The sequence below is a fragment of the Xenopus laevis genome, chromosome 3S (genome assembly GCF_017654675.1).
Source record: "Xenopus laevis strain J_2021 chromosome 3S, Xenopus_laevis_v10.1, whole genome shotgun sequence".
NCBI lineage: Eukaryota > Metazoa > Chordata > Amphibia > Anura > Pipidae > Xenopus > Xenopus laevis.
The window spans coordinates 98,940,692-99,012,780 of NC_054376.1; the positions used below are offsets into that span (position 1 = coordinate 98,940,692).

At 39.4% G+C, this 72,089-nt stretch overlaps 3 protein-coding genes across 6 annotated transcripts in view; all 3 read right to left on the minus strand.

The window, feature by feature from the left end:
* Positions 1-595: 595 nt before the first annotated feature.
* On the minus strand, positions 596-28,135 carry LOC121402202 (receptor expression-enhancing protein 2-like). The gene is made up of 8 exons (XM_041588681.1): positions 27,549-28,135; positions 17,637-17,709; positions 13,112-13,188; positions 9,874-9,994; positions 8,408-8,521; positions 8,065-8,212; positions 6,668-6,828; positions 596-1,551 (listed from the first exon to the last, which is right to left on the minus strand). The coding sequence occupies exons 1-8, from the start codon at positions 27,578-27,580 to the stop codon at positions 1,477-1,479; spliced, it is 801 nt and encodes a 266-aa protein (XP_041444615.1). The 5' UTR covers positions 27,581-28,135; the 3' UTR covers positions 596-1,476.
* Positions 28,136-31,676: 3,541 nt separating this feature from the next.
* Positions 31,677-59,156, minus strand: kdm3b.S (lysine (K)-specific demethylase 3B S homeolog). 2 transcript variants are annotated; one of them, XM_018256076.2, is made up of 24 exons: positions 58,540-59,156; positions 56,770-56,937; positions 54,977-55,090; positions 54,767-54,872; positions 54,422-54,546; positions 53,564-53,638; positions 50,806-51,309; positions 49,322-50,483; positions 48,043-48,244; positions 46,137-46,351; positions 45,885-46,037; positions 45,420-45,524; positions 45,195-45,322; positions 43,771-43,996; positions 43,165-43,412; positions 40,714-40,977; positions 40,362-40,533; positions 38,618-38,708; positions 37,035-37,165; positions 36,496-36,615; positions 35,405-35,544; positions 35,141-35,317; positions 34,304-34,438; positions 31,677-32,812 (listed from the first exon to the last, which is right to left on the minus strand). In XM_018256076.2, exons 1-24 carry the CDS (start codon positions 58,708-58,710, stop codon positions 32,732-32,734), a joined length of 5,013 nt encoding a protein of 1,670 aa, XP_018111565.1. In that variant the 5' UTR covers positions 58,711-59,156; the 3' UTR covers positions 31,677-32,731. The 2 variants fall into 2 exon arrangements, with proteins under 2 accessions (XP_018111565.1, XP_018111564.1); XM_018256075.2 differs by having other exon boundaries at positions 54,767-54,875; positions 58,540-59,155.
* An 8,691-nt stretch (positions 59,157-67,847) lies between these two features.
* Positions 67,848-72,089, minus strand: part of ctbp2l.S (C-terminal binding protein 2 like S homeolog) — a 9,096-nt gene continuing 4,854 nt past the window's right edge. For 2 of the 3 annotated variants that reach the window (XM_018254147.2, XM_018254148.2), the window contains exons 5-10: positions 71,268-71,474; positions 70,938-71,152; positions 70,213-70,343; positions 70,006-70,133; positions 69,734-69,854; positions 67,848-68,693 (exon numbers count right to left, since the gene is read on the minus strand). In XM_018254147.2, coding sequence (XP_018109636.1) covers positions 68,531-68,693; positions 69,734-69,854; positions 70,006-70,133; positions 70,213-70,343; positions 70,938-71,152; positions 71,268-71,474 — 965 coding nt within the window. In that variant the 3' untranslated portion in view covers positions 67,848-68,530. The remainder of the gene's footprint in view (positions 68,694-69,733; positions 69,855-70,005; positions 70,134-70,212; positions 70,344-70,937; positions 71,153-71,267; positions 71,475-72,089) is intronic. The other variant, NM_001088497.1, reaches the window with a different exon arrangement.

The following is a 72,089-nucleotide window of genomic DNA, read 5'->3' on the forward strand; positions in this document are numbered from 1 at the left end:
GCATGGACAAAATATAAGTGAGCAGCGGAATCCATAGCAGCTGCAGTTTACTCTGAATGATGGGATAATACATTTGCTCCCAAGAGATTGTTACAATCAGAAAGAGCACCAAGGGGCAGATTTAGTAAAGAGTGAAGTGAGTAACGCTGGTGACGTTTTGTCAGTGTTACCGCTTTCAGGCACTTTGCCGATTTACTAACGGGCGCAGGCATAACTTCGCTGGTGAAAGAGACAGACGCTGGCGCACATTCGCACTCTATCAGCAGGCAAATTTTCGCTCTGGTGAATGGACATTATTCTGCAAATTCACTAAGATGAAGATCTTCTTCAATCATCTGTTACTTACATCATATTTTTAGTGGAAAAAGTTTCTAAGTCCCAAAAAACACTCTTTTCCTTTTTTCAGAGTGATAGGCTGCAAAAAATTTTTTGGGCAACCAGGTTTGCCCATACATTTTCTAACATATGGAACATAAACTATACAGTGGGCTCATGTGTAGGGCAATATAACAACTGTATTTTCTTTATAAAGGTTCCCTGGACTTGTGCAATGTAATGTATTTGCTGCAACTTATACGTCCATTAAACTTTATAATTTCCCGCTGTATGCAAATTAGCCTGAACGAAGACCTCTAACGAAGTTGCACTAGGCATAATTGAACGCTAGCGCGTCTTCGTTTTGATTGTCGAAGTAAACCTAGCGAAAATTCGCCAGCGTTCAGCGCCCTGGACGCAACTTTGCATTTTAGTAAATTAACGTTATCTGAACAAATTTTCGCCGCTTACTAAATTTACCCCCAAATCTCTATGCATTAATACCTCCATTAACCAATACGGCCTGACCATTTGTATTCTGCTATAAGAAAATCAATCACCTTACATCATTTAATTTCCATTAAGTTTTTGTTTAAACATTTCCCCCTGCATATGGCCCTATGACCCACCTTTTAACAAGCATTCACTGGTATCCTAAACACTATTGGCTGAAACTGAATGTGCATATGTGTGTAACTGCTCTGTGTGTATTGTTCTATTAAGTAGAAGTTTAAGATCCCCCAGAATACAATTGCATATGGATGCCCACCACTATACACCACCTTGATCACTGAAGTTGTTGACTGTCCCAGCATCTGATTTAACACTTGGCAAGTTCACATATCTGCCCCAGTAGCCCCAGATAATTGATCCATCAAGTGGATTTTTGTTCTTCCGTTGAAGAGAAAGAATTGCTCTCATAACAAAATATTTTGCAAAGGTCTTGTCAAGCCACCGCAGTCAGTGGTTTCCAGCACAGCTTGGATGTGAGATATAAATCTCAATGCAGCTTTGTAAAATATATTTATACTTAACAAATGGAGTTTTCTTGCAGGTCGTGATCATCCCAATTGTGGAGTGACCCTAAAAGCAGTTCTGTTACACCTGGTCCTTGGAAGAGGCTCCAGCAGAAGGCGAGTTCTGGACAGACAGACACAATGTTCATGCTGACTCCCCAGAAACACTAGACCCTGTGGTTTTCTTCTTGGGCCGTGCTTTTGTGTTCTTTGGCTGTGCCTGCAAAAGATAATACCCCTTTGTGATTAGGCAACAAATATCACAATGAGGTAACACTTCCCATTAAAGGAAAACTAAATCCCCAGAACGAATACCTTACCAACAGACAGTTTATATCATATTAAGTGGCCTACTAAAGAATTTTTAACTATATATCAGTAAGTATTGCCCTTTTACATCTTTTACCTTGAGCCACCATTTTGTGGATGCCTCAGAGATCACCTGACCAGAAATACTGCACCGTAAATTGAAGAATCCCAGGGGGCGGCCTTTAGTACTTAAAATGGCAATTTTTCTATTTAGAATTACATAATGGCACAAACTACTAAAAAGTTAAATTTTTTATGAAAATGGTTTATTTAGACGAAGCAGGGTTTTACATATGAGCTGTTTAATGCAAAGTCCCACATTGTTTGGTATAGTTTTCCTTTTTTCTTATGCAAGTTTTTCTTTGGAACAACTAAATGCTGCTTTAGCAAGCTGGTTCCAGAGCTTCCTACCAAGACAGTTAGGAAAGGGATGCTAGGAGTTAATTCCTCTCGCATAGAAACATACTGGAATGCAGAGCCGGAAATAGGTGTAGGCAGAAGAAGCATCTGCCTAGGGCGTAAAGATAAGGGGGTTCTTGGCAGGTACCTATTAAAGTGGACCTGTCACCCAGACACAAAAATCTGTATAATAAAAGTCCTTTTCAAATTAAACATGAAATCCAATTTCTATTTTTTATTAAAGCATTCATAGCTGTTGTAACCTCATTTAAACATCTCAGCTGTCAATCTAATATTGTCTGCCACTCCTCTATGCCAGTGGCATAGAGGCGGGGCAGACAATTACTTTCACTTTCCGTTCAGCACTTCCTAGATGTCACTGCTCTCCACACATTCCCCCGTTCTCTTAACCATTAAATTGTGTAGCAAGGGCATGAGAATGGACATCGGGTCCCCAATTCTGGTGCACAAACATGATTCTGAGATGATACAAGGCTTTCCTTAAAAACAGTGTCCACAAAATGGCTGCTGCCTGCTTGTTATCATTTTGAATTCCCAGACTGAAGGAAACAAGATTCAAATAATTTATACAGTGTAATTAAAGTTCATTTTGCTTGACTAATGCGATAAAATAGGATTTTGAATAATTGTTTTGGGTGACGGGTCCCCTTTAAGTGTCTTCTGCTTACCCCTAGTCCATGTTAGCTACCCTCTCTAGCTCTCCCCTCTCCTTCACCCGCCCCGACAGAGTGAGTGACATCAGGGGGGTGGGGCAGGTGGCGTAGGAGGGGGGACCAGTTCCATAGGGGTGTGGCTGATGATGACAGGGGCGGGTCTTGTGATGTGGCAATCAGCGATTTGCTGATCGCCGTGCCATTTACTTCAATGCCTGTCCGGATTTCCTAATTTGGAAATCCATTAAGGCAGTTTTCACCAGAATAGCCCTAAAACCAGGCTGTCTGGATGAAAACCATACAGGTGACAACCCTATACTGCTCTCACGGTGGGTAGCAGCCTATGATTAAGTGTCCTTGGGGGACATGAAACGCGTCAGGCTTTTGTCTTTTATACATAATGTAAAATAAAGACTTTTTGTATTATTTCAAAATTTGGGCTCCTGGATTCTACTGATTGACTGAGTTTGGTGTTCCGGAGTGGTGCCTGCCCGTTATTCAAGTTTTCTGTGTCTTGCTCCCCTTTGCTGAAGGTCTGGAGCATGAGCACCGAGACCCACAGTGGAAAGCGGTAAGCTTGTCCGTTTACTTATTTACAAAACCCATGCTTCCTATTATCTTTCAAGGAGAAGGAAAGGCTAAAAATAAATAAAGCTCTAATCATTGCCCATAAAATGTATACACACATACCATCAGGATTTTTTAACTAATAGTGTGCACAAATGGTAATGATTTTAAAGTTTATAAGGCAGTGTTTCAGGAGAGGGGGTTAAGGCAAACATGTGAGAAGGGTTTTATTTTTAAAGCTTTCCTTCTTTAATATATAGCGGGCTGGCCGACCAGGTTGCCTAGGGTGCCCGGTTGGCTTGGCCCAGGAATGATATTTACAGTACATGCTGATAAGACCACAGACACCCACTGGAACAGGAGCCACTGCCCCATGATTCCCTCACGCCATTGTTATTCCAGTTGTCTTACATTGGCTGGTTTGGTTCTGTTATCACAAAACAAAAGCGGTGGAAACAAGAAGCAAAACACAAGCTGACTCACATGAAGGAATTCTTTTACAATAATAAACAGTGGGGTTAGGGTGAAATGGGCATGACTAATACCCTGTGTAATGAATCATATATCAGTCAGGTGCATGGCATAAGTCACGTATCCAGGCCCTATCTTTTATCACATTCCTGAACAGCAGAACTTGTCACCTGCAAACAAAGGTAAGTGCTACCCAGAAAGACAAGCCTTGTACTGCTTCATTTTTGACATTTAAAGAGGCAGTGCATCTTTCAAACACTTGTTTCACTTCAATTCATTTCAAACAGTACACCAGAAATAGGCTTTTTCTGTTGCTTTCTATCTTAAAAATGAATCCAGTGTTTCCCAGCAGCAGGTTCCTGACTCTCTAAACTGTAACAATCTGCTTAATTTTTGGATATATTTCTCAGCGGCCCCAGGGGAATATCAGTAACTAAGGTGTGGTGTTTGTACAAATGACCTGTAGATGTCACTGTGCTCATACTTATACTGTGCATACTTCCTGGTAGCTTAAAAGTGAAAGTTACTGTTGTGTAATGGCTGTCTGACTCTGCTAATAAAGCACTGTTATACTCTACTCATCCTCGGCTACCCAAAACATAACAAATTGACGACAGGATGGCTCTTCTACCTCTGCAGCAGCCTGCAGTTTTTCTTCCAAACCCTGGTGAGCCTACCATACCTTTTACTGCTTGGATCCGTATGTTTGAAAATTACATTATTGCTGCTGACCAAGGGGAGATTTCTGCTGCTAGAAAGCATGCTTTACTTGTTCACTGCCAGGGAGCAGAGGGAAAGCGTATATTCTATACATCACCATTAGCTGATGATACTTATGAAACTGCACTTACTGCTATAAAGAACTTTTTTGTGCCAAGAGTAAATGTGGTTGCTGATATAAATTCCGCCAACGTGGACAATGTAATGGCGAATCCACAGAACAACTTGTAGCAGCTTTGAGAGAGCTGGTTGTTACCTGTGAGTTTGGGAATCTAACAGATGAAATGCTAAGAGACCAAATAGTGGAAAAAAGAAACTCGCCTCGCATTGGAGAGAGACTGCTCCTAGAGCAGGATTTAACCCTTGCAGAGGCTATTACAGTTGCTAGCCAAATTGAAACAGCAGTGGCTAAAACTCTCAGTCAGGGAACTGCTGGGAATGTACAGATTGTGAATTCAGCACTGTGGCCTAATAATGAATAGTCACAGGCAAAATACAGCACTAAGCAAAGGGATTCACCTAAACTGCAAAACCGTGCAGCAAATACAAATAGAAAATACTGCTTTCGCTGAAAGCATTATTTGCAAAGTGCAAGTTTGGATGCAACAGCCATGTTTTTTAACCCACAATGCAGCATTTTTCCCCAATAATTCCAGCGCCATTGTATCTACAGAGGTGTAATCTGTTTTACTTAGCTGCATCGAAAAATTTCTAAATCCAGATGCATCATTTCCAGCACTTAGAGTCAAAATGATGTGTGTGCCTGATTCTTAGTGCAAGTTTGCCGTGTCAGATGGCACAAGCCACTGTAGAAACTAGGGATGCACTGAATCCACTATTTTGGATTAGACCAAACCCCTGAATCCTCGGAGAAAGATTCGGCCAAATACAGAACCAAATCCTAATTGCATATGCCAATTAGGGGTGGGAAGGGAAAAACATTTTTTACTTCCATGTTTTATGACAAAAAGGCACGATTCCCTCCCCAACCCTAATTTGCATATGCAAATTAGGATTCAGATTCACTTCGGCTGGGCAGAAGGATTCGGATGAAGCCGAATCCTGCTGTAAAAGGCTGAATCCTGGCGAATCACAAACTGAATCCTGAATTTGATGCATCCCTAGTAGAAACCCTGTGTAACTGCAACTGCACTTTTAACTCACAATGCCGCATATTATTCCCAATAATTTCATGCGCAAATGCTTCTATGGATGTGTAATGTGTTTTACTTAGCTGCATTGGAGTCAAAATTATGTGTGTGCCTGATTCGTAGTGCAAGTTTGCCGTGTCAGATGACAAAAGCTACTGTAGAAACCCTGTGTAACTGCACTGCACTTGTGCTAAGTAAATAACTCCTATCAATTGTAACAACAAACTTTATAATGGTCAAGGAAAAGGCTCATTAGGGGCCTGAACCTGCTGCTGTTTAAAGATGTATACACTTAAATTCCAACAGGCTATAGCGTCTGTGACCAACTTCCCACGTGGTTCAATACTGAATCCAAACATTATTATTAGCTAAAAATGTAATTAACGAAAAATGAAAGTCTTTGCTCAAGAAGTCAATTTTCTGAGAAGAGCAGCACCCCAAGAGTTTCCCTTTTCACTAATTTAATTTTCTACTGATTCAATCCAGTTGACTGGAATGAACAGCAGGTGGAGCAGTTGTTTCAGATTCATTAAAAACTGCTCATATCATGAGGTGTGGGCCATCTGGAAATATTAATGCTCTACAACTTTAAATGAAAGATAGTCTAATTACCTGTACTGGGGCAAATAACACTTTTAATGTAAATTCCATCAGTGCTCTAGTAAGGTGTCTTAATTCATTTTTTTTCTTTTTCCTTTAATTGCTTTCTTTAAATTGTATCTTTTCTGTTCACTTTTATAGTTATTTAAAGTTCAATTCACTGATAATAATGCAATATCTTGCATCTATCATCTATGACATGCTTTTCATGTCATAGAAAAAAAATACAGTTTAAAAAAAACTGCTAATATCTAGAACTAGAAAAAAAAATGCAAATTGCAGAAACACTGATCAATTTCCCATTCATTTTTTGAAGGGTTTATATTTCCTTTAAAAATGATGATAGACAGTAAGGTGTATTAGCAGGCATCTATATTGATATGCAAGCAGTCTCGTGTTCAGTTATACTACAGTCAGTAGTGAAAAGCCCACTAGGAACACTCACCTCCACTTTTGTCACCTTTTTAACACTTTTGATGCTGGCTGTGCGTTTTGGTACTTTCTCAATGGCATCTTCATCTGACTGTTCAGGTTTAACATCTGGCTGATCTCCGTCTGACTTCACAGCATGGTGCTGATCCTCACCAGCTGCACACATTGTCGGCACTGCAGGCAGAAAGAGCTGTTAACAACAAGACAATCATTTCAGATATATACGCACAGTTATTTCTAACCCATGAGCAATATCAAAAGCAGCACCAAAAGGTGATCCAAGCCTTCTTCTATAGAGCTTAATTAATTTGATCATTCAGAACAATACATATACATAGAGTATACAGAAGAATAACAAGCTTACACCGAATCCATGGAGGCAGCAACAACAATGAGGACAATACAATGTCGCTTTTGCAGAGATTCTATACAGTACCATAAAAACCACATTCTGTGTTTTAAATAGGGATGCACCAAATCCACTATTTTGGATTCGGCCGAATATTGAACGAAACTTCCTTGTTTTGTGACAAAAAAGTCATGCGATTTCCCTTCCCGTCCCTAATTTTCATATGCAAATTAGGATTTGGATTCGGTTTGGCCGGGCAGAAGGATTCGGCCAAATCCGAACCCTGCTAACAAAGACAGAACCCTGGCCAAATCCCGAACCACATCCTGGATTCGGTGCATCCCTAGTTTTAAAAGGATGATAAATGCAATTTTTTATGCTCCCCCCAACGATAATATTTGCTAACCTCAGGCAGCAATCTGTGGGTTCTGGCAAATGCCAGAGGGGTTGCTGTAAGATGTCATAGACAGTCATTATTTAGTGGCCCTGTTTTGGCCTCTGTATATCAGGGCTATTTTCAGTCCCAATCCAGGCCTGACCTCAGGCACCAGGCCAGTGCTTCTGTTCACTGAAAACTGCACTGGGACATTATTGTTGGCCTATGATTAAGTACCAGAGGGTATGAAACGCGTTAAGACAGAAACCTGACATGTTTCGTGCCTGTGAGTAAGTGCCCCAACAGGCACGAAACACGTCAGGTTTCTGTCTAACATGTCCTAATAAATATTTTGTATTTTTTTTAATTCATTGGCCCTTTATTTTTTGGAGGCACAATTATTGGAATGTGGACTCGCACCCTGGGACTGGGGTGAACTGGGAGTATGCCCTCCTGTGAACATTACTTATTTTTTGCCCTAATTTTCGACCATACTTTTCCCTGGTACCAATATTTTGGCTTTGTGCACCATTCAACTGTTTGTGATTTTTTGATGTATGTGCCCTTGGAACTGGGGGTCGTATCCCAGGAACTATGGCCCATTTGACTGGTCATTTATATTCCAGCATATAATTGTCATTTTTCTACTGACATATTTTAATCATTCTCTAAATATCTCCCATACCTGAATCAGCAATGGTTTCTACCAAGCCAGTGGAAGCGCTACGGACGCGAGGCTCCGGACTCTGTAAATGAGCAGCGTCATCATCCTGAATCAACGTCAGGTCCTGCATGCTGAAGCTGCGTAACTTTTCCGAGAGGACCCCTTGACCCTGATGTATAAGGGAACAATGCCAACATAAGTGTAACAGCATTTTATTTGAGAAAACTAAAGGATACTGTATGTATCAATTAATATCTGTATTTGCCATAAATCATTAAGCCAATAAAGAGTACCAAATTACCACAAAACACCCTACGTCATATAAAACTGTCAGGATACCCATACCCACAATCTATGGTAGTACCTTGGTAGCAGCTGTTACGGCAGCATTTGCAGCAATGTTCAAACCTCTTTTTCCAAACCGCATCATGGTTTCATAGCTCTTGTCACTCGCCTGAGCGATATATTCATCAATTTCCTGAAGAATTATTAGAAGAAAGGAAATGTTTTCTCACATTACTTAGTAAAGTTGACATTACTCAGTTAACCTTGTTCTCTGTCATGGAGAGGAGTCATTATGCACTGCACAGGTTAGCATTGACATAAAAGCAGTATAATAAAACCTGACCAATGAATGAAACCTGCAGATTGGCTGCTATGAATTATTAGACAGAATATAAAGCCTACTACTTTTATTCTATAATATGCTGTGAGTTTCGTTATGGCAAGCAAAATGCAAGTGACCCCTGCAGATCACTTGTTGACAGAGCATATGGGCAGCTCCATGACTAACCAGAGACAAGGGTATTATTGAAAGAAATTGTTCTAGCCTGAAATAACTGGCATATCTGTTTTAATTATGGATGCACCAAATCCAGGATTCAGTTCGGGATTGAGCCTTTTTCAGCAGGATTCGGCCAAATCCTTCTACCCGGCTGAACCAAATCTGAATCCTAATTTGCATATGCAGATTAGGGGCGGGGAGGGAAACGTGTGACTTTTTGTCACAAAACGAGGAAGTAAAAAATGTTTTCCCCCTTCCCACCCCTAATTTGCATATGGAAATTAGCATTCGATTCAGTATTCGCCCGAATCTTTTGCGAACATTCGGCCAAATCCAAAATAGTGGATTCGGTGCATCCCTAGTTTTAATCAAATAGTCATTTTTGGTGTTGCTGGTGATTTCAAAACTAGGATACACTGAACTTTGTGAGTTTCAGTATCAAAGTACAATTTCTGAAAAAGGAAGAAAACATCTGCAAAATATTTGAAGTCATTACAAGCCCTGATGTTTCTCCCTGCTTCTCTCCCTCCAGTGTTGCTCTGAGCAAATGGAAAGGCTTTTATTGTCCACTGCCTGTAGGTGGCACTCATATCAGGGAAGAGCCATTGCTCAACACTACAAGGATTAAACTTCAGTATAAAGATCCGTAAAGCTAAATCTGCTTGACAGGACACTAAAGGCAGGAAGGGTAAAGGGAGAATGCCAACCAGTGAGGGTTCAGGTACTAACACTGTGCAGTAACATTAGTGTGTGCGTTCAGGTGTTGTAGGTTGCACACCTCAAATGTACACAAAACCTGGGTGCTCATGCAGAAAAATACATAGTCCGAAGAGATGGCACTCACAGGAATTACTCAACAAAATTATAAATATAAAATACTGTATTTTCAGAAGAAAAAAAGTCAGTGAAAAAGTTACACTTTTGCTCCAATTCACTGCTCTAGGGCTTTAATAAATGCACTGACAGAGGAAAATGGAAGAATGTGTAGAGTTAAAATGATCTGTGAAGTGAATGGCTGCGGTGTAACCAGTTCAGAGTACACTCACCTTTTCTTTGCTGGACAATGCTGGGTGGACAAACTTCCTGTACAGTACACTGGAGCCTTTTGTGTAAGGCGAGAGAAGCCAAATCACAAATGCAATTTTCAACTCGAAATAGAATGGAAACCTGCCAGGGATAACAGAGTCATTAAAAATGGTGTTATAGCCCAGCAGGTTAAAGCACAACAGCGGAGGTCAGCCAAAATACGCAAAATGAGGCATCTCCAGGCTGACCTCCGTCTGCTCTGCTGTGTGTGTGTGTGCAGGCTATTGGATTCAAATGAATGGAGCAGGAGCAGGGAGCAAATCAACTTCTCTCAGTCTGCAAACATACACAAACTGAGAGCTTCTGAGCCTTTCAGCCTGTGTGCCCACAGCCAAATGCAACTCATAGCAGGTTCGCTGTCTGTGTTTCAACTCTGGGAGGACAATGATGTGCCATTTATGTCTATTTATAGTTGAATATGAACTTTTGAATGGCTTTTGATTCTCTGAATTTTTGTAGGTAGAGTCATAACTACAGGGCAATCTGTGGGTTCTGGCAAATTACAGAAGGGATGCTGTAAGATGCCATAGACAGTCACTATTTATTGTCCAAAAATAAAAGTTTGAAACCCGGAGCTATGGTGTTCCCAAATTCCACTGGAGAGAAGCAAAAGGAGGAACCGGCACACAGAAGCATATGCAAACGGGGTTAACCCCTTAAGTGTTTATTAACGTCACAATGATGCACAACGTTTCGGGGGCTGGCCCCTTCCCCGAAACGTTGTGCATAGGGTTGCCACCCGGCCGGTATTTTACTGGCCTAGCCGGTAAAACACCTGCCAAGGCCGGGATTACAAATTTACCGGCAATGTAGCTGCCGGTAAATTTGTAATACCCTTAAAAAGACCCCTTGGCCCGCCCCCAATCCCCTGTAAACTTACCTTGTCCTTTGGTTTTTGTCCTGGCCGCGACATGGCCCCGCCCCTTTGACAGCACAACCCCGCCCCTTTTTTACCTGCCCCCCATCAGCCGGAAATTTTTTTTGCAAAAGGTAGTTGTGCATCATTGTGACGTTAATAAACACGTAAGGGGTTAACCCCGTTTGTATATGCTCTTGTGTGCCGGTTCCTCATTTTGCTTCTCTCCAGTGGATTCCAGGAATTCCCGTCTCCCCAGAGGGCTGTGCACCAGGCAATTTATCAAAGGAAGGCCAGGGAGTGCATTCACATTGTTACTACAAGTAGTTCCCAAATTCCAGCAATCAGATAGGCTCTCCTCCACCCATTTTAAAACACTCTTCAAATATGAATTGCTGTATCCCTCAAAAACAGCACTGGATTTCATTGATGGCCGCCCCTAGGCCGCGCTGGTCCGACCAAGCGGCCACACGCTCCTAGCGCCCACCTCACCTCCCCTTCCCAGCGCGCTGGCGAAAAAACGCCGGCGCAGCTGCTGTAATTGAATGGGGACGCACACGTCCCCATAATGTGGCTGGGCGGCATGCCGCCCTATTTTTTTTGATGCCCTAGGCCCTGGCCTATGCGGCCTTGCCGCAAATCCGGGCCTGCTCAAAAACCAAAGTTTATCGAGGGGGAGATAACAGAAAGCTTTATGTAGTGTAGTATTTATAAAATAAAATTCAGATCTCACCCTTAGTGATTATTTATAACTTGATAACAAGAGTGCATTTGTTCACCACTTTTTACTTTCTCCGTAAGAAGTTATTTAACAAAACAAAATCATAAAATCTTTCTAAAAATAAAATAATAATTTCTAATTTTCTGTAAAATGGAACGCTAAAACTAGTTCTTTATTTTTAGAATAAACTAATTATGAATGACACAGGGGATTAGAGCTTCTTACAGAACAAACCTTAAACCTTAGTTTGCTTCCTCCTGTTCTGCCCAGCTCATATATTAACAAAAGGCCTTCCTTTATGCAGTCTTCCATTATTTTAATATTAACAATGAAAATATATACTAAGCTGACCAGATAATCTTTTTTTTTTTTTTTAAAAGTAACTTTCATAGGGGTGTTGCTGCCACAAGGCAAGGCTGGACATAAAATACCTGCAATTATTTCAGTTATGTTTCATCTTAATTCTGTGACTTCTGCAGGCCTGAATTTGTGGCAAGGCCACAAAGGCCCGGGCCTAGGGCAGCAGAATTTATGGGGCGGCATTCCGCCCAGCTGCATCCAAATGTATCCAAATACAGAGGAAGAAGAACCTGCAGTTACAGCGGGGTCCAGAAGTTTAGACGAGCCAGTGATGCCCCAATTAATGTTATATTTCAATATATCTTGGTAGAATAGGTCAACTTACAAATATTTTTCAGTAGCAGTATGCACACAATGTCTCAATGTCTTTAATATATTGATAATGGGTTGAGTGCAGAGGACTCTTGTATTTGTCTATATGTATTTTGTGGTCACACCCTCATTGCACCCCCGCCTAATGGTTTTAAAAATTAGTGGTGAGCACAACTTTCCCTTGTTTGTTATAGTTTATACAGGACCAGTGACCAGCTCCATGTTGTAGCTCCCACCCTTCCCAGCTATAGTCAGGTGATCCCACTGGTGTCTAATAAAAGGGCAGCCAAGTATGGAGGTTTTACTTTGAAAGCAGCTGGTAAGTTGCAGGTAAAACTTAGTCCCTTTGTAAAATGTATAATGAAGCAATAGAATTCTTAATGAATCAGATGAAAATTAAGCGTAGGACTGGCCAGATATGGGATGACTTTGACGTAGTTGGCCAGCTTAAATATATTGCAATATATGGACAAACAATCCCTGTTTTGTTTAAAGGGTAAGGCATTTTTTAGTAGCAGTATGCACAAAATGTCTCTGTCTTAAATATATTGATAATGGGTTGAGTGCAGAGGACTCTTTTATTTGTCTATAACTAGGAGGTGTGGTGGTACCTGGCTCTGTGTAATGAACTAAATACATTGAGAACAACAAGGTCTTTACCTATAGTTGATTCATGACAACTAGCCCTATGTCATTAGGTTGATTCACTCAAAAGGATTTTTGAGACCATGATTCATTGTACGATTTAGTGGGAAAAAAGTCCAGGACTGGATCATTTTCACCAACATGACATGGGATTGGTTGACAACTCTGCATTCATATGACTTACTTTACATTAATCTAAAGCGTAAATAAGAAATTTAAGATACATTAACATACTGTATATGCTGTGGGTATAGATATACCTTGCGGCCAGCCCTTTGAGCTTAAATAATAGAGCATTACTTACCAGGAGAGGATAATATCAGTAAGAGTTTCGGCCGTCGAAAAAAAAGCAAACACAATCCAGTACATCATCCATTTTACCTGCAAAACATCAACAACGTAACTTTAATTTTCAACAATGCCAACATGTGTCTGTGTGCAGAAATCTGTCGCTGGCATCACAGTGGGTCTCATTTCCCTTACAGTATACGATCATAAGGAGACAAAAGCTCGCACTACCAAGTATTCGTTCACCAGAAACCTGTTTGTTAGGGATAACGGGGGATTTGCAGCTACATTTCTATTCTAGAGCCTGTTACCTACAGCTCCTATACTATGCCAAAAAGCCATATTAATGCATTGGAAATCACTCAACCCTCCTACAATACAATATTGGCAAAAACTGATAAAATGATTCTCTCTCAAACAGTGTCGGACTGGCCCACAGGGATACCAGGAAAACTCCCAGTGGGCCCAGGTGTCAGTGGCCCCTCATGCTGCTAGACATTTGGCTTATTTCATGGTTATTCCCTATTTCTATAAGAACAAAGAGGCTAAATAGATGGAATAATAGATTATAGTGTGTAAAGTAGAGACTAGGAGAATAGAGGTTGAGTGAGGAGAGGAAGAATAATAGTACTAAGAGTGGGCCCCTTGTCTAAAATTAATTGGTGGGCCCCTGGTCAAAGGTTTTTGGGTGGGCCCCTGGTGTCCCAGTCCAACACTGCTCTCAAACTAGAAACTGACATATCTATCAAGAGGCTGCCCCGAAAAATTTGAAGCTATATGGGGTACCTGGCTAAATGTGCAAACTAGGTAACTGCATATATTCTAATACAGTGATCCCCAACCAGTAGCTCATGAGCAAAATGTTGCTCTCCAACCCCTTGAATGTTGCTCCCAGTGACCTCAAAGCAGGTGCTTATTTTTGAGTTCCAGGCTGGGAGGCAAGTTTTGGTTGTATAAAAAACAGGTGCACTGCCAAACAGAGCCTCAATGTAGGTTGACAATCCACATTGGGGCTACCAAATGGCCAATCACAGCCCTTATTTGGCAGCCCGAGAACATTTTTCATGCTTGTGTTGCTCCCCAAGTCCTTTAACTTCTGAATGTTGCTCACGGGTTGAAAAGGTTGGGGGATCCCTGTTCTAATATAATGGATATGATAATTTGTACCTTACCTCCCCTCCCCTTTCCTCTCAACTTTCTCTTTTCTACTATACCTTCTATTGGTCTTAGAAATGTTTAATGTTTCAAAATTCAATATAAAAACTTTTAATAAAAGCCAAAGGATTAATTGTGCACGTTTCAGCCCAACACAATCATTCAATAGTTGGCATAATACATTTCCTGCAGAATGATCTGAATTGTATTAAATACATTTATTATGAGCTGAAACATAACTCCCTGCTTTATGAATCCAGTACAATAGGGACAGATCAGTGATTTCACTACAACGTAAACCTTAGAGGTTATTCCAGTTTCAGGTATCATTTCAATGTGGGGAGCTCTGTTCCTGTATTAGATATAGGATCCAGACAGTAGTAACATGAATGCTCCTCTATTTTAAAAGAAGGAAATGCTGAGAAAATCAAAGGATAGTGTGCACTGGGCACTGGAGCCACAAGCTTGGCTATAAGACATGAACCATTGTGTTCTCTTCAGAGAAGACCAAATCGGTGCATTAAGAACAGCTTCAATAAAACAAAACGCGGAAAAGAGCCTCTTACATAAGAGCTGTTGCCATAGCAACAGTTGTAAAGAGAGCTGCTGAAGGCAGCACTTTATCAGCTACCTTCTAAGCAGTCTCAGTTTCTTAACATATGATCTACACCGGCCAAGTTTCCATCAAGTTAATGTTCTTTCCAGAACTCTGCAGATAGATAGATGGTACAGCAATGCATCCAATTATTCTGCAACCAGCATAAGCTTGACGTATTTTACTTTCCTTTGTTCCATGCTGATAATACAATAACATAGAAACTACCTTTCAAGTTTGAGAATAAACTGGCTTGAAAGAAGGAAGAGACTGGTGTCTAAAGCAGGAAAGCCCAAGTGATAGACATATAGGTGAAAGACACTTCAATAAGGAAATATATAATTAACTACTGGTTTTGGATCTGAGTGGTTATTAAGATACCCAAGAGACCTTGCACCTTATAAAAAATTGATTTTCAGATATTTGATATGATTGGCATCATTAATTATTGGCTTTATATGGTTTTGTGTGATGCATGAATGTATGGTCCATCCTAAAGGATACAGGAGGGAATGTTTTACACCCCACTCAAGGCAAATTGAGCTATTCCATTGCTTGATGTTTTGATGGCAATATGGCAGAACCTCTAATAATTGTTCATTTGGGCGCTAGGATGCTTTAAAATTCTCTTTTTGCTTTGGATTGGACCACTTTTATCCGGAAATATTAGCTGGCACCATAAGTGATGGGTGAATTTATTCGCCAGGCGCAAATTTGTGGCGAATTCCCACAATTCGCTGCCGGCGAATATATTTGCTAAACCTGCCGCGAAAATTCGCCAGCGAATTTTTCGCCATTTCGTGGGAAATTCGCGAATTTTTGGGCGAAACTACCCAAATTCGCACATCTCTAGTCACCATGTTAGTTTGCCTCACTGTAGGATATAGGACAATCAGCCTTATATAGTTCATGTAATTATGCTGATATTTCTGTGATTCTAAAGGGGAGTTCATTTTGCCCAATGTGCTAAATCTATAAAAGGAGTTTTGGGTGGGGGGGGGTTCAAGAGTTTTGACTGAAAACTTTTTACATCTTCATAAATAAAATAGTTCTGTGTAATGAGGTAAAATCACTGCACCCGAACAGTCAGTTATTCATTGTGAAGTTTGAAATGTTTCTATGCAAAGTTAAACCAAAAGAAACTTGTGTAAATGTTAGGATATGGCAGCTATGGAGGAGTCAAGCACTTCTTTCATTTATGGTGGATCTGTAAGTAAGCTTATTGCCTTGATTTATGAAGTGGCCAAGAGGTAAATTGGAAACGTGATTATATAGATAAATGATGGAATTCATTTGGAATCTCAGTTTTTAAGTGGATTCCTGTTAGCAATATTTCCTTGCTATTAAGGCAGCCATAGACTAGTGGGTTATATGAATGTGACAGGGAGTATAGCATGCATGGGCGTATTTATATATAGGCCCCCTAGGGCCTGTGACTAGGGCGGCATGGTTTTGGGGGCAGCCCTCGGGGTGCCTATTTTTTATTTTTTTTAAACTCTCCATAGGAAATCCGGTAACAGAGCTGAGGGGTGAGGGGTACAGGGGCAGAGGAAGAATGCGGCAAGACGGGCTGACGTCACAGCGCGCACGCCTTAGGGTCGTGTTTAGGTCCACTGCCTAGGGTGTTATCGGACCTAAATACAGCCCTGATAGGCAGGGCCGGAACTAGGGGTAGGCAGAGTAGGCACGTGCCTAGGGCGCAAAGCTGGGGGGGCGCCAGGCACGTACCTGCTCAGTCGCCTACCCCATGTCCGGTCCCGTCTCTACCCAACTGCCATTTCTATTCTTTGTGTAAATGTGTTTCTGCGCATGCACACATAGCTTCGGGCATGCGCGCTGGAGTGCAGTTTCGTGCATGCGTTATCGAGCGAGCACTCAGCCAGCGATGTGGCCAGCCAGGTTGCCTAGGGCGCATGGCCGGGTTGGCCCAGCTCTGCTGATAGCATGTAAGATCCAGAGGCACAGCAACTGATGCCGATTATAATCAATCTCTGTATATGAACTAAACATGTCCACACTAAAGGATAAAAATTATACTGGGCAGCATTGGTCCATGTATTGGAGCAAAATAACGGCCTTTCTGGGTGATACCTGACTGGGGAAGGAAAATATATCTCTCAAAGAGGTGCTGTCACACACACGTTTTCCAGGGGACAGAGCCTAAAATCTGAAAAAATAAGGGGGTTTGACAGCTCTGTTCTTAGGCCCCCATAATAATGTTCTTTATGTGTATGGGCAGTATAACAGTCAAATGAATATAAATGATGTTGATTCAAACAGGGCTGACTAATGCCTATGGAGAGCCGTAGACTTATAATATGTACTGTATATTACTGCTTTGCTTCAGTTAAGATATTCCTGCAATAAAAAAAAACACTTTTTGTTACTGATAGACCCATGTAGAGGGGCGTAACTATAGAGGAAGCAGACCCTGCAGCTGCAGGAAGCCCAGAAGGTATAGGGGCCCCACGAGGCCCTAATTCAAATACAATTTAAATAAAAATTGGTAAAACAAGACAACCTCTAGGCAATTTGGGGCCCAATAATATCTAGTTACACCACTGCCCAGGTACCCTAGGTAGACTTTGAATATCTGACTATTTTAAAGTGTTTAATATTAAAACATAGTTTAATATTTTAAATACACTGTAGCCTAGCTTCGAACATTTACATTCAGAAAAAGCCCAGTGGCAAAATCAGTTCACTGGAGATAAAGAAATGATATTGCGTGTGATATATCAACTATATTACAAATTCATTCAGAATAGATATTGAAGTTTTAAAAACTTACATATTCTTTAACATTTTTTGTCTTGACTGCTTTGTATGATGAATACGCTGGATACAATGTGCCAAAAATCAACCTAAAAGGATGACAAAAATAGCAAAATAAGTGAAATACAGTATACATAAAATCAAGTTGTATATAAGCATGTTCCAAACCCACTATTTATTAGCTAGCCCCATTCAAGATAATAATAGGACAGAAACATCATAAAGGAAACATGCAAATACACCCAGCATGAGTGTATATATATAATTTATATTCAATGACACCCTTGACAGTGAAAAAGTATTACCATTATAAGCCTGCCAATATTAAAATAAATTGAGGGCTGTACATGTTGTTCACCTTCCAACACTATTTTCAGTTTACTTGTTTTTCAGATAGCTCACCAGAAATAACCCGAGTTTCATTAAAGGCAGCTGTTAGAATTGATACAATAGTTGCTGATATTCCACAGATGCTGCTGAGAAATTTATCAACTAATGTAGCAAATTGAAACCGTTAAGAATCTGCACCTGGATTACTGACCTGCCAAACAAACTCCAGAGACAGGGACATTAAACTTTCATTTTATAAAAATGGTGAAAAATGTTAAGAAAAGGAAAAAAAAAGTCTTTATTTATGAAAACAACTGAACTGAATAAAGTGTTTGGAAAGTGAAATACTCCTTTAAGGCCACACCTAATGCAATACCAACCACTCCCACTTTTGTATATACATGTCACTCACTAGATCAGGGGTGCCCAAAAGGTAGTCTAGGTAGGATCTACCAGTAGACCTTTAGGGCAGAGGCACACACTCAGATTCGGGGAGATTAGTTGCCCAGAGACAAATCTCCTCTTCTTTGTGGCGACTAATCTCCCAAAACTGCCTCCCACTAGAATGTAAAACGCTTGTCGGGATGGCAATCGTGTGATTTGTTTTCCAAAGTCGCCTGAAGTTCCCTCACGAGTAAACTTCGGGCGACTTCGGAAAACCCGCCGGCAATTTATTTCTAGCTGGTGGGAGACAGTTCAGGATGATTAGTGGCCCCGAAGAAGAGGCGATTTATCGGCGGGCGACTAAATCTCCCTGAATCTGAATATTTATTACGTTAAGGTTACATAAGAAATAGTTAAATATTGCAATATCAATTCTCTCATAAATCAATATAATATTTAAGGGATATTTTCCATGAAACAGAATGCTAACAATACTTTTATGGATGTAGCTCATAATGGGACAATATCACTAAAAGTGCCATTAGTAAATTATGGGCACTCCTGCACTAGATACAGTGGCAACAGCATTTCAAGATGGAAAAAAGAAACAAATCACTGGCACACAGGGGTAGTGCTGGAAGGGCAAGCCATTGTTAGTTTATTGCGTGGTGCAACGTTTTGGGCGTAAGACCCCTTTATCAAGCAAGGGGTCTTACCCTGAAATGTTGCAACCCATTAAACTAGCAAAGGCTTGCCCTGCCAGCACTACCCGTGTGCCGGTGATTTGTTTCTTTTTTCCATCTTGAAATGCTGTTGCCACTGTATCTAGTGCAGGAGTGCCCATAATTTTCTAATGGCACTTTCAGCGATGTTGTTAGCAATGTTGTCCCATTATGAGCTATTCCATTTTGCTTGTAAGGTTGCCGATTCCTCTTCAGCTGTAATCTAATTGGAGCACCAGGGTGTCTGAGTGCAACTCACTTTCTACAATGGCATTTCAAGATACAGTGACCCCGGCAATATACAATAGAGCCATCAATATATGACACAGTGACCCCAGCAATATATAATATAGTGGCCCCAGCAGTGCAAGACACACTGGTCATAACAATGCTACATTGCAGCAATTTATGACGCAGCATTTCATTACAGAGCACTGCAGCGCTTTTCTGCCACTGTGCCAGTGCCCAACTGCTCACTGGCATCTCCATCTACCATCTTCACCAATTGTAAAGAATCCAGCAAATTAATTGTAGGCGTATGCTATAGACCCCCTAATGTAAGTGACGAGGAAGAGACAAAGCTCCTAATGCAAATAGAAAAGGCTGCTAGTTTAGGTAAAGTAATGATAATGGGGGATTTTAATTACCCAGATATTGACTGGAGCAACGGTACTGCTAGATCAGTTAATGGGAACAAGTTTATAAACTTATTGCACGACAATTTTTTAGCACAGGTTGTTGAGGAGCCTACCAGAAAAAATGCTATTCTTGATTTAGTGATCTCAAATGACCCAGAACTTATAGCAAACGTGCAAGTCATTGAACCCCTGGGTAATAGTGACCATAATGTTATATCTCTTAATGTCTGGTGCAAAAAACAAAAATATACTGGGGCAACAAAAACCATGAATTTTGCAAAAGCTAATTTTAGTGCCTTGAGGGCTGCCCTACAGAGCATTGATTGGGGCATTAGGTTTTCAGCTAAAAACTCAGAACAGAAATGGTTGTCCTTTAAAATGATATTAAATCATTATTGTTCTCAATTTATTCCCTTAAGGACTAAACGTAGAAGCTCTAAGAATCATCCTGTGTGGCTTAATACAGAGGTAAAGAAGTTAATGGGAAAGAAGAGAAAGGCATTTAAAAACTACAAATCTGTAGGGACAGAAGCTGCATTTAATGAATATAAACACTGTAATAAATGTTGTAAATCAGCAATCCGGAAGGCTAAGAAAAGAAATGAAGAGTTAATTGCGGTGGAGGTGAAAACTAACCCTAAAAAGTTTTTTAAATATATTAATAGTAAAAAGATGCAGGTTGAGAGTGTTGCTCCATTAAATAATGGTACCAGTATGGTTGTAACAGATAAGGCAAATGTGTTAAATCAGTTATTTTCTTCAGTGTATACAATAGAGGAGTCTGGGTTCACAGGCTCACTTAATAACTGCACGAATGGTTCAGCTCAATCTAGTCAGTGGCTGACTCAGGATATGATTCAAAAAGCTTTAATACAAATTAATGTAAACAAGGCTCCAGGGCCTGATGGCATACACCCCCGGGTTCTAAGAGAGCTTAGTTCAGTTTTAGACCAGCCCTTATTTCTGATTTTCTCAGATTCACTGTCATCTGGTATGGTGCCTATGGATTGGAGAAAAGCTGATGTTATTCCAATATTTAAAAAGGGATTACGATCTCAGCCTGGCAATTATAGGCCAGTAAGCTTGACATCTGTGGTGGGCAAATTATTTGAAGGCTTGTTTAGGGATCACATTCAAAATTTTGTCCTAATGAATGGCATTATGAGCAACAATCAGCATGGCTTTGTGAAGGATAGGTCATGTCAGACGAATTTGATTGCATTTTATGATGTGGTAAGTAAGATTCTGGATAGTGGGAGGGCAGTAGATGTGATCTATTTGGATTTTGCCAAAGCGTTTGATACTGTGCCCCACAAACGACTGCTTTCTAAACTAAGGTCTGTTGGGCTTAATGAAGTCGTTTGCACGTGGATAGGAAACTGGCTACAGGATCGGGTACAGAGGGTGATTGTTAATGGGACATTCTCTACTTGGAGTAAGGTTCTTAGTGGGGTCCCCCAGGGCTCAGTATTGGGTCCACTTTTATTTAACTTGTTCATTAATGACTTAGGGGAGGGTGTTGTAAGTAATGTATCAGTGTTTGCAGATGACACAAAATTATCCAGCCCAATTAATTCCATCCAGGATGTGGCATCCTTGCAACATGATCTTGACAAACTGGCAATCTGGGCAGCTAAGTGGCAAATGAGATTCAATGTTGATAAATGTAAAGTCATGCACCTGGGATGTAAAAATATCCAAGCCACTTATACCCTTAATGGGACTGCACTAGGCAAATCCATTATGGAAAAGGACCTTGGAGTCCTTGTAGATGATAAACTTGTCTGTAGCAAGCAATGCCAGTCAGCAGCATCAAGGGCAAATAAGGTCTTGAGCTGTATTAAAAGGGGCATAGAGTCACGGGAGGAGGGGGTCATTCTTCCACTGTATAGAGCACTTGTAAGGCCCCATCTAGAATATGCCGTACAGTTTTGGTCTCCATCACTCAAACAGGACATTATTGTATTAGAGAGGGTACAGAGAAGGGCAACTAAGCTGGTAAAAGGTATTGAAAATCTTAGCTATGAGGAAAGGCTGGCCAAATTGGAGATGTTCACGCTGGAGAAGAGGCGCTTAAGGGGTGATATGATGACTATGTATAAATATATAAGGGGATCATATAAAAATCTCTCTAATGCTTTATTTACCAGTAGGTCTTTCCAGCTGACACGAGGTCACCCATTCCGATTAGAAGAAAAGAGGTTCCGCCTAAATATTCGGAAGGGGTTTTTTACAGTGAGAGCTGTGAAGATGTGGAATTCTCTCCCTGAATCAGTTGTACAGGCTGATACATTAGATAGCTTTAAGAAGGGGTTGGATGGCTTTTTAGCAAGTGAGGGAATACAGGGTTATCGGAAATAGCTCATAGTCCAAGTTGATCCAGGGACTAGTCCGATTGCCATTTTGGAGTCAGGAAGGAATTTTTCCCCCTCTAAGGCAAATTGGAGAGGCTTCAGATGGGTTTTTTTTGCCTTCCTCTGGATCAACTGGCAGATAGGTAGTTATAAAAAAAAAAAAAAAAAGGTTGAACTCGATGGACATGTGTCTTTTTTCAACCTTACTTACTATGTTACTTACTATGTAAGCAGATGTGTGTGCTATAATTGATGAAGTGCCTGTAAATTGCTATATGAATTTCCCACACTACCATAGCACTGCTTTACCTTGACTTCAGTGGCAGATTATAATCTAGACCAGGGGTCCCCAACCTTTTTTACCCATGAGCCACATTCAAAAAATAAAGAGTTGGAGAGCATCACAGGCATGCAAAAACTTCCTGGGGTGCCAAATAAGTAATTGGCTATTTAGTGGTTCCTATGTGGACTGGCAGCCTACAGGAGACTCTGTTTGGCAGTACACATGGTATTAATATAAACAAAACTTGCCTCCAAGCCTGGAATTCAAAAATAAGATCTTGCTTTGAGGTCACTGGGAGCAACATCCAAGGGGTTGGTGAGCAACAAGTTGCTCGCCAGCTACTGGTTGGGGATCACTGGTCTAGACTATTGGGGTGTCCATGGTCTTGGGTCCTACAATGCATGCTGCACCACCACAGTGTGAACCTCAGTGTCAGACAGTTGCACAGATTCTCAATAGAACTGAGATCAGAGCTTTTACTAGGACATGGCAGAGATTCTCCTTCTTTACCTTGAGAAGCTGCAATGATAATCTGACCTTGTGTCTAGTATAATTGTTCTACCAAACAATGAATTTTCTGCAATGCTTCAGTTTTTTAAGAAGATTAAATATAGAAATTTTTTCATACTCACCGTAATTTCTATTTCCAAGTCACTTCCGTGGCAGCATTCACCAACATGGTTAATCGCGCCTATCAGGTCACTGGACAGGAAAGTGTTAACGACAGGTTTAAATACTCTGCTCCTCCCAGCAACCCTCGTCTAGTAACAAGCTCCAGGAGAAGGGAGGGAAGTTGGTGAATACTGCCATGGAAGTGACTAGGAAATAGAAATTACGATGAGTATGAAAAAATTTCTATATTTCCCAAGTCACTGGCCCTGGCTTCCATGCCCAGGAAGTAGCCATGGCTCTTGTAGAATGAGCCCTCAGGTCCTTACAGGGCCGGGCCATACTGGCCTAGCGCCCCAGGCAACTCGGCCGGCCGAGTCGCCCCCTCCACAGAGCACGCGTGTACATGAGCGCACATATGCACGCTAAGAGCCGCGTCCAGCACACGCCACACTCCCCTTATATCACGTCATCGCGCATTACACACTTCCCTCACGTAGGCGCAGGACTTCACACCTGCAAGGAGCAGGACTTCACACTGGACTTGGGTACATACGTGCCGGGCGCCCCCCAAGCTTTGCGCCCTAGGCATGTGCCTACTCTGCCTACCCCTAGTGCCGGCCCTGGGTCCTTAGGAATTTCATTGCCTGTCAACTGATAAGCTAGGACAATGCAGGAGATAATCCAGCGACCAATCGTGGACTTAGATGGAGCCATACCCTTCCTAGGGCCTCTCGGGATCAGGAATTTCCGCCAACCATCTGTTCGAGTCAAATAATGTGAAATGGCCCTAACTAGGTCCTACGTATGGCACTCTTGCTCCCTGTCAGACTTAGGAGAAGGACAGAAGGAAGGAAGCGTTACTTCCAAATTGGCATGAAATTGAGAAATTACTTTTGGAATGAAATCAAAAGATAGTCTCATAACTACTTTATCCGGGTAGATAACTGTATCCGGTTCTCTAGCTGAAAGTGCAGATATCTCACCAACCCTGCAAGCTGAAGTAACTGCGACCAGGAACAGAACTTTCAATGTTGCATGCCAATCCGAGGCTTTTTCTAAAGGCTCAAAAGGTGAAGACATCAAAGCCCATAAAACAATCGTAAAATCCCATTGTGGAATCCTGGATTTTGTGAACAAACACACTCTTTTCATTGCATTGAAAAATCGGCTAACAAGAGGTTCCTCCGCCCAGGAATGGCTACACAATGCAGACAATGCTGAGACTTGACCTCGAACTGTACTTATGCTAAGTCTCTTCTGGAAACCCGCAAACAGAAACTGAACTACCTGTTGGACTGTGGGAACTTTTGGATCAAACTGGTGTTCTGCAAATTCCACAAAACACTTCCAGACTCTGTAATATTGAGCAGAGGTGGAAGCCTTCCGAGACTTTAATAGGAAGTTTACAAGGTCACCTTGGAAACCATATTCTGACAACTTCTGCCTCTCAATGTCCACACCGTCAGGGACAGGGAATTCACTCCCCTGGGACAACAGATCCGGCTGAAGAAGCAATCTTAGAGGTGGCTCTATCACAAGACGCCGAAGGAGCGGAAACCACGGCGTCTCGGCCAATAAGGGACTATGGCTATGACTACGGCTCCTTCGGTATCCACCTTTTTCAACACCCTCCAAATCAACGGAAAGGGAAGGGAGGAAAGACATATCCAAACATTCTGCTCCAATCCTGGAGGAGTACGTCCACTGCTTCCGCTAGAGGACATGGCATCCTTGAGAAAAACCTGCTGCACCTGTGATTTTCGTGCTTTTCAGATTTTCTATATCCAGCCACCAGTCTAAACTGTTTTTGACATCTTCTGAAACTTCTAGCCGAGTATTTAGCTTCAACTGCCTTGAAGCATTTTCTCTCAGGAAGAATTGCTGGAGAGGTCTCATGTGCCACCTGGCCCACTTTACTCCTGTAACACCTGGTCTGAGCCCGGAATCTGAGGAGCTGAAGACATTTTCAACACATTGCTAGATGGCGTTCTGTGAAATTCCAAATGATATCCCTCCTGAATCACCTTCAGGAACCATTGATCTCTGATCTTCAAGGTCCAGACCACATAAAAAGATGTTAGACATGCACCCACTCTGCTGGTCTGCATGGGCTGAGCCAAAAGTAGAACTTCTTCTATTGGGTGGACGACTTTCACCCCTTGTGGACTTACAGTTTGACTGCCTTCCAGCAGTCCTTCCATATCTAGGCTGTCTTGAACCTCAAAAGGACCTATTTGTGGGGGAACTAGGGCTACCCCTTTGACGCCTGAACCTCTTCTCTTGCGGCAAAAATACCTTACCTCCATCGAGCTTCTCGCCAAAGAGCATATCCCCTACCAACGGCAACAGACATAGATTCACCTTAGAGACTGAGTCTGCCAACCATGGTTTTAACCACAAGGCCCTTCTTGAAGATACCGAAAGTGCCATTGTTCTGGAAGCCAGATGTACCAGATCTAGAGAGGTATCTGTCATGAAGTCCACTGCTTCAGACATCATTTCACGTAAGACTGACCTTTTCACATTTGAAGAAATGGCTTCCTCCAGGTTATTCATCCAAACCTTCATGGCTCTCAATGTAGAGGTCATAGCTACCGCCGGCCTACATGTTGTCCCTGCTGACAACAAGATTAGTTTCAATCCGTTTCTCCATCGGATCACGGACACGAGAGAGAGAGAGAGAGAGAGAGAGAGAGAGAGAGAGAGAGAGAGAGAGAGAGAGAGAGAGAGAGAGAGAGAGAGAGAGAGAGAGAGAGAGAGAGAGAGAGAGAGAGAGAGAGAGAGAGAGAGAGAGAGAGAGAGAGAGAGAGACCCACTCTGGCATGGTAAGCTTAGCAGCCTGCAGGGATCTGGACAGAAAAAAGGAGAGGATTGCTGGGAGGAGCAGAGTATTTAAACCTATCTTTAACACTTTCCTTTCCAGTGACCTGATAGGCGGGATTAACCATGTTGGTGAATTGTCTGGCATGGGTGACTTGGGAAAAAATGGTTCTCTTGCAGTATTTTTCAGCACCATTCTTCCTTCTAATCTAACTTAACACCTCTACACCTGCTGGTGCATAGCATTCCCACAGCATCATTCTATCTCTGTCGTTTGGTTGAAGTTCTGCCTATTCCTTTAATGCGCATGCACAGAGCCAATGGCACTGCTTCAGAACAGTAGGAATTCAAAGTAAAAGAAATAAAATATATCCGACCAAGTGCAATTTTAACTTACTGAAGCCTAACAAAATGATATGCCCCCAAGAAAAATTTCACTTAACTTGCCCTTTAATTTTTTGTATAGTCGTTTTTTTTTTTACTAACATAAAACGTCAATTAAAACAAAAAAAATAATTTTAAGTTTCAGTGCAGGATCTGTCATTCGGGTCGGAATACATGACATAACAGCCATACAGACTGACACAATAACTCGTGAAGGGCCTTTATAAAGATAAAGCAAATCAGCTATGATATGGCGTGAAGGTGTTTATATTTTGTAGTTCATAGATACGACATGAATTTGCCAACAATTATTTCTGCTGTTTCATTGTGGAGAGACAGAACAAAATGATCTGGACAAGGCGATGTCCCCATTAATCTGGCAAGTAATAACCAGATTAGTAATTCCGCTGTTGCACACATTTCTGATGACTGGACTGAGCCAATGGCAGTGAGCACATGTCAGGTGAAGGCCACAGTCACTGCTGTACATAAATCTAACATGTGCTTGCCTGCAGTAATAGGAATCTATAATGAGGAGCATCAAGCTGCAGCTCTTTGTCAGTGAACTGCAAATCCCAGAAGCCAGTGCTAGCACAATAGAAGCCGTCCTGTTCTCTCAGGTGTGTGTGTGTTAAGTATTAAAAAGTCCCAGGTACAAGATACACAAGTGAAAAGGCACCTTAAATGGATCAAGGGCCCACTGCTGTTACAGTATTTGCATCCTATGTGCATAATAATAACAAACTCGCCAAATCTGATGTAACCAGTGGCCACACAAATGTCTCCCCAAAAATCATCCCTCCATTTTCATGCTATAGACAGAAAGCTATTCTGCTGGCAAGGATTTGGACTACGCACAGGCTTCAACGTGCATAACAATAACAATGCAAAATGTTGTTTCATGGATTTATTTGTAGCACTGATTAGAAAAGTAACCTTTCTTCTTAGCAATGATGTGACTAGCGTCCCAGAAGAATACTCATGGAAACATGTTCCAAATGAATAACCGCCTGCACACTTGTTTAAATCTAATGCACCACTGCAAATACCCCATCTCTATGCACAGGGGTAAGTGTCCCCCATCTCTAGTCACAGGGGTAAGTGTCCCCCCATCTCTAGGCACAGTGCTCTAGTGCCAAACAAGCTAAGGGGGGCTCTGGCATTTCAGTCTTAATCATAACCAACATATGCACCATTACTGCATGGGAGGAGGGGTGTTGTATTGTAGAGAAATGCTGATAAAACTCATTGGAGAAATGTAACCCTTCCATATTGTCAGGGGCAGGCTAGATACAGGGAGTTGGGCAGGGTGAGAGCAGGCAGAGGGGATGCAGCCCATAGAAGTATAATGAGCATATATAGGTGTAGGGATAAAGAAGCGACTGATACAGTGCTACTTACACTACCAGCCGGGAGATGATCCAGGACACCATGGTGCCAGCGGCAGCTTTACACCCACTGATGTCTGTAGCAGCTCAGGGGAGAGATGCCCCTGGCTCAGGAGCAATCCAATCTCTCGGGATAGGAAGAGGGGGGAGCTGCTGGTTATTGCAGGGAAATAGGCAGGAATGAAATGTCCAGAACTGGCTGGACCCTGAGACAAGCTCTATGCAGCAATCCAGGAGGAGGGGCTCAGCTTAAAGGGCTGGCAGTGATGAGATACATCTTGTTGGAGGACACAAAAGAGATGACGTTTTGTTCCAGCATCTGTGTATGTCGCCCATAGCCAACCTGTGCTCTGCTCTACTGGCTCTCATTCTATCAGTTGTAGCTGAACTGCTGCACTACGTCTTCTGTCTGCAGAGAGGCTTTTATTAACAATGAGTATTCCCCTTGCTTTGCTCTGCTTTATTAAGTTTGATGAACTTCCTCTGCTAAGGGACCACGTGGGGTAGAAATTGGGAAGTTATTTACATTTTTACAGAAAAACAACAAGCAAAGTTTTTACCTCGGATTTATCCTGGAATGGGTGTCTTCACCCCAGAAAACAAAGTGTGAAAATAAATTGCAAAAGCTGTGTGAATTCTAACATTTCAGGGGGGCATCTAAATGTGTGTGGGATTTGTGTAATAATTTGCCAGAAAACCCCCCAGAAGATTGTTGTTTTCACTTTGGTAATGCAATGCCTGCCTCTCACAAGAGGAAACTTGCTGGATTTGGTTGCCGTTCATTTAGGGTCAGGGCACGCGTGAAGATTCGGGGACATTAGTCGTCCGGCGACTAATCTCCCCGCAATGCCTTCCCACTGGCTAAAATGTAAGCAGGCAGGATGGCACTCGGAGCTGAATTTTCGTTGTGAGGCAACTTCAGAAAACAATCGATCCAAGTGCTATTCCGCCAGCGATTTACATTTTAGCCAGCGGGAAGGCATTGTGGGGAGATTAGTCACCTCTAGAAGCAACAACTAAATCTCCCGAATCTCCACGTGTGTCTCTGCCCTAAATGAGTACATTTAAGTAAACAACAACCAAAACCCGTCTCTAGGACCATTCATGCCAAAAAGTAAAAAATATATTTGTGGGGCCCCCTGCAGACAGGGCCACATTTACAACAAAATATAAAGAAGAAGGCGCACACCCTCTTTGGATAAACTACAGGGTGCTGATCCAAAGGTGACTCCCCATAAGGGTCTCCATAATATTTAACAGAAAAAGGAATGGATCGCACACCTAATTTTGAAAAAACCAAATTAATTTATTAGACAAAAAAGAAAAAATAATACAAAAATTACAGAACAAAAATCAAATCATAATGAGCCCAACGCGTTTCGACCTTAAGGGTCTTCATCAGGGGCACAAAAAATTTAAAAATCAAAAAGGGCCACATTTACAAAGCGGGTGCTCCTAGGCCCACTGCTGTTCATCACCCCTGTCCCCTCCCCTTTATTCGTGCAAATTATCATCATCGGGCATGGAGCAATGGGGATTGGCACACGGGAAATTTAAAAAATGGTTGTATCTCCTGCGGATCCCCAGTGTTTCTGAACCAATGTGGGTGTGGTTGGGCAGCATGAAGACCCCTAAAATCTTGCCACCGTAGGCCCAGGCCTTTCGCCCTTTCCCTAAATACAGGCCTGTCTGCAGAGGAACTTTCAGGGCCCCCGATGAAGAACGTGGGGCACGATTGATCCATAATAATAACAACAGCAGCTGTGCAGAGCTGTCAAGTTCAAAATAGGAGAGATAAGGAGAAACACGGTGCGCTGCTGCAAAATATTCAGATATAGCGATGACCAATAGGGACGTCTTGAGAAACACAAACGTACCTGAAGCCACAACTACTCGCCGCACATGCACACATAGCTCCGATGCACATCACTGAGTGTTTTTGCGCATGTGCACAACCAATTTCACCTGCAGAAAACTGGGGGAATTCAGGTACATCTGTGTCAATATAATCACTGTAGATATGGCCAATAAGTGCTCCGTTAATCCCAGACATGCCAATAAGGGCTCTTGCACACGGCCGTTTTTGCCTGTACTTCCCTGCGTTGCTCTTTCTTCAGTTCAGCCACAGGGGAGCGCAGGAGTCAATTATTTTGACGGGGCTGTACTCACACAGACGCATGCGCCGAACGCAGGTGAAATGCAACATGCTGTGTCCCAACCTGCGTTTGGTGCTTACACGTGTCTGTGTGAGTACAGCCCCTGAAATAATTGAGTGTGTCTACTCCTGCGCTCCCCTGCGGCTGAACGGAAGAAATCGCAACGCGGGGGAGGGGTTGATGTCCAATTCGGCGCACCACGTTAATTGTCCCCTAGGCTCAGTTGCACAAGCAAAATAGCGGTAGCAATTTTTCTTCTTCCCTTGTGCTCCCATGCTGCTTGGCACACTCTCTGCAGATTTCCCAGATTGAATATTTGCGGTATAGGAATAAGGCACCAGAATTCACAACCTGTGGCATTCCAGATGCTGCATTAACAAAAACCTCCCAACATTTTTTAAATAGAAAGAGGGACAAACATGTTTCGGACCACACCCAGTTTTGTGGCCACACACCCCCATGTTCGTTTTACAAAATTTGGCAGGTTATGAAAGTTTAAACACATTTCTGCGGTTATTACAGTTTTGCTAATTAAGGTGAATAGCCCTTTAAGTTGCAATTCGTAAGACCTGCTTATCTTAAATTGTTACAATTACTTATTTGCTTATCTTAAATTGTTACAAAAGTATCCAAGTGTACCTGGTGGCTGTTCTGGGCTCTCTGCCAAAAGCCAATTAAGTTAGAAACTTTGTATCTTTTTCTGGCTGTTCAGTGCAGGAGATCAAAGAGAAAGTTGGGACATTTCAGTAACAATCCAGGACTGTGGGTTGAGCTGTCAAAATCGGGACTGTCCCAAGAAAATGCCAACTTTATTGGAGTTCCCTGAGGATTTACTATAATTCCTGTTTTAAATGAACGGTGAGTGTGTCCTAATGGTCCCTGCCAGAAGCAAAGCACCAGGGGAATAGCCAATCGCAGCCCTGCAGTCACCAGCTCCCCTGCACAGCCTGGGAAAGGAGGCAGCAGGAAGTGGATGGTCAGCACTAGTAGTGTTTAAGAAATTTTCAATGAATCAACCCAAAACACCTTTTTTTTTATTGTTTTTTTAAGCAAAATCCTATATTTAAAGGGATACTGTCAAAAAAATTTTTTTTTACAATGAATCAGTTAATAGTGCTGCTCCAGCAGAATTCTGCACTGAAATCCATTTCTCAAAAGAGCAAACAGATTTTTTTTATATTCAATTTTGAAATCTGACATGGGGCTAGACATTTTGTCAATTTCCCAGCTGCCCCAAGTCATGTGAAAAATCTGTACAAAAATTCAGTTACCGGTTGCTAAAAAAAAAAAAAAGAAGTGCACAACCTATTCAACAGATACCTGAGATTGGGTATTTCCCCCCAAAAAAAGTCTGTTTGGATCTCTATACCTTAAATCTACTAAAAGAATCTTATTAACCCAAAAGGCTTGTTTTACCTTCAGTAAAAATGAATTATATCTTAGTTTGGATCAAGTACGAGGTACTGTTTTATTATTACAGAGAAAATGGGCATCACTTTTAAACATTTGAATTATTTAATTATAATGGAGTCTATGGGAGACCGCCACCCCGTAATTCGGAACTTTCTGGATAACGGGTTTGCGGATACCTGTACCTGAAATCTAAATCTTTCAATAAACAGAAGCATGTGAGAGACCAGTGTGTGAAAGGAAAATGCAATAGAAGTGAAGTGAAGAGTGGGGAAGACACTACCATAACGAAGAGATACTGCACAGTAGTGTTTAGATTTAGGCCCCTATCACCAAAAACATGTTTCACCTACCAGAAGTGCAGGCTAATAGAGGTTGGGGAAACAGTATGGGTTGGCGTAGCCTGCACCTCTGGTGTGGGAAAACCATTTGAATTTGACAGGCAGGTGCCATTTAATCCCATTATTGCTTCTAGACAATGAACAAGTGATCAAAGTTTAATACTGTGTCTTGGTCCTCAGATGGGAAAAAGCTTCAGGTCATACGGAACTTTAGGATAAATAATTCAAACCACAATCATCTATTTTTACTTTAATAAGAACATGGAAACCCTAGTCAGCCCTTCACAAACTTAAAATACAGAAAATAAAATGTATTCTACAATAAAGGACTTAAACCTGAATAAATGAACATATAAACAGAACTGCAGTTGGATTTCCAACCAACTGATGTAGATAAAAATATCCCTTTTTATTTATGGTTCAAATGAAAAAAAAAAAAAAATGACATGTAAAGAGTTTAAAATATATATTCTGCAGTTTACACACCTTTAATCCTGTAATTTTAGCAAGATGCCAAATAATGGCTTACTTTTCAATATGAACACTTTGTTCAGTGTTAAGAATCTAGGATTCTTTTCCCACAACCCCCACTCATTTCATGAAATAATCTACAGAGAAAAATGATGCCGAAAGGAAGACTAAATGCAATGTGCCTTTTTGTCTAATGCAGGAAAACAGCTGTGGTCTTCCAAAAGTTCTACAATTGTCTAAACCCATGAACTGGTAACCGTTTCACTACAAACCTATTTATTTGAATAAATACACAAAAGCTTCCACCCTTCAGCAACCCCTGGAAAAGCATCAAGCCCCTCCGTTGTAGTCCGAGTGATAGCATATTGAACTATGCTGCTGTTTAGAACTAGTTTGGTACTATCACTTGTTCTGTATTGCAGATAACTACAGGAACAATACATTTTCCTTTGCATTAGTTGGGTGTAATCATTTAAACACGTTCTCAAGTTTAGTCCATTTTTTTTTTCTTGGGAAGTCTTCAAAGACTGAAAAATAAAGCACAAGAAGAGCAGAGTGTGTGCTCTTTTATATTCTAGTTCTGTATTGAGAGAAGCCCAATTTTCCAGTGCTAGTGTACTTTGATAACAAGGCAACGTTAAAAAATTTTCTTTTCTTTCATTTTTTTTTTTAAGTGCATAACATGTCACTAGTTCTGATATGAGGCTGAATAGAAAATCGTGGCTTGGGGTTGCCTCGAACTGAAACAAGTAACAAGCCCGAAATTGTGAAAACTGCTTGCAGCACAAAAGTTTAAAAAAAAAAAAATCCCAATTTTTTTATGTTCTGGTCAGTCTAAACTCACAAGCCTTTAGAGTTCCAACAGCATCCTTTACAGCATGATAAATGATATTCTTCACCTAGAAAATAAAAAAGTATTTCAATAAGCACAAAGCACTGTACGAGGGAAACAATGGAATATATTGTTATACAATTGAATCACTCAACAATAGAGTGCTTAGCCTTCTTTTCATGTAGCATACATATAGTAAAGAGCCAAAATTGCAGTTTTACACAGCTCTCTTTGAACGTCAGAGTCACAGACACTATGGGGGGAATTCACAAAATTTGTGATATTGAGACAAAATAAAAATGCAGATAAAAATATCTCGGATTTCACACCAAATTCACAAACCTCTATCTCCACTTTTGTGAATTTGTCTTTTCAACAGACACTTTTCATATTGTCTTTCGCACAACATTTTAACGACATTTTTTCTGAATTAGTCTTTAGCTCTTACTAAACCTGTCAGCCATTAAATTGGAATTTCCGGGGGAGGGGTTATTTTACCTAGGAAAATTATACAGGATTTTTTTCTGGATGTTTGTGTAATTCGACTTCAGTAACAAGATATAAGGGTCTAAATACAAAAAAAAAAAAATTATTTTGCATAATATAGGGATTTGTTTAAAAAGTATATTTTATTATTTTAGGTCAAGTGTCTTAAGTGCTGCTAAAACTAAAAAAAATGACTGGGAGGCTTTACTTTTCCTTTACATTTTTATAATATATTCACTCAAATTGCTAATAATGCCTCATTCATTAAGCTAAAACTAGTAAAATAACACAACTGTAATTTAAAATGTTATAAAATACACTTTTGTGCTTAATCAGTGTTTTACTTGTTTTGTTAATGAGGCTTTTACACCTATAGGGTTAGACACAAATTTGTGCCCTGACTATAAAATGCTAATCCCTATTAAAATGCTAATTCTTCCCCAATGGGGCACCTTCAAGAGGTGAAATGAAGATTGTTGAACCAAAGGAGAGCAGATTATTTTAGAATTGATCTGACACATGGGGAAGATTTATACTGAGCTTCACTCCATTTTTAAAATGTCGGGAGAAAATGTTGTTTAAAATGTTGTTTTTGCTCAATTTTCATGTTGTTTTTATAAAAGTGTATGTAAATTCTTTCTTTCACTAAAAAATGAAAAGTGACGGTTGAGTCGGAAATTAGTTGGATTTCTGTTTGTGAATATGCAGAAAGTATTTTACACCAGTTTACCACCACTTTTACTCCAAAAATGGGCTATCTCCACTTTTGTGAATTCCCCCCTTTGACTTCAAGCCTGGTATTTCCACTGTAAAACTATTAACATTCCAGAAACCACTAAAAAAAGAGCATTTGTTTTAAGTGGAAAGGTGCTCAGTAAAGCGCTCTGAGTAAGTTTATATCCATTAAATTTGCGGGTATAGATCCCCCTTCATTTTCATTAAGATCAAGGCCATGCAATTTAGAATAACAATTGTCCTTGATAATGACAAAGTAAACAAGTAAAATGCAAATATATTAAAATACTATTGTATGTTCTTGGAGTTTTCATCGCAATAGGAAGTCAATGTTTACCTGTAGTTTATCCTCATGGTTTGTATGAGTGTTAGACAAATGCCTGAATTCCTGTGTCAGGCTGAAGCAATGCTTTACATGTTCTGGAGAAACAAAGTCCTCTGCTACCTTTATACAACTGTACAAATTGTGCACCTTTGAAGAAGGAGGAATAAATAAATAACAGATATAGAACATTATATCCTTAGAGCAATGCTTTCCAACTTCTCACACATAGCAAGCCAATTATTTCCCGTTGTGCGTGTTTGAGGGCAGAGTTATGTCATATAAAGAAGTCTATGAGGCCCAGGAGCAGACAGAGCTATAAAAATACCGTAGAGGACAAAATTTGATCAGGGGTTTCCAATTGAATAGTCCTGCTTTAGAGTATAGAATTAAAAGGAGGACACATTTTCCTAGGCAATTTTTCCCTTAAGGTTTTTGCATCAAGTCCTGTGAGTGCTGAATGGTATTGATGATTGTATTAACACATTTCTGAGCACCCAGGCATTTTCATGGCCTCCAGTGTGAACTTATTTCTGGATTTTTAAAAGTGTGAATGCAATTATTCATACATTGCATAGAAAAATCAGAATAAGCCATTTACAGTAATAAGTTACAACTGTCGTTTGTGTCGTGTGACTCACTGAAATAACCTGCTTATTATTAAATAAAGGGGGGGGGCGCTGCCCTCTGATGATAATAAAATATACCTTGGCGTTCAATGAATTATATAAAAGCACTTGGCTCGCAGGATTGTAATTTTATAAGGTCATGGAACTAATCAGTGAGTTCTGATATCCTTACACTATGACTGCCTGGATTACATTTGGTAGCATCTTTTATAGGCAAACCTACCTGATGGGGTGCACCAGCTGGAATGAATACAGCATCTCCTAAAAACTGTACAATAGCCCAGCCTTGTACACCATATTCATCATACAGCCGCTTACGCAGTGTCTGGTCTAAATACCAGCTTTGGTCATGGATTGGATCATGGTCTGGAGGGTTTTCTTGTCCTTGCTCGTCCCCCACCTTAAAACAAAAGCACCACAAATATAAGCACATGTTCCATTTGAAGAAACTATTCTTGCTAAACAAGACAGTTTCAAAATATCAGACCTTACGGAGCAGCTCTCTAATCTTCTCGGCATCTTTTGCAGCATAAATATGCCATAAAGCACCAGGCTTCTCCTTTCCATCATGAATACGCTTTTTTGTTACATCATCAGCATCACCCTCTTCAATAGTCCTTAAAACCTCTAGGAAAGTTTTAAAAAATTATAGAACTATTAAAAAAATTAAACTTTAACTGTGCATTTAATCTAAAAACACCTAAATAAAAACATAGGAAGGATTTTTTTCCCACAGAAAAGGTGGCAACCCTACCACTAAATGGGTTTTCAACAAGAATTCGGCACACGGCTGGAATGCTTAAGCCAACAGTGTTGGGCATTAGCCTCTGTAGTTATATCAGTTATAACAGCTGCCTTTAATGAACCTCAGGAATTACACTAAACAGTGCCAAAGATAACAGGGCACATGTACTGGATTACGAGCGTAATGGTCATGTTTTGTTCCCCATAATGCAGTATTATGGGTTTTTCTTCAATGAGCTATTTTGCCAAAATGAACACAACTGTGCCCACATTTTGCAGCAAATGGGACGCAACTGCACAAAAGACCACTTGGTATTTCCAGTGGCTGGCATTAGTGTGACATCTTTGCCTGTTTCTTTAGTCGCTAAGAACAACTATAAAGAAGTGCAAGGAGTACCTTAAATGAAAGTGGTTTTATGCGTAAATGACTACAGAGAAATTTGCAGGGACTGCATCTGTGCTTGCAAATATAAGTGAGCCTTATGAAATGTATCATGTAATGTATCAAATTACACCATTATAGAGTTGGTTGGCACCTGAACTGCTGCGGGGAGACATGAGAAGGTAGAAAAAAAGCCAAAAAACAAAAAATAGAAGGAAATTGAAAAAAAAATATACTACTGGTGTACTATCTGAAACCAACAACTGAAAAAAAAAAACTTTAGAAGGTGAACAACCCAATTGACAGCTCACCAAGTCATGTTGTATTCAGTGGTGCTTGTGTGCTAGCAGTATAATAAATACATTGCCCTATAATCTCCCCAAGTGATAGTATCATCCTAAAAGTTTAGTGCCTTTTCACTAGGCCTACAAAAACCTAAAAGTGCTTCTTACCTTCATCTTCACTGCTTTCCCCTTCTGGAATCCCCACATATACCATAACATTAACTGCATCAGATACGTCCAAATGTAGGTTAGTAGTACCTACACGTCTGTCTTCAGCAGTAATTAAACCTGAAAAACAGAAATGAAACATACATAGTCCAAAACACTATGTGCCAAGATTAATCAACTTTATAACTACAAATTAGGATCAACCGATACCTGCATTTTGAAGAGGTAACTGCTTTGAACAGATACAAAATCAAACACAAGTTTCCTTAATCACCAATTCATTTTATGATAACGTTAGCAAGTTTTCACAAACACACAAATGCAAACATAAATTATGGAATTATGCACAGAACAATTTAAAGGAGAACTAAAGCTCAGCAATGAATTGTGCAAAAAATAAAAAATAAATAAAAAAGGCAATTGCCTGCAAATATTTTGTACTGGAGAACACCAGCCTTCCACTTTGATCATTTTGGTCAGAAAAAAAGGCACGTGAATGTTAAATCTGTTTTTTTTTTTACTGAAAGACAGCTACATACCATAAGCATTGTACATTTTAGGCCCTAAGTCTGGTCGTACAAAATAACTAGGCAATCTTGAAGCTAAATTGAGCCTGCCGTCTCTCTTTGCGTATTCTGGGAGAGGAAGATTGTCCATCAAGTCATTAAATCTTAAAAAAAAAAAAAAAAGAATTATGAATATTCACACACATTACCAGCCTACTCATTTATAGTGCACATCATTTAAAGGTGTTTTACATGATGTTAACAGAATACTTCATTCCCACTCAGTCCCTATGTAGTAGGGTTCCTAGCTGTAAGTAGGCAGCACAGAAATCTTTAACAGCCAATGAGTAAAGGTGGCCATACACGGAGAGATCCGCTCGTTTGGCGATGTCACCACACGAGCGGATCTCTCCCCGATATGCCCACCTTGAGGTGGGCAATATCGGGCTGATCCGATCGTGGGCCCTAGGGCCCAACAATCGGATCCTAAGGATGGGTAACGGGCGGTCGGATCACGGGACCGCATCAACGAACAGATGCAGCCGTGATCCGACAGGATTTTTAGTCCCATTTGATCAAGGAAGTCCGTCGGAGGGCCCCATACACGGGCCAATAAGCTGCTGACTCGGTCCGTGTATGGCCTTAAGTCTCTCTAAAAAATACTTTGCATTATGCAAGTAGCCCCCTAGGTAATATAAAACTAAATTATGTCTTAACGGAAATCACTGAAAACTAGTTTTTTTTTTTACAAACCATTTCTAAGGCAATTTGCAGTAGTGTTTTTTTATGCTGCCACTGTTTCTTTGCCAAATGTTGGCATTTCTATGGGCTTGCTAAAGTGCTTTAAAACACAGATGAACAGACCACTCACTTTCTGTTTGAAGCATTAGAAATTTAGCTTTGTATAATGGCAAAATAGAAAATCAAACACATTTTTAAAAGAAATGTATATATACATATACACACTGTGACAAGCTGGCTGCCTGTATATGCACTTTTTGTGGGAATTTAACTATGGTAGGCAGATCAGAATGGAATCCACAAGGCTCAAGAAGAAGGGGACGGCCTCGAAAAAAATGGAGAAGATCAGTGGAAGAAGAAATTATAAAGATGGGAAAAACATGGAATGAGATCAAGAGAATAGCAACAAATAGATCTGAATGGAGAGTCTTCACGGATGCCCTATACTCCACTGGGAGTCGAAGGAACAGAGGCACCACATCTACAGTCGAAAACAGATTTATTCAGGAATTCTTACCAACATAAAGATTATAGCAACACAGTTCATTAGCATTTCTACAGCATGCACTGGCAACTTTTCCCCTCTCTTTGGGGTGGCTCTCATTAAGCCCCTTTTACTCCCCCCTTCAGGGAGATCAATGCGCCAGACTGTGGCCTGGCACACCTTCTGGCAGCACCACACCTCCCTCCAGCACAAGGAGGTCTTCAGGGACCCACATCCTCCTCCAGTACAAGGAGGTATCCCACAACACTGAGGTGTAATCCCACCCCTCTTATCTGCAACTCACCGGCACCATAATCAGATTAGCTACCTCTAGCTGGGCAGCTGCAAAAAAACATAATCATGTCAGTGCAAACAGTGACAATATTTTTACCGAGTGAGCATCATATCTCGAAAATCTTCTCCAGGGGGCCAGTCCTTAAGCTTGAGGACCATTGGACTTCCATCTTCTGCTCTCAACCTCTCTGTGAGGGGGGGAGGAAGAGTATAAAATGAAGGCTATTATTTATGTAATATATAGCATTCTTTTTAGGCATATTGGGTTGCTCAAACCCAATCTCTATTGCCCGAATACTACAGAATGGTTTATTCAGGATACATTGCAATATAAGACAAGCAGCACACTTGACCTTAAAGTTTGACTCAATGAAAATTTTACTTTAAAATTAACATGAGGAATATCTGCTGAAGGTTGAAGTAACATAATTCTATGCTGCTTTGAATCTCAATAATGAGCAATAAGGGAAGAAGAGGCAGTCTGTTAAATATCATCAGTTATGACATGTTAATTTTTTAAATGTCATCAAAGTTTATCTCTGCTGATGGTTTTTTTGTGAAGCAGTACCAGATTGAAAGGCAATTGAAACTGTATAGAAACATATTCTTGTTTTGGTGTATATGGAAATTATACTATATGCCATTTATAGTGGATCAAGGCAGCTTAAAGAATTGTTCAGTGTAAAAATAAAAACTGGGTAAATAGGCTGTACAAAATAAAAAATGTTTATAATATAGTTAGGCAAAAATGTAATGTATAAAGGCTGGAGTGACTGGATGTGTAATATAATAACCAGAACACTACTTCCTGCTTTGCAGCTCTTTTGGTTTCCACTGATTGGTTACCCTGGTTACCAGGCAGTAACCAGAGACTTGAGGGGGGGCCACGTGGGTCATATCTGTTGCTTTTGAATCTGAGCTGAATGCTGAGGATCAATTACAAACTCACTGAACAGAAATGTCCCATGTGGCCCCCCTTCAAGTCGCTGAAAAGCAGGAAGTTGGATTCTGGCTGTTTTATTAGAGATCTGTTCACTCCAGCCTTTATATATTACATTTTTGCCTAACTAACTATATTAGAAACATTTTTTATTTTGCACAGCCTATTTACCCAGTTTTTATTTTCACACTGAACTGTTCCTTTAAGTTCTGGCAAACTGATCGCCATCGGCGCTTCCTAGTTACTACTCCACGATAAAAAAACCCAAAAAACTAGTTCTTCAGAATACTTTTTTAAACAGCACTTTGGTTACCATGTAAGAATTCAGTAGCCATATGTAGCTTCTGCTGGTATTTAGTTAAATATATCTGGAAAGTTTAACTAACCACACTACTGGGACTTTTATTTCAGATTCTTCAATGGGAACACGGTGTGATTTTGGGTGTGTCACACTCAATGGTTTTAAATATCCTAAAAAAAAAAAACTTTGGTCAAAGTGCCAGAAATCATCTTCAATTGACAGAATAAACAAAATCACTGTTATTTGGCAACTAAATTAATGCTAGAAGATTAGGACTGGGGCTGTAAATGGCATATAGTATAATATAAAATTATATGAACTTTCAAATGATCCAGTGTTACGGTTCTCCGATTTTCTTCTCTCTATAGTATAATATACTTTTGGTAACGGTTTCCAAAGCCTTATTTGATGTATAGCTCGGACATCCTAGGTCTTAACAGTCCACACACACACACGCGCAAAGACTATAACATACAGAGATCAAGACACAAACACAAACATAAAGGACATATATAAACATATAGTGACCTTTTACATTTAGTGCATTTCAAGCTCATATACATCTGATACAAGAAGAACCAAATCAAAATGAGAATTTACTTTCTATGACTTGAAAGCCATCCCAAAAATCTCGAACTTTCACATCAGAAATGATAGCACCGTTTCTACAGTTCACCAAATCCACATCTTGGTCTCCAAACTCAAGGCTAAAAGCTTCAGGTTTCCAAAGTTCCGATTTTAGCTTTTTCTGTACTCCAGAAACAAGTACAGGCTGGAAACAAAATAAAAAATAAAGCAAAGTTAAAGGGACATTGTATCAACCAAAAATGGTGAAAAAAAAATATTTGTAGAGAGAAAAGTGAAAGCATATCCCTTTTATCAGGTTGTACTTTATATTCAGATTACAGTTTAACAATAAAATGGGTAAGAGAAGTTTTGCTGTATTCTTTACCTGGCCTTGTTTCCAACACTCTCTGAATATCTTCCAGTTGTTCTTGTTGCTTGGATCATGAAGACACAGTAGCCTTCCATCACAGAGCCAGGAATGTGAAGTGTGTGGATCAAAGACATTTAACCCCATCACCATTTCCTTTCCCTCTTTAAGGGCCTCAGTTGAGCTACTGGCTCTTTTAGCAGCATCTAAAGTATTTTTATTCTCTACCACAGAAGCAATAATGTGATCCAGAAAATTCGGTAAGGTTGTTTTTCCCTTTGCCTACAAAGACATGGCAGAAAAATAGGAAACAGAAATGAGAACAGTATTTCTTTACCTGTGAGTTTGTAACGAAACATATGCTCCCTCAAAGCAAATCGAGACAAAGCCATCTGAATTCTCAAATGATGGCACAAATCGGATATAGATGCCACCCTTTTTTTTGTTTTGTACATTGTATGGACTGTATAAAGGTTGCGATTCATTTAAATAAGATACACATTACATAAACATTGAGATAAGAGGTGCCAATTTAAACAAACCTTCAATGAATATCAATAAGATGTATGCAGAAAGTACAGAGTAATAGGAAGACACCCGATATTGTAAAACAGAATCTAAAACGCTGCAGTGCAATGTGAAGACATTTAGGGGCAGATTTATTAAATGGAAATTCGAATTTTCGAGTTGATTATTGGTCAAAACTCACAAATTTGATTTGGGAATAATCCAAACTCGAATTTAAATGATTTATCATACCTGGACCCTGGGAACAATTCGAATCGACTATTAGCCTAAAACCTGCCGAGTTCATGTAGAAGTCAATGGAAAAGGGAAGATGTTAATAGCCTTCCTGACATTTTTCGGAATGAAAATGAATTTGAAATTCCACCTTCGATAAATGGGCCTCTAAGGGAAAAGTTTCTCACGAATCCAAAAGCATATTTGTAAACCTGAAAATAGGACTGTGTTCTCACCATTCTGTGAATATTGACTATGATAAAAATAAGGGGCAGGATAACTTTCATACCCATAATATTTCAGTGTGCCAAAACTACTTCACTACACTGCAAACCCCTTGGAAAGCCCAGCACTGCAATGTTTTCATTATTCAAATTGATGGAGTGGATTCAAATCAGCCTTGTCAAATTGCAGATGGTTGTTAAGCCGTTTTCACGTTGCCACATCACCCTTTAACAATGGATGAGCCTGCAGATTACACGAAATAAGTGTGAAATGCAGCAAGGTTTCAGATCATGTTTCTGATCATGTGCCATATCTTCTTCCTGCATCTCAAAGAGGGTATCATCATCCATCTAGTAACTGCAGACTTGGAAGCAGAGATTCTCTTTGTCACAGAATACTGAAATCTTGGCTAATCTAAATAACCAAATCAACTCACCTTCCTCAGAAGATTGCTTTAGAATGAGAGTTAAAGTAAATGAAAAACCTTAGAAGCCATGTACCAAGATAATATTAAACCAGACCTCTATTTCATTTTAGAACAATTAAACCTGCAGTACAATACTCTTCTTGTCAAACACTAGCCTTTTTAGCCTGGTGAATAACCTTCGTCGATAAGCTTTTTTAAATGAAATGCAAGTGCACTTTTCCTGTAACAGTGTTTCCCTATAGTTAAAGGGGAAATTATACACCATTTTTCATTCTACATGCGATTATTTCCATTTTTGTGTTTAGGTTCTCAGTATACACTTTGGTTCAGCTGCTGTTTAACATAAACTGCACTTTTGAAAACGCATTCTGGTCATTTTCATTAATGCACTATACACTTACGATTTTGGGCAATACTCACATTGAAAGGGTTATGATCTCTCTATAAAGAGCTATGAGCAAAGTTATGGGGCGTTTGTATTTTTAACTGTACCCACTACCACAATATCATATAATGCATCATCTATTTTCTTTTAAAAGGGAACTGTAGCATGGTCAGCAAACTTGAGAATAAAAAGCAGTGTAAAAAATAACTACAATCAAGAGTCCGTAAAAACCTTTATAGAAGCTACAGAAACACTCCAGGTGAAATATCTACACATACTCACTTCTGTCAACTAGACATTTATTAGTCCTGTAGTGTAACTGTAGTGACTCCAGGGGCATTACAGAAAAATGCCCACTGTTCACCCACAAAATAAGCTGGACACACCCTCTCTACAGTCTGGCATCAAGGCTCAAATTTTGATTATAAAATTGAAAAATAAATTAACGAGTGAGCTATTCTAACAACTAGTGGCAGAACACTATACAATTACTGTACAAAGTGTGCCATTTTGTGTGTCATTACCCTTAATAATTGAGATATAATCAGGTTATACAACGGGAACCTATATACTCTTTTTTTAACGAATTCTAAAATAAAACAATGTTCTAATAAATGAAAACACTATGAACAGTTTAAAAACTGGCAAAATACAGACCAACTAGATTGGTGCATTATTAAACACTACTCACTGAACTTGTGGAAAAGACAGGTGGGAATGGAATTCCAGATTCCATATTTCCTTGAGAAAGTTTCCCTGGGCCAGAATGAAGCAGATCTCGAAGGCTGGAGCCCTCCGTTTTAGCATTTGAAGCAGCGGGTCCCAATAAAAGGCTATTAAAAAGTTTTGGAGATGAAGTCTTAACATTTGCATTTAATGGGTCCAGTTCCGTAGAAGGACTTGACTCGTTGTTGGATGTTGATTTTGGGTCCCCGTTGTCTGAAATAAATGAAATGAATGAGCAAAACTAAGTCTGAAACATTCCCAGCTCATAATAACTACCAAAGAAGCAATATTTTCTCATTAGGCTATGTCCACCTTGAACAAGAATGAAAAAAGTCTTGCAATGAAAGAATGGATTTTGAAAGGTTGCCATAACTGAATCACAGTTATTTTTAAATTACAACTTGTAAAATGAAATATCGTACCAAGAGTGCCAATGCAAAAAATCCTTTGCGTATTATGTAAAGGAGAATAGAAAGCCTGTGAAGCAATGTGGGAATTGGAGCCTTGGCTGTAGGAGAGTTCATTTCATTAGAAAAACAAAGCAGAAAAGTAATTGTATTTGACGTGTTACCTTTTGTCTCTTCTTTTGCTTTCTGGGCTGCAAGGTCTGCCAGCCAGTGTAAGGCAGATGGAGTAGCTGGGCGGCTGCTTTTGCTTTCTGTGCTATTATTTATGACAATATTTGTTTCATTATTTGACGACCCCTCGTTTTCTGTATCCTCTTTCTTAAAAGGTTCATTTGATTTATTTTCTGTTCCCTCACCTGTGGTAGTTGTATCTTCAGCAGCATTAGGCAACTAAGAAAGAAGAAATACAAAGTCAAAATCCACCTCACAATATATCTGTGAAATATAGGAGCACATTAGCTTAAAGGGGACATATACCTTAAGTTTATCTAATTTAATTACATAGGTTTAAAAACCTTTTTAGTATAGCGTTCCGATCCAGTTTTTCGACAAAACACCTGTTAAGCACCACCTGTTTCCTTCCTATCCGGTGTTTGGTCTGAGTGCAAGGGAGCAGCCTGCCCTCGGAGCTTAGTTAGCAGAGTACTGTTAGAACAGCTAACCTAATTCAAGTAGAGCCAATAAGAGCAGAGGACTTGCCTTCCTTCTATGCAGGTTTTATGTGGGTCACGCTGCCTTCTCTTCATTTATCTTAGTGAGTACGCTCTATACTCCTTTCTCATTTTAATTTATACTTATGTGTTACGTGGGCCAGCTGCTCAGTGCACGCTGTTCACATTTAAAGGAAACTGTCCTTTGAATACCAGCAGCATCATTTATATGAACTACTTAGTTATCGGTTCTTAACTTTCCTAGCTGCAGAGTCCTTAGTACAAACAAGAACTCCTGCTCTGTGACAAGGTGTTGTTGGCTAGAATTCAGAGAATAGACAGTAGGATTCGCACTTAACCAAATGAACTGTGCAAAAAACATGGGCAGTACTTGTCCCTGCTTATTTGTTTATAAAAAAAAATGGACTGTTTCCTGAGGCAATCACTGAAACACGCCCATAGCTCAGTTCAGCCTGGACACTGAGAAGAACAGTTCTATGTGCAGCTGACTTTGTAAACGTTTTATTTAGGTAAAACAACTTTATGTTATTTTTAAACTATGACAACTCATTTTTGTAGTAGTAGGGGGTACTTTAATTGGGAAAAAAAGATTTAAGCTTTTAAAATATAAAAATTGATATACAAATGGAACAATGAAGGTTGTTTGACTCTGCATTACTTATTCATGCCTTCCTGCAATCACCCAGCATCTTATCAGCAAAGCATTTTGCAATATTGTCATATATAAAGAGATTGTCACAATTTTTATGGTGAACTTTAAAATTTCTAAATTGCACTGTTTACATGCAAATAACTCATTCTACCGTGTTATTCTTGAATCAACAAATACACGCAAGTTGAAGTGGCTCAGATTAATAGAGCAGGGGCACAATACAGCAAATTCCCCGGGAAATATAAACACACACACCACAACATACCTGGGTCATTCCATTTGTGACTGCTGGCCTCAAGACAGATTTATTGTGTCTGTTAATACATGGACAATTGGCTTTAATGCCCCACTTCCCCCTTGCTGCATGGACCATATCCCCGATGTTGTAAAGAGCTGGAAGAGAAATTTGATGTAGTTATGTCTTGTATATATTGATATTACTACAAATGAAAAATTACTTTGTGAATTGGTCTTATAAGAGTGGCCTTACCAGTGCCTGGAATAATCTGAGTAGGCATAAGATTCTCCGGTTCATGCGGCTGCCCTTTTACACACTTTAGCCATGCAAAGACTTCTTCATCACCAATTTCATCTTCTTTATATAAAAAAAAACCCCACAAACATTAGGTGTGTGTGTTTCAGTATTATGGGTATATAATGGGAACTAGCCAAGAACATGTAAAATTATCCTTTTAAATGGGCCTTAGTGATGTAATTTCTGTCACATGACTCACTGAAACGTGTGTATTAGAATAAATAATTTAACCCATGTTGTAAAATATGAGGATATTAGAAGTCCCTTCAGAATTCCATGACCTGTATAAAAGCACTGTAGTCTAGTTTATTCCCTATACATGTTTAACAATGAAATGATACATTTTAGAGAAAAAAATACAAGTTGAAAAGTTGAACGTTTTGTATCCAAAAAGTCACAAATAAGATTAACAGTTCTTACCTCTGCGAGGCTGATGTTTTCGGAGTCTATAACAATCAAGACAAACGCCAAAGCCACACTTGCGACAAACCCAGTGAATATTGAAGAGAGTAGTCTCACATACATCACACATCTCCCTGACACCACGTACTGCTCTCTTCCATGCTACCTTCTCTGTACAGAAAAGATTAAACAAAAAACTTGTTTTGGACTCAACATAACGATTGCATATTAATTAAAAATACAAACAGCAAGGTAGCAAAATAAACGTACGCTGGGGTTGCACCATCATCATGGCTTCTTTTTCAGACATGACCAACTGGCAAAACTGATCGCCAACATTAGCTAGAATATATTTTGAGGTCTCTAAATCAATGCCTTCAGCTGGAACAGAAACAGGAACCCAAAGGCGCATTGCTTCAGAATCACTTTGCTGGGGACTTAAGAAGCCCTCAACACGAAGAATACCTTTTCTGGTAAACGCCAGCCTGAAAAGAAACACAGTACAATTCCAATATCAGCTCCATTTAACATCAGAGACAATCAATCAACGTATTGGTTTAGTCACCATACCAGTAAGCGTTGCACATTCTATATTTTTTAAGCAATCGTCCTACACTAAGAAATAAAGGAGAGCTGGGTAATTCTTAAATGTGTTAAAGGAACAGGAACATTAAAAAAATAAAACTTTTTAAAGTAAAAAAAACAATGTAGTGTTGCCCCACTAAAACTACTGTGTGCTTCAGGAACACTACTGTAGTTTATACAAATAAGATGCTGTGTAGATAGTAAAGTTGAAACTAGGGATGCACCAAATCCAGGGTTTGGTTTGGGATTCGGCCGAATCCTTCAGCCCGGCCGAACCTGAATCCTAATTTGCATATGCAAATTAGAGGCGGTGAGGGAAATCGCATGACTTTTTGTCACAAAACAAGGAAGTAAAAAATGTTTTCCCTTTCCCACCCCTAATTTGCATATGCAAATTAGGATTTGGTTCGGTATTCGGCCGAATCTTTTGAGAAGGATTCGGGAGTTCGGCCGAATCCAAAATAGTGGATGCGGTGCATCCCTAGTTGAAACAGGGCTAAATTGCACAGGTTAAAACATAATATAACTGACAAGCTGCATAGATTTAATTTTTATACAGAAAACTAACTCCATGGTACTCTACAGAGTTTATCGGACATCGGATATGTAACCTGTGCACCCGTTTTACCAGTGCAGGGCAACAATACATTATATTTAAATTACTTTTAAAAAAAACTTTCACTTCTGATTGGCGAAATTGACCCATTTTGCTTTTCTGAAAATTTGCGAGGTCAATAAGTGTTCTTAGTGCAACATTTTTCAAACCATTTGGCTTTTTTTCTTTTTTTAAACTATACATTAGAATCTGGTGAGTTCTAATCTCACGTTTTGATAAATCTGCCCCTTAATGTTCCTCTCGCTAGTATTTTAAGTCTGGCAGCTCAGTGATCCGGGAGCATTCTGAACTGTTACAATTTTCTACATTTAGTCGTTACAATGAATTGATACATTTCTCAGCAGTAATTGTTGATTATTAGCAAACTATTGTACCAATTCTAGCAGCTGCCTTTAATGAAACTCTAGAGATTCTGCTCAGCAGGGCCAAAGATAACAAGTATATCAATTTAGAACTGTTAAAGAGTCAGCGACCCCCCCCTCCCAGAGCTGCTTTAGAAGGTGAAAAATGAGACTTCAATATTAGAAAAAAAATGGTTACAAAATAGAAAGTAATTAGAAAAAGTATTTATTTCTGGTGAACTTTTTGAAACCAACTGAACTGACAAAAAGCTTTTGAAGGTGAACAACCCCTTTAATCTTTATTTTTTATAACTAAACCTACCTCACATTATTCTAAATGCTTACAGTCCAAAAATGTTAAACATGGTAGTCAATAAGAGTGCAGTGTTATTAATGGGGAAAAAAGAGGACAGAAGGTCTGCATTATTTTTAAAGAAAAGATGGCAATGTAAATTCGATTTATTCGTTGTTTCCAAAGAGGAATTGAGGCACACATGGCCATTCTAAGGGACTTTAAGCCCAAGCTATAGGTTAAATAAAACACAATAGTTTAATGTTTAACTGTACAGAAAAAAAAGCGGTGTTTCTTGCAAATAGTATGTACCTAATAAGATTCAAAGAAAAATGTAGATACCTGCGAAAATGAAAGAATCGACAAGCCACAGTGGAATCATCCTGATCCTGCTCTTTGAATTTGCGGTATCTTTCTAGCCTACATTCACGACACTTGTGCAAATGAGGGGCGACATTAATACAAGATCCATCCTGAAGAAAAGGCTCTCCAGATTGTTTTAGCTTTCTTACTTTGCTTACGTCTTTCAAAACGGATTGACCAACTGCAAGCAATGCATTCATTAAAAATTAATTAAATTACGAAATTAAGAAATTAACAAAACAGTTGACTGGGGCCAGGCAGAAGACTTTTTGTTGGCAAAACACACAAAAAAATATATATTGGAAATGTCACATTTAAAGCACAAAAGGAAAATTTTTATTTTTTCTAAGGGGTATCAAGATTATGCAGTTATATTCACCTCTACTTTTGCACGCGTGATATTAAAATCACTTTGCTAAAACAACAAAAAAGAGGGGAGGTGGACAAAAAGCCCTGAGGGTATATCAAGGCAATTGGCCTCATTTTACAACAGAGGATACGTGCCCATACCAGGTCAAACATCCAAAATTTGTAAATGCTAATATGGATTAATTAAAATTTAAACACTAGTTCTTTGTATCCTATATGCGAAGGAACAGATGAGGCCAATTCAAGCACAACATTTAATCCAAAGCAGATTTGTAATTAACAAAACATTTTCATTGGTTTAGTGTCATTTTGATGTGTAATTGCTATTGAAAGCAGCATTTGTTTCTCCCTTTCTGCACTGCTGGTCTCTTAAAAACAAGGTAACAAAAACAGCTCTCCCTCAGCTATGATTTAAATAAACCAGTTACATTGTTTCATGGGTCACAACAGACAATGCAGTAAAAAGAGATAGCTACTAGTTTCAACAGCAATTACATTTACAAATAATTCTACAACCAATGAAAATGTTTTAAATTGCTTCATCTAGGAAAGTCTCTTAGAATTACATTTCCTTCATGATATGAAAAAAAAATTGTGTACCCTTTGTGGTTTCAAATATCTAAATCTAAAACGAATATGCTAATTTCTGCCCACGCAATCCTGCAGTACATACTATTAACACAGGAATGGCAGGGCAAAGCAGGCTGAATTGAATATGCTATATACTTGAATATACAAATAAGCAACCAATCAGGCTTCACAAAAAACTAATCAAATCATTTCACAATATCCCTCAAAAACAAAACAAAAGGACAACAGATAGGATTGTCCATGTTTTATACAGATGACAGAAATATTTGAGCTTATTTTATATAGTTTGCAATCATACCCTTCAGTGAAGTTGTTCTTGGTCTGCCTTTTGAAGGTTGTTTTCCTCTACCTTTTGCCATTAACAAATCGTTACGTTCTCCATTATGCCCTAAACTTCCAGCCAGATGTTCTGGTATTCCTCTATAACCAATCTTTGAATTCAGCTGCTCCTCAGAATCACTCAGATCACTTAAATCACTGTTGGTGCTGGAATCAGAGTCTTGCTTTGATGTCCTACTTCGTTCATCTAGGGTAAATCTGTTAACAGATTCAAAAGCGGCTTTGTTTTCTTGAGGGTAATCTGAGGAGCAATGGATACCAGGCTGGAGCCGATTTGAGAGTACTGTAAAGGTTCGTAACAATGGATTGTCCTCAGTAGGGCTAGATGACAATGTAGGCATTTCAATCGGCTGACTTAAGCCGTTAGCTGGTGAACTGGAACGACCATTTCCAAGAAAGGCAGAACTCTGTAGAGTTTCACTACTCAACGAGCCAGGAGAAACTGGCAATCTTTTTGGAGATTCCACAGAAAGAAACAAAGACATCTTCAAAGCACTCGAGTCATCTAACTTGCGTGGTTCTGTCCAAGCAGAAGGGAGTGCACTGGAAAAGGAGCCTTGAGGTGACTGGGAAGGAAAGCCAAATGGCAAAATATCTTTTTTTTCTGAAAAAGCCAAGAAGAGATTTGAAGGTTCTTTCCTTGATAATTTTGGGGGCTGAAGAAACAGATTTTCATGAGTTTCTGTAGGTCGAGTACTTACAACCTTCCCAGGAAACGCAGTTGTTAGTTTTGGCATTGATTCAGAAAATGACATCTTTGAATTTGTTTTACTTTCCACTGCGGCTGGGGGCTTAAGTTTTTCGAAACCAGAATCAAATCCCTCCTTATTTTTCTTTGGAAGTTCTCCATTAGGTTGCTCTTCTGTAGCACTTGTAGCACTCTCTGTTATGGAAGTAAAGTAGTTACTTGGGGAGACATTTTGTGTCATACACTGAAAAAATAGATTTTTGGATAAATCTGTTTCCTTAGGAGCCTCCTGAATACTATTTGCACCAAACTGAAACCCAATAGCTTTGTTTTCTTGAAGTGTTCCATTAGATAAGCTTTTATCATTCCCAAATGTTGGCTGTGAAGGAGATGTGCCAAATCCACTCGTGGTCAGCAGTGATTTTCTGAAGTTCTGAAAATTTAAAAATGAAAAATATCTATAAATGGATTGGGTAAAATTAAACACACTCTACAATGCAGCCATAAACTTTTTGAGAATAATAATCAAGGACAGTATAACGTGAGTTGAAGAGACCAGGGGTAGATGGTAGCATGCAATCACTACAATATACAATCACTGAACTGTAAGCACACTTATCTTTTTTTTTTTTTTTTTTTTAATGTGGCCTTCTGTCATATTCTTTGTGCCCCCTATTATAACCTTCTGCTGTAGAACAGTCTTCAATTAATCCATGTTGAGAACATAGGATTCTATAAATAATTAAAATGCAAACCTCTCCAAGGGACCAGTTTGGCTTCTTATCTTCTCCAGTCAAAGCAGAGAGACTTGTATCAGAGATTCGTACTGTGGTAGGAGTAGTACCACTTGAAGTTATATTCTCCGAGTTCCCAACACTTTCACCAGACAATATATCTTTAGCCGTTCCAGAGAAAGTTGGAAAAGCTAACGATGTTCCATCATTCACAGGCTGATCTTGAACCACTAATGTGCGTCCGTTCTCTTTGGTGTAGGTTGCAAATCGGATATTGCGATTAATTTGAGGAACAAAGTGTAACATTTGCTTAGATTTTGAGTCAGATGTAGCTTCTCCAGTGCTGCTTGCATTCCATATTCCTTGATTAGCTTCACTGCCATCATTTCCATTACTGTCCATATCTTTCTTATCTACTTTCTGTTTTTTTCGATCAGAATCATTGTCAGCATCTGAAGGCAATTTTCTTCTGCGAGCATCTATATTCTCTTTCTTTTTCTTTGATTTACATACTTTTGTAGTCTCCTTTCAAACAGAAAAGAATACCGAATTTTTAACATAGATGAAAAATCATCAAAAATATATCAGAAATATCTACATTAGCAAGCCCAGAAAAAAGCTATTGGGACTTGGCACTGGAAGTGCAACATACATTTAGAAAAGAAACGGGAATGATGCAGGTGAGGATTTCCTCTCCATACACCTAAAAACAGCTCCTGATGTTCATCAGCAAATAACAAAAGACATGTGGCACCACTAGAAATAGGATGTCGGTACCTCACTACAGGTGAGACTGTTCTGATTCTGATTCTATAAAGTTTACTGTATAATAAAAGTCCTTTTCAAATTAAACATGAAAACCAAATTATATTTTTCATTAAAACACCTGCTATAAACTTGTTTAGAAATCTCAATTCTCAATCATATACTGTCTGCTCCTCCTATTCACAATCGCAGCAAGCAGGCAGGTGCCATTCTGTGGACAATATGTGGACAAGTTTACATCAAGCCAAATTCTTGCTACTATTAGATTCTTGATACAATTAGATGGTGAAAGGGGAAGGGGAATGTGGGAACAGCAGTAACATCTAGGAAGTGCAGAATGGAAAGAGAAAGTAATAGCCTGCCCCGGCCTCTATGCCTTAAAAGGGAACTCCAAACAAACATAACAAGCTTTTTGAAAATTAAATATAATTTCAAGCAACTTTGCAATATAAATCAATTAAATTGTATTGATGTAGACTTTTCATGATTTTTAATGGTTTGGAACAGTTCCCTAAGCCTAGACCCCTGCTCTCCTGCTGATCTGTCTGACTACTTTGCTGAGCTGGCTGACTACTGTTACTTTGTATCAGCAGCCCTCTGTCTTTAGCCTTCATCCTCCAAACCCCACAATTCCATGCACACGTGATTTCAACAAGGAATGGAACATCATTGCAATGCATTGTGGGTTATGTAGTTCCTGCATGCTGTCTGTGGAGAAGTTGTTACAATTTGTAACATCAGTGTTTAGTCCCCCTTCCCTGCCAGGATTTCAGATTATGCAAAAAGAGAAGAACTGTTAAACTGTTGGATTTCAGCATAGAAAATGGCATTTATTCATACTTTTTGAAGAAACAGGTAACTGTGATGGGTATATTAGGGGTCTCTGTGTTATGTGGGCCTCTTTATCAAATTTGGTTTGAAGGCCGGAGTTTCCCTTTAAGCATAGTGGGGAGGGCAGGCAGTATATGATTGACACATGAGAAATAAGTTTATAAAAGGTATGGATGTTAATGAAAAAAACAACATTTGTTTTTCATGTATGATTTGAAAAGGACTTATACAGCTTTTTATGTCTAGGTGATGGGTCCCCTTTAAAAACAAGGCATTTATCTGCAATTCCTTTTCATCAATCCCACCTTGTAATCAAGGTGAAAGAATGAGCGATGCATAAACAAATCCCTCCCTTAGGGCTCTTACACATGAGCGTTCCGACCTGCGCTCCCCTGCGTTCCGTTTTTTGGCGTTCAGCCTCAGGGGAGCGCAGGAATAGACGCAAGTCATTATTTGAAATGGGGCTGTACTCACTCAGGCGCGTGTAGGCGCTGAACGCAGGAAAAATGCAGCATGTTGCGTCTGAACCTGCGTTCGGCGCCTACACGCGCCTGAGTGAGTACAGCCCCATTTCAAATAATGACTTGCGTCTATTCCTGCGCTCCCCTGCGGCTGAACGCCAAAAAACGGAACGCAGGGGAGCGCAGGTCAGAACGCTCATGTGTAAGAGCCCTTATGCCTGTGTTAGGCTTCAATATACAAGGGAGCTTCCCCCTTTTTCCATGTGGACAGCATCGTTTCATTAACTACTTCTCCTCCCCCCACTGTTGCTCAAAATTACAATGCAATTTGTAAAGTGAAATCAATTCCAGTCTCTGCCCTGTTTGATGCAAAAACACAATGGAGGGGGGGTATACGGCCTCTCTAAGTTGAAGAGTCATGGTAACAGATGTAAAAGTGCACATTTGCTTGCTGCTGAAGACTGTCCTTAAAGAATTCATGTTTACTATAAATTGGAATGCATGACATGGTTAAATACAGTTTCATATATACCGATCAAAAGTTTCCTTTACTTCTGTATTAAATCAGAATAAGCTAAAACATGTATAGTTAACAGTAAAAAGAACTCAATAACACTTCTCATGCAAGATTTCTTAATGATACTGGTAAACAATATACAAAGAATCTCATTATTACATACATACATAGCCTCAAGGGACTTTGCTCAAACTCAAAGCATTACCTCGGGTCGTAGTAAAGTGTCATCAGTAAGTACCACATGTATTAATTTTGGATCAATAGACTTTATCTCATTGCTCTGCAAGTAGAAAGGAAGGGGGAAATATTTTAAACAAGACAATTAGAAAGCAGGGATATTTACAGGAAATAGCATAAGAAAATAGATCTCATGTGTACATTAATTTTCACAGCATAGTCCAAATTTCTGTTTGATGGACAAACGTTATGATCAGACCCGTAGGCCAGCAAATTTGAGTGTTAGATTTAAATCCTAGACAACAGATCTCTGAACACTAAATTGTGTAGGGATGCACGGAATCCACTTTTTTGGATTCGGCCAAACCCCCGAAACCTTTGTGAAAGATTCGGGCGAATACCGAACCTGAACCCTAATTTGCATATGCAAATCAGTGGGGGGGGAAAGAGGCTAAAATGTTTTTTACTTCCTTAATTTGTGTCGAAAAGTCACATGATTTTAAGGATTTGGATTGGCCAGGCACAAGGATTCGGCCAAATCCGAATCCTGCTGAAAATGGCCGAATACTGAACCAAATCCTGTGCATCCCTAAAATCGTGCCACTAATCATTTTGGCCAGTCAGTGGTAGTGTTTAAATCAGCCAAGGACCTCTCAGTATGGATGGGGCAAAGACACAAATTTAAAAAACCATTTGGCTGTACACATTTTCTGTGTCTGCATTAGGATACACGGAGAATCAGAATTGAAATAACTTATATTGGTGAATTTGAGAAAATAATGGCTGGCTTGCCTACAGATTTTCTATTGTTAGTTTGCATGGGCATAGTGACAGTATATTGACTTGCTTTTTAAAAATCATAGACTTAAATCGACTTTGAGCATACCTCATTCATTGACACATTTATGATACGTGTAAGAAGATCCTGATGGGTTACAACTCCATAAGACCATGGCACTTCTGTATCTGCCAGATAAACCTTAACTTCTTGACCATGAATACTGCAAATACCTTTAAAATAATTTGAATTGATTGGTTACACTGAATTAAAAAGTATAGGTGAAAGTTTTCAAATGTTTATTTACACAGATAAGCTTATTCTTATGTTTAAAGACTACAGGGAGCAAAAGATGAGGTAAATATGGTGCTTTAAGTGTGAGGCAGAAAATAAAGGGGAAACAAAGCAGTTATATAAAAAGGAAAAAATTTCCATCCATGAGAATACGTTTACCTCTTAAAATGAGATCTTGTGTTTTCTTTGAATTGAGCACAGAAGTCACTGCATCCTTTAACAAAGGCTGCTCTTTCAAAACCATTTTATGGCTGTCTGCTCCCATCTGCTGAAATTAAAACAGAAAAGATATTCAGCTGCACACAACAAAATATCCATAATATCATACTAGGATTAATCCCCAGCAAAAGACCAAAATATTTGCAATACCTGATAAAGTTTCAGAGAGCTGGCATCTGGTAGAAAATGCAAACGTTCTTCCAAAAGAAATTCTATTGGAATTAAGGTTCCCAAGCCCAACTTATCCACCAGTGGAGTAAAAGTCTGTTGACAATAACAATAACTATGATTACAACAGTAAAAAAAAAAAAAAAAGTTTTTAAAAGTGTATCTTATAAAATTCCGCCCTTTGCTTTATTCAAAAACTTTTCAAGGAAAAATAGGAAACTTGCAGTGCAAATAAGCGAACAAAAAGTTTTAGAAGAAAATAATTATAGTTATTAATCTTATACATAGATGTATTCAAGTTATTAATCTTAAAGGGAAACAATTGCGAAAATTAAAATTTAATATAAGCTTCATCATACTGAAATAAGACTTTTCTAAATATAATCAATTAAAAATTCTACATCGTTTTGGAAATAATCAAGTTTATCTTCACTATTTCTCTCTCAGCATCTGTTTGCCGTCAGCCGCCAGACTGCCGTCAGTCACAGAAGATGTATTAGAGCTCACAGTAATTTGGAAGAGCCCTAATCATCTGCTAGGAAAGGAAGCGCCCCTATAATTAATATCTAACACCAAACTGCTGCATGAAGAGAGAGGGACAGTGAAGATAAATTTTATTATTTCAGAAACTATGCAGAATATTTAATTGATTGTATTTAGAAAGTTTCTTATTTCAGTATGAAGTTTGTGCATTAAAAAAAACAAACAAAATAAAGCATCAGGGCAAATCAAAGAAAAAAATATACTATTTCAGGCTTGTAACAGCTGGATGTTGCTTTGGTTTAGCTTGCTCCCCCACTAATGCAAGTTACATAGGATCCCCTAGCAATAAACAGCACACAAATAAAACAAGAGTTCCTTAAATTGGACCTGTCATCCAGACACAAAAAACTGTATAATTAAAGTCCTCTTCAAATTAAACATGAAATCCAATTTCTAGTTTTTATTAAAGCATTCATAGCTGTTGTAAGCTCATTTAAACATCTCAGCTGTCAATCAAATATTGCCCTGGTCATAGAGGCGGGGCAGAAAAATTTTCACTTTCCATTCAGCACTTCCTAGAAATTGCTGCTTTCCCCACATTCCCCCATTCTCTTCACTTCTTATTTTGTAGCCAGGGCATTGGGATGGACATTAGGTGCCCCATTCTGGTGCAAAAACAAGATTCTGAGATGATGCAAGGCTTGACTTAATAACAGTGTCCATAAAATGGCTCCTGCCTACTTGCTATGAGTTTCCAGACTGAAGGAAAAAAGATTAAAATAATTTATATTGTGTAATTAAAGTTCATTTTGCTTGACTGATGTGATAAAATAGGATTATGAATATTTTTTTGGGGTGCTGGGTCCCCTTTAATCAGCTTACATTGCCTTCAGGTATGCTCTACAACTACTTTGTAGAATTGTGCTTAGTACAGGGGAATTGTGTATTAAGAGCTCCATTTACAGCCTTAATCATTTGACCACACCCCCAGTGACATCAAAATTGTAACATCAAAATTGGGGCCTGCTGCTTTGGCAAGCACATAGGCAAACGCTACAAGGAGATTTTGTGTGTTCTCTCCTACGTGGTATTTAGTATCCAAAAGTGAGGGCAAAAATGGCTGAAGCCACCCTGGGTTGGCCCCTATGAGATTGCTCTAAAAGCACAGACTTTTGTTTTGCAAATGAAAACAGGCTCCCGTGTTGCCCTAAAGCTGAAGCAGTATTACATTTAAAGAATCTCTAAGAAACAAGTCAAATGTAATATATGTATACATTGAATATATAACTTACTAAGGCTGGCCAATGAGTAGGACAGATTTTGCTCCCTAGGATAATCATCGGTTCTTTTCTTGGAGACCAAACCAGAGGTCCTTCTATCAGTATCATCAAAACATCTTCTCCATGAACCTGTACCCATGAGGTTGGCTTGTAACTTTTCTCATCAAACTCCACAAAGACCTGTTAAGACAATTATATACAAGTCACTTGCTTGTAACAAGTAAATATGCAAACCAGGGATGTCTCCCCTTTACGTTTTTACAGAAGATATGAGAAATCATAACCATTTTGGTGACTTTTTTGTGAAAGAAAATGAGTATTTCAATTGTTTTGGTATCACTAGCGGTTTATCCTTGATAAAAGGCCCCAACGAGGGCCGAAACATTGAATGCACGAGTGATGAATCAATAAAACTCTGCAAGATTTTGGAGTGCGAGTTCCTCTATAATTGACCCAGCACCCACAAACGGATATTGGAGTTAGAGTGTGGGTACCTTCTAGATATAGATATATATATATATATATATATCTATCAAACAAGGGATATATATAGATATCTATATCTATATATAGCATTACTTATTTATGGAGCACAATAAATGAATAGAACAATACAATAAGTACATTTATACTGAACATTGGGTGGCAAGTGTTAAAGAGACTAGCATAAGGAGAGAAAACCTGTGAATGGGAGTTCAAAAAAGAAAAAAAAAGTAAAGCTTTTTATGTGACTATGCTGATAGTGTTTTTTCTTTAAAAAAAATTTAACCGATTTGAGTAAATGTTTGTACACACTGGAATTAAGAATGTGTTAGGATAGTGCATGTACTGTGCAGCAGCATTAATATTGTTTTTCCTGTATCCAGTAGCACAACCACTTAAAGGCACAAAAAGGAATGGTAAAGTTAATTTATTTAAGACATTTATAAAAATGTCAATCCACCATGTTGAGATTTCGTGTGTTTTAGCCACACCCATGTTACACCCCAATCATATGCCCCTGGCCACACCCACCTTTCTGCTAAAAGTTCCCTGCATCTAAAGCCATTTTGGGACAGTTTTAGCCTTTGAGGGCAATCATTTCAGCCTGTTACTGTGGGGAACTAAAAAGGTCTGCTGCATTCATAAAGACATCTGCATTCAACAAAGGAAGATGTTTAATTTATTAGTTTAATAATAATCAATTATGGTTCATGCCATATAAGAAGAGGAGGGAAGGTGGAAGATATTTTTGTACACGAGCATATTAGCAACAGACAAGGGAAGTGTCATGTAGGAGGAGAGCTCAGTTGTTCCGCATCATAAACTTTAACTTGTTTAACCCCAAAGGCTCCGCCCCCAGCCGTGTCTTTATGTAACTTTAATCTGAGGGCCAAGGAAAAACAGCTATAAATCTCATAAAGTCACGCCAATCACTGACTCACATCTGTGCCGATATGTCAATGAACAAGTGCACACTGAGCGCCCCTCACGCTGCGCAATGGAAGTTTGACAAGTAACCGGCGCAGAGAGAGAGCGAGTGAGGTGACAGAGTGAGATTAGGGAATGGTTCGTGCCAGCACGTGGGGGGGGGGGTGAAGGTGCACCCCCGTGCCAGCCAGAAAAATGAGTCGAGCCTGCTAGGGGTTGCCATGCCAACACTACGCAAGACCAGTCACTGCCCCACCGAACCCCGCGCCTGAGTGTAGCCCAGCACCTGGACGCAGATAATAGCAGAGTAGCGGGTGGGTGCCAGTCCGGCTCCTTTACTCCCCCTGCCATAAACCAATGAATGGTACTTACCGCTAGCTCTTCGGGCACCGCTCCTTTCAAGCCCCGTACTGTCCCGCCCTGCCAGGCCCGTTTCCCCAGCGGAGTTGACGGGTCAGTTACTGTCTCTTCTCTCTTCCCGTTGGCCGATTCGTCAAATAGAAACCGAAGTCTCTTCCCCACTGGGGAAACCGGGACCGCCATTGTCCGCCCTCAGTACGAGCAAGATCAACAGATAAAAAAAGCCCTCGGAAGCACCCGCGGGGTCTACGCGTTACACGACAACTTCGCCGTGCGGCAGGGAACACATTCCGAGGAGCCGGCAGCGCCCCGTGAGGATAGGAGGAACGCTGTAACGATGCAAAACAAACGTAGCGCCCCTCGTCGAGTGGAGTGTACATGACATCCAGTCAAACAGACACGCCCCCTTCTGAGGAAAGGGAAGTCGGCGACGCAATCGCGAACGCGTCACGAGTTATACGGAAACCGGATGCTTACAGCGCCCCTAGTGGTTGTCAGTGTGCTATCATATGGACTTGCCCATACCGGACCTAGTGACTAGCCAGTACCCATCTGAGAAGAGTATGGCAGCCTTGGGGGAAGCCCTGTGTCAGACTGGGATATCAGGGGTCCACCAGAAAACTTTAGACTCTGGGCCCACTTTCCAAACTATTATTCCTCCTCTCCTCAATCAAACTCATGTAATAAAAGGCACTAAGTTTGCCCAGGGACAGGAACCAATAACAACCAATAAGATGTTTGCTTTTAAACAGCTGACTGATAAATTCTACCTGCTGATTGGTTGCTATGGGTTGCTGATCCTGGGCAAACAAAGTAGCTTTTATATCATAACTCCAGTAGTCTTTTATATCTACTTACTATACTCTTCCATTTTTCAGCTTTTTTCCCCATAAAGAAATAGGGAATGACCATGAAATAGGCTAAATGGTTGAAGCAAGAGGCCCGATACCTGGGCCCACCCCAGTGGGCCAGTCCGACTCTGGGGAAGCCCATTAAGGTTGCCACCTGGCCGGTATTTTACCGGTTTGGCTGATAAAAATTATGCTTGATACTAACGTTATGAATGGGGAAAAAACAGCAAGAATATAGGAAGGCGGTTTTTTTTTTTGAGAAAAGGTGGCAACCCTAAAGCCTATGAATTGCTATGTAAATTCAGTCAGAATGAGTCAAGGAAGGCTGTTAACATTGACATTCTGCATGTCCAGTAATAAATCAGTAACTACAGAACATCTATATTTTTAGCTATAAATATAAATGGACTCCTGGCTTCCATTATGGCAGCCACATATTATTCCTTGACAAGTACCCAGTTGGTCAACATTCTACATACCTCCCAACATTTTGGAAATAGAAAGAGGGACAAAAAGATAGGGCAGTGACATTTTGTGGCCATACCCCCCAATTACTGAGTTCATTTTACAAAATTTGGCCGGTTATGAAAGTTAAAACACATTTCTGTGTTTAATCTACTTTAAGATCTCAGTCTTTATTGCTTGCGCTCCTATTGAGAAAGCAATCAGGCGATCCATCGTGTGGTGCTCGATTTCTCCTCCCTGCCTTCCTTATAAGAGATAGCCAGGTAGGAGAAATTGAGCACCGCACAATGGATCGCATTTTCTGAAGAGGAGTGGAAGCAGGAGTTTCGTTAAGTTATTTCTTAATAAAGGCTTTGCGATTTTTAAGTTCAATTTGTTTTGGTGTTTTTTTTCTATGTATACTAACGAATTTTTAAAAAATATTTTTTTATGTTACTGGTCCTTTAAGCTGCAAGTCAGTTTCCCCAAGGGACCTGCTTATCTTAAATTGTTACAATTGCTTCTTTGGTTATCTTAAATTGTTACAAAAGTATCAAAGTGCACCCGGTGGTTGTTCTGGGTTCTGCCAAAAGCCAATTAGGTTAGAAACTTTGTATCTTTTTGTGGCTGTTCAGTGCAGGTGATCAAAGAGAAAGGATATTTCGATAACAATCCTGGACCGCGGGTTGAGCGGTCAAAAGGTGGCAAATATTCAAATTAGAACGGATTCCAGGGTGGAATTTTGACCAAAAAAAAAAATCAGAAAATTTGAATTTACCATTTGAACCTTAATAAATCTGCCTCTAGGTGTGTCTTCACCCTTAGATGCTGTATTATTTCTCATGTACAATAGACAATGTGTGCTCAAGTCTCTCAGAGCTTTTTAGATGGTTTTGCTGATCACGTATTCCACTTTTTCTTGGTGTTGAAAATTTGCTCTGGGACCACAACTGCCAGGAACAGTTCTGTGCAGGCTCAAGGGGGCTCATTTATGGACACTGGGCAAATTTGACCATGGGTAGTAACCCATAGCAAACAGTAATGAGCTTTTTTTCAACCAGCTGCAGGTAGAACAATAAATGCAACATTTTGATTGGTTGCATTGGGTTACTGCACCTGGGCAAATTTGCCCATTGTTGATAAATGACTCCCAAGGTGTCACTGGAATGGTGCTACCTAGATGGTTGGTCAATTAGAACTAGAAAAATATCAGCAAGTAGTAGCAGTGCACAATAGGAAATTTGCCCACTCCCCAAACCCCTAAAGTAAAGGATATTGTGCAAAAAAACAGACCAGCAACTATTGCGTTGTGTTAGTGTTGATTTAACTGAGCAACAGATCAGTACAAATACAAATGTAAAATAAAAGGAGACACGATAAAAGAAGACAAACACTGATTGTAGGACTTTATTAAAATATTATAGATAAATGATTAGGAGACAAAAAGCTATTCTATAACAAAATCATTTTCTAAGTACTACAAGTGGAAAAATTAAAGTATTGCAGTCAGACAAATAAAAATAAGAAAAAAAAACAGAACACTTGTTTACAGACAGCTTTTCAATGTTTCACAGTTTTAGCTATCCAGCTGAAAAAAGGCATATTGTTCATTGTCTACAAAAATATATATTTCTGACACTCCGAGTAATTTATAAAAAGCTGGTCAGCTGTGCATAACCTGTAACAAACCAACACAAGATTGACCACACAACAATGCACCTTTAGGACACAGGGTCACGTCTCAGCTCAGTCCATGCAGGGTTAATACAGAATTACCCACTGCAGATGTGGGGCCACTGCACAGGGAAATATACGCTCTAATATCCTCTCCATGCGGATTGGGGACGCCACCAATGAAAGTTAATTACACCAGACAGTAACCCAAACATAACTAAGTGTCCCTGTACAAAGAAGAAAACAATGGAGGTGCAGAAGGGAAAATGAATGCAGAAAAATGTCAAGATAACGGAATCCCAGATAAACAGGGAACATAATGGAACAACGGCCTTTTTGTCTTCTTAAAATGAATTAAAGCTACATGCCAGGTATTTCATTTAGGGACAGCAAATGCACACATTATACACAATGGTTTCCTTCCCAAATAAACAACTCTCAATGGTATGTCCATCCAAAAACTTTTATGTTTGCAAACTAAAAGAAAATGTAGTTCTAAGCAATTTTTCGATGCACAATAAAATGTAATATGTTAAATGCAATTGCTATTAAAAGCAGAATTTTAATAGCTATTTTAATGGCTATTTATATTCTCAGCCTTGCTGACTCGTGAAACAATACAGCAGGATCCAGCTGATACAGACCTTGAGAAGATCAGATTTCTGCTGTTTCAAGAAAAGGCAAACACATCTACAAGTGTCTTTAAAATACATATTGAAAGGTTGCTTAGAATTTCATATTCTTTCGTTATGCAAACAATAGTTTCTGGGAAGAGATCCACTTTAATCGGCGACAAAAAAATAATAATATTAAACCCCAGTTACATGGAAATACATTTCTATGAAGAAAATGAACCTGTTTGCATTTTGAACTGAGGCACAGAAAAGTCTTGTGTTAAGCGGATTTATGAAGCTGGTTTTAAACAGTATAAAATAAGGCTCCTTTTAAAGGAGAGCGGATAAAATACATGTCATTTCACAGGACGTGGAATTTTTTCTGTGTGCTAGGTTACTGGCTAACACTAACCCCATTACAATGGTGTATTGCTTCCTTGACATCCCAGTTTGACGTCATTACATCCACATTACCAACCTTTGGAAAGTTTAAATCAGGCATGGGTAAGCCTGCAGCTCTCCATATGTGATACATCTCCCAGCATGCCTCTGACTGTGCATATGGTGTGTGCTGGTATAGTTTCATATAGAGCACTGCAGGTTTCCCAGCATTGGTTTACAGCATCTCCCTCAACCATATGTCACTGCCCTTTCTACCATACCAAGAGCCATCTCCTTTTGTGTACTATAATGGATCTGTCAAACCCCTTACAGCTAGGGTTGCCACCTTTTTTGGAAAAAAATACCGGCCTTCCTATATATTTATCATTTTTCCCTATTAGTAACATTGGGATCAACCATAATTTTTACCAGTAAAATACCAGCAAGGTGGCAACCCTACTTACAGCACACTAACTATGCCTCATAAGCGCCTATTGTTCAATAATGGAAACCAAAACCAATCATGTTTTAAGCTTAACCCCCTTAAAAAAGCAAGGAATTGTTTCCAACCCAGAGTTCTTTACTCGACAGTCCTGAAAATGAGAAAAATTCTAACAGAAGGATTGAAGGGGGATAGAAAAGTTATGTACCCTTCATGAATATTTCAAAGAAAACTGAAGTATGGCAGTGTTTACAGAGTCTCTCTTTCTCTACCTCCATCAACTGTGACTTTAAAAGATAAACCATGATATAATTCCATGGTGTGATTGTGTATTTTAGCTGCTCTGATTATCACACAACTATAACCTTTCAGTGCAACATTCTGTTCTAGAACGGCAGCAAATGAGCACAACTTAGGCCTAAAAGGAGAACTCGTAAGAAAATGTAAGTTTAATATAAGCCTCTTATCCTGTATATAATTTTGACTGGCAGTTAGGTCAGAAAGATTAATGGGGGGTGGGGGTGTTCACTTAGATAAGGAGATGTATTGGAGTCGGTTCTTTTGATCACACACAGTCTCTCAACAATAATGATTTGTGTCATAGTAATTTAGAGTGAGATTTAATACATCTCCTTGAAAAGGGAATCCTGAGTATTACTGCACTTCCTTTGAGACAAGACCATCAAAGAGCAGCCATGTCCACAGCATGACGAACTGCTGCATGAAATTTCGTGTGGCTTTCTAAAAACTGAAGTGCATGCCACTTGGCTTGAATTTCCTGAGTTTTCATTGCTTCTGCAAAATAAGGCCTAATATTCATAAAGTCTTTGCACAAAGACCCGCAAAAGTCAGCCTTGTCCCTTAAATTGCTAGATGTACATGTTCCCTGATATGGATTGCAGTGAGAAGCAAGCAAAGAACTGCCTTAAACAATGAGGAAGGTCAAGATCCCCCAAATCACTGCCAGTGTTTCACTTGAGGGGCTTAAAGGGGTGTCATTAAAATAAATGTTGAGTGTGGTGAGTTTGCTATAAAAGTTAATTTCTTGCTGTTTTACTGATGTGTTTTCTTCTGCAGCTCTAACCCATAGAATGTACACTGCTACCCGTTACATAAGGCTTAAATGGGGCAATAGTTTGAAAGTTAGAATGAAACAATTATCAGAGGACCACAATCAAAAGATAAGTGCTTATGAAATAAGAATAGCAACAACTCTGAGCCTCTCAGATAATTTCTTCCAGGCTGTTGGCCCTTACAACCAGGCAGGGTATTTATTTGCAGACTGTAAGGACACAATGCACCAAGGCCAGAAATGCATGCTAAAAATTATTTCAAAGGTCAGCTTCCCCTTTAAGGTGGAAGCTTAGCCATATATAGCATGATCTGGTTGGTTGGCATGGTTGCCAATGAGCAGATCTTTGCCTGTTTCCAACAGGATTAACAGATCTGTCAGATATAGCACTGACCTGTAGACAGATATCAGTCACCTTTTGTCCCCACACAGGCCTATAATCAGCTGATTTGGGAGTACTTGCCTTTCTGTAAAAATATGATATTCCACAACAGCTGCCTTCTGGCTTCTTTTATGACCAAACCAAATGATGTTTACCAGCCATTAAGATTCATTTATATTTAAAAGCAGACAGGAAACATGATCTATTCTAAAGTGATTTACTTTGATTGCAAGGAAAATTCTCAATGCCACAGCAAGCAACCGCCTTTTTATTGTATTCCAGTGTATGGACGCCAAACTAAATCAGTAGCCCAGCCCCTTAATATACAATCCAATATAATTAACACACTAGCAAAAAAAAAAAAAAAAAAAGGCAACATTTTCTTTATTCCAATAGTTAACTATATTTAGGTCACATGAGGATAGCTACGTCTTAAGGTAAGAACTCCACGGTGCGGTTCGAGCAGACACGTCACAATGCGACGAAACGCATGCGTTTTCATATAACAGTTGGATAAATGTAGTTCTTACCTGCGATTTCTCCTTCACTTTCTGTACCTTCAGAACATCCGACGCGATGCATGCGTTTCGCCGCATGGCGATGTGTCTGTTCGAGCTGCACTGTGGAGTTCCTCCCTAAAACTTATTGCTGTGGTGTGTGCAACCTTTAGTTTAAACCATTCCTTTTTACACAATGCTTGTAGTACAAAACCTATTACCTACCACAAACATGGAAATGTGACGTAACCCCTATAATTCAATGTTTAAAACAGAAGTGTCACCAACTAAAGGCCCTTAGATACTAGTGCTCACACCTTTTAAATGCATGACCAGGTTTTCAAGGGCAAATTAATACCCTGATACATAATATAACTTTCAAGCCAATGAGCAGGTCACTGGCTCGCTGTTGCTTAAGTAATTTGGTCAACAACAATGATCTCAAAATGTCTGGCTCCTTAAAATCACTGGCAGTTACTACAGTCCCTTGAATCAGCAACATTGGGCCACTGCAAGCAGGCCCAAACCCCAAATAACCTATCAATCTAGGCATATGCTGACCAGTCTGATAACTAGTAACTTGGCTTATGCATGGCCAGCTGTAACCACACCTACTTTCGCAGAACCAAAACCTTAGGACCTCTACTAGGGAATAACAGATTTCAATAGCTACACAGAAATATGTTGTTACGCCAGATGTAAAACAAAAAGCCTTATTTCTGGGATATTAACATATCCTGGAACCCAGGGCTCCAGCACAACACAATCATGCTTTGCCTCAATCAGAAGAAGTTTTAACATAGCTCACAAATACCAAAAGTCGAAATAGATGTTTTTATTATTCCCCTATGACAATATACCTACTGCTATATATGTGGTAGTTTGTTTTGTTTTTTTACAATAGGCAGATTTATCAAAGGTCGAATTTCGAATTGATATTAATTTTTTTTACTTTAATAAATTCAAATGTACTCAAAACTGGAATGGGAGGTTATTTATGAAAAAATTTGAATGTCTAATATTCGATCGAATCGCCCTGACCCAAAAATTTTGAATCAAATCATTGGAAAAAAAACTAGAACGTCAGGAAGGCAATTAACATATTCGAATGGTTCAACGGACTGACAGGTTTTAGGTGGGGAATATTTGACTTAGAACTGTTTCCATCGCCGAGGTGTGATAAATCTTACATTCGAATTGGTGCTTTTAAATTCGAATTTGTGAGTTTTGACAGAAGAAAAAGTTTGAATTTACAATTTGACCCTTAATAAATCTGCCCAAAACGGTAACCCTAGAACATATTAAGCATTAATGTAATCGATACACAACTTTTTGCCAACAAATTAAAATGCACATTCCCATTAGGTTCTCATACAAGTAAAGCTTATGATTTATATGTTGTTGTTCATGGCTGGAGTCTCTTCAGCTGAAACATATCTAAGTTAAAAAAAAAAAAAAAATCCTATATCTGTTAAGCGCTTTTTTCGTTTTTATCTTCAGGGTGAGCAGACAGTTGGATTTTTTGTATAGCTGTACACTAAAAAGGCTTGGCTTAAGTTTCCTTTTTTAAAAGAAAACGGTCACCAGGATTGATGTATTCCTGTCACTGCACAATGCATGCCTTATAAATGATGAAGTGTGCACTTATAGGATGGGCTGTTTGAGTTCACCTGCCTCCATGTAAGAAAACAAGGAGAAAGAGTGGCACAATTTTAACCATATTCATTCTGTTTTTCACAGTTAAAAGTCTGCTATTAAATGGAGTATGTACACTCAATAGGCTGGTTTTGCTTCCAATAAGGTTTATTTATTTCTTAGTTGGGATCAAGTACAAGCTACGGTTAAAGTATCACAGATAAAAAGGAAATCATTTTTGAAAAAAATATATAGATTATTTGTTTAAAATGTAATCTAAAGAAGATGGCCTTTCCATAAAATTCAGAGCTTTCTGGATAACTGGTTTCCGGATAACAGGTCCCATATCTGTACTACAAAAGCAAATTACGCTATAATGGATTTTTTTTTCTTTTTGCAACATTTATATAGCGCTGGTGAATTATAGAAAAAATAGTAACATATTATGTCTGCTTTCCTGTGACTCTTCAGTATTACTTGATATTTATACCAAAACAGGGAAATAGTTAGAATTTTCATTTGAAGAGGACATTCACCTTTTAGCATGATGTAGAGAATTACATTAGGAGGCTTTTTTTTTTTTAAGTTTTTGAATTAAGGTATTTTGTTTAATTTATCTTCGAGAGTTCCCTATGCTAAAAGTTAGTTTAAAGACACAATAACTATTACTAGCTATTGCTAACTGCTATGTTTAGCACTTTTCAATTAACGTTTAGCAGAATGAAAAATAGCATTTCCTAGTAATGGGGCATATTTATTAAACAGAAACTAGATCTCAGCAGAATGAAATTTAACTGCTTTCTATAACTTTATGGGATTTTTACAGCCTACTTTTTTTAGATACTATGATAAACATGTCCTTAAAATTCTCATACAAGTCATTAGGGAACTGGGGAATCTCACGGTCAGACTGCGGTGATAGATAGTTTCTGCCTTTTTTGGCCTGATAATCATACTATACTAAGCTATGTGTTGGAGTGACCATTCCCAAGGAAAAAGATGAAAAGCCAGAGGAAAGTCTATGTGAAATAACCTTGGTCATGGCATATGCAGGAGACTACAAACAGAAGTGAACATCTGGGATTTTTTTTTTTTTTTTAATACAGAACGGCCAGCAAGATCAAACATCATTAGCAACTCCCTATGCCATTAACCTTTGGATAGAACAGAACAACCTCACACCAATGTATGTAAACACTACATACTATATTTCACTACACAGGCTTTCACATAAGAGCAGTTTACTTTTAAATATTTCTGTTCCATTAAATAAGCATCTCTGTGCTTGTTACCATTCACATCACAAATCACCTTTAGTGACAAAGCAATAAATAAATGGAATTTTAATGGCTATGGATAAATTACCCAGAGGAGTTACAAGAGGAACCAACAACTCAAACAGAAAGGCCAGAGTAAAAGAATAGAGTGAAATGGTGAAAGGACTAAGTAGGACAAGTAGGCCGCTATTACTGATAAAATTGGCCATGCCTCAGCTCCCTGAGACAACCGAGCATGTCTTTATTAGCAGAGGGGTGTCCTAACAGTGGTTCACACAGATTAACTACAAACCCCAAAATTCTGAGATTTGTAGTACAGCAAAGCAACAGAATGGACATTCCAAAACGAGTGGAAGCAGATTAGATCAGCCTGCCCCAGCACACAGAAAGAAGTATAACCCACCCGTATTGTATTTTAATTAAAACTAAATAGATTAAAAAATATTATCTGTTGAAAGGCAATATCTAAAGGTTTCCAGAAACTGATAAGAACTTTCTCCTTTCCGGTGTTAGGAGAGATGATGCACCTCAGGGTTTGCAGCACGATTCCATTCTTCACCACAGTAAAGCTGCTGAAAAGACCTGGATTCCTTCTCTCCCCAAAAGTGAAGGGGAGACAGCATAAATATGGGAGTGGTGGTTTGGATAAAAAATAAAGGAGGAAAAATAAACAGGCAGGGGCAGTTCAGGAGAAAGGGGGAGGGGTATGGGAGTTGGAAAGTAGAGCTAATCTGCTACTGATCAGTAGGAATTTCTCTGTCTGGGTCAGGTTTGGTGGTTTGTCCAGGAGAAGGGGTGTGAGAGACAGAAGGTATGAGAGGATGCGAGGAGGCAACCAGCCCTTCTATCGCAGATGGGTGTCCAGCGCTTGTTACACCCACAACTCCTGGGGGAAACCTGTGAAAACAGAACATAGAAATTTGCAGAGGTGGATGCTTCATATGTGCAGCAATTATTTTGCATCACAACCATCTTACTAGACCCTGGCAAATACAAAGTTTGAGAAAACCTAGTAGCACAGACAACGGATAATAATCAAAATATTAAAAAAAACAAACACACATTTTAAAGGGCCAGAAACAATAAAACAAAACAATGCCTTTTATGCATTTAGACGAAAAATGTATTAAGCATTTAGGAAAATTCATAATTTGTAAAAAGCTGCTATTCTTAATTCCTGACTTGCGAGTAGAGCAAATTCCCCAAGGAAGGAACAAGGGAGATTACAGGCGTACAGTCACCTAGCAGAAAAATGAGGCCCATTTATCAAAGGTCGAATTTCAAATGTATGGGATTTTTTTTTTTTACTCTAATAAGTTTGAATATACTCACAATTCGACTGGGAGGATATTTGAGAAAAAATTTGAATGTCTAATATTCGATCGAATAGTTCCAACTTGAAAATTTGAATCGTATTCGAATCGTACGATTTAAGTTTTTCTCTGAATGTCAGGAAGGCTATTAACATCTCCGAATGGCTCAACGGACCTCTGCCATTGACTAGTACATGAACTGGGCAGGTTAGGTGACGAATATTCGAATTAGGACTTTTTCCATGGTCTGTTTTACATTCGAATAGTGGGATTAAAATTTGAATGTGTAAAATTTGACAAAAAAAAAAAAAAATACATTTGAAAATTCTAAAATTTACTATTCGAACCTTAATAAATCTGTCCCTATATGTATATCCAATGAGATTGCCATTTCACCTAGTTTATTAAAGGAACTGAGGGTTTATGTACATATGACCATAGGCAGCTTATTTGCATGTGAGAAAGTGGATGTGGAAGCACACATTAGAAAAACAAAGCTGGTAGCTACTTCATGAAGGAAGTATATGATGGCTGATAAAAAAATAGAATTAAATTAAATATAATGTCACAATTCTTGTGCTTACAAATAAAAGTAAAAGCAGAATAAAAGTAAAAGTTCATTACCTGTAACTTGAAGCCCCATTAAGTTCTGGATGAACGGCAGCCTGTTCCATCCCTGACCACTGTACAGCTGCTAGCAAATAATCCTTATTTACACAGTTTCGCAAAGAATCTGGAATTGGACCTGCACAAATACAAATTTACTGGCTCAATTAATATTATATTATATTACAAAAATCTAGAGATTCAAGAATTATTCAACAAGCCATCAATCTATAGCAGACAGCACAGAATATTTATACTCATTCCAATATTATATTGCCTTTAGTCATTACCTGCTATAGCCCTGCGGATTTCCTTAGCTGCCTCTTCTCTGGCTTCAATTGAAGCATGCTCACTATACCAAGCAGTGTGAGGGGTGCATATCAAGTTTGGAGCATCTTTCAGGGGTCCCTGAGAAAAACTATGGAAAAAAAGCATTATAATTATAAATATATATTAAGAAAGCTGCACAATCTTTTGTTTCTATGTAGACTACCTACCTAAAAGGTTCAGATTCATGAACATCTAAAGCAGCCCCACGGATACGTCCATCTTTTAAGGCTTGAGCCAATGCCTTCTCATCAACCAGTCCTCCACGAGCTGTATTCACCAAGAAGCAACCTTGGCGCATCTTTAAATAAAATAAAAAGCTTAGTAACATCTATTCAACTTCTACTAGCAACGTGGCAATGTAATGAATGATTATAAATTCAATTTTTCTCTGTATTCATGCTATTATAAAAGTCCATTTTTTGAATCATCAAAATGCATAACCCCAAATGGACCCCAACGCACCCCATGCCCACTCAGCACCCAATCAAAGGCAATTCCAAAAAAAAAATCTGCCTGAGCTGGGTGGGCGTGGGACGAGTTGGCCTCCATGTGGGGTTATGTGTTTTGATATGATTCAATTAACGGACTTTTATAATACCATGGATACAGAGAAAAATTTACGAATTAGAATGTGCTGCCTTTTTTTGGTCTTAATTTTTGTAATTTATACTCATAATAGTTTCTGTAGCCAATACATTTTTTGTAATGTAATGAATGATGACTAAAAGAATAGTAGAGGGCTTGAAGAACAGTCAAGAGTATCACTGGGAAAATGTTACATGCACTGTTCTCCAATGAGTATCTAGTGACAATTGCTGATGTTACTGCAGACAAGTATCTGCCAAATGTGCCAACAGATTGCAGCAAATGTTTAACAGATTTGAACACTAACCTGCTTTATAGTGAAGTCATTAATAAGGTGATGGTTGTGCTCATTCAGATTGCAGTGCAATGTTATGCAGTCACTATGCATCAGTAGCTCCTGAAGAGTCGCCATCCTCTGCAAACCTAAAGAGCGTTCAACTCCATCCGCTAAGTAAGGGTCGTAAAAGATGACTGTGAAATTAAATGCTTTGGCACGCAAAGCCACAGCTTGCCCTATCCGACCTGAAAATAAAAAATTAATAAGATCTTAAAATTCTTGAAATTTGTTTAAGACATCCTGGCAATATAGATGAAGTGCATTTATGGATAATGGATATGGTGCTGTTTTTTGGTTTACCAAGTCCTATGATGCCTAGAGTCTCTCCGCGAATTCTGGCTGCCCCTCCAGCAACTTCTCTGATCTGCTCCACACTTGCTGGTCGGTTCCCCTCTCTCATAGCTTGGTGTAGCCATGTGACACGTCGGTACAGATTTAATATGTGGCATAGAGTTGAATCAGCTGTCTCCTCCACCGAGGCAGAGGGAATGTTGCATACAGCAATCCCTTAAAGGAAAAAAAACAAAAAACGTTTTTTTACTGTCGAGAAAATAATTATAAAGTGATAAAAAAAAGTTATCCTAATGAGTTAGAACCAATAACTACCAATACGTGAAACTACCTTACTTTAAAGCCTCAATAACACACTATTAAGTATTTCTATATTTGGTACTGTGAATAACCGCTTAAAAAAGGGATCCTTTCATATTGATATTTTTGATCATTCCTAATCTTTAAAGTGTATGTAGTAGACTTAAAAAATAGGATTGTTTTGTCATCAACATGAATTTATGCAGCTATAGTTCATTTACCCCCATACAATGCCTACAGAACACACCTTTAAAACACTTCTAAATTCTAAAAATTCTACATGGAATCAAAACAAAGTAGTCTGCTAAGAACCCCTATATACAATGAGCTGTTCCTCATGCCATAACCTGCAGCTGGGGAAGAGAGGAGTTTGCTGAGGGCTTTTCAGTGGATTGTTTTGAGTGTACTTGTATGAACCAAGAAAAAAAAACATAGTACCTTAGGTTGAAAAAAGACACATGCATCAAGTTCACCCTTTGATGAATATATAAAACCTGCTTAACTTCTAGTTGATCCAGAGAAACGCAAACA

Excerpts from the sequence above, each read along its gene's own strand:
- LOC121402202 (XM_041588681.1), bottom strand. The coding sequence starts at position 27,580 with ATGGTGTCCTGGATCATCTCCCGGCTGGTAGT. Across the intron at positions 6,829-8,064 it reads AGAAACCATTGCTGATTCAG|TGCCGACAATGTGTGCAGCT; the intron begins GTATGGGAGATA and ends TTCTGCCTGCAG. Across the intron at positions 1,552-6,667 it reads AAAAGGTGACAAAAGTGGAG|GCACAGCCAAAGAACACAAA; the intron begins GTGAGTGTTCCT and ends TATCTTTTGCAG.
- kdm3b.S (XM_018256075.2), bottom strand. The coding sequence starts at position 58,710 with ATGGCGGTCCCGGTTTCCCCAGTGGGGAAGAGACTTCGGTTTCTATTT. Across the intron at positions 51,310-53,563 it reads ACACTTTACTACGACCCGAG|GAGACTACAAAAGTATGTAA; the intron begins GTAATGCTTTGA and ends TCTGTTTGAAAG. Across the intron at positions 40,534-40,713 it reads AGTGTTGGAAACAAGGCCAG|CCTGTACTTGTTTCTGGAGT; the intron begins GTAAAGAATACA and ends TTTTGTTTCCAG.